Genomic DNA, 72,089 nt, shown 5'->3' with positions numbered 1-72,089 from the left:
ATTTAGCTAATTAGCTTTAGAAAAATGTCCTTTTTTCATCCTCTATGAATCTTTTCATAATTGACAAAAGACTTAATACTTAGCTCAAGCCTGCCAATGGGCAGTTATTTAAAAAAAAAATATGAAAGAAATATCATAGTTTGCATGCACATGCAGAGACATTCATGTATCTGCGTTTGTATTGTGGTACCGAACCACAATAACTTACAGTAGGATACCCTTATTTTATGTACATCTAATCTTTTAAAAACAAAAACTACCATTTATGCACAGCTGCTTTCATTTGTTAAAACTATCAATATGATGTTTTGAAATATTTTTAAACAATCTTTATTTTCATGAATTGTGAGCCATCAATTTTTCACCATCTTAAAAATTAAGTTTTATGGTATATTGGATATAATTAAACATGTTAATATAGTAAATAAATCACATTAAACACATTTATACGGTTAGACAATATTTGATTATGGATGTCAATGGATCAAATTTTATCAAATGTATGCTTGACCAAATCTTACTGTGATTAATTGGATTTGATAAAACAAATTGAATCTGATTAAAATCAGATTTAGAGTTGTGTTTTGAGTTTTACTATTGATTCCTACTGATATCCAGCTTTAATGGATGTTAAATCGGTTACGTGTAAAGAATCAAATTTGATGTAAGTTTTTCTCCATCTGAATCCATCTCCAATTAGCCAATATCTAATTACTCAAATCTGGTGCCATCTGACTTGAATCCAAATCATTTACATCCCTAAATTGGTACAACCTTATGTTTGCATGGATTTCAAAATCAAGGGTACCATTGGTTGTGTTTTTGAAAAGTGAAAATACTCTTCAAAAGAGATTCACTTTAAAAATGTCATGAGACCTCATGAGAAAGTGAATCTCACACAAATGAGATTTATTTTTTAAATCTTACTTTTGGGTTATGTGCTAACTCACTTTTTATGAGGTTTGTTTTTTAAGTTACGTGTCAAAAAAGTTTTATGTTTGATTGCTTTTGAGGTACTGTTCAAATGCAATTCATTTTTTTAAATGTATTAAGAAGTGAATCTCATGTGATCGAACCAAAAGTATCCCAAATATAGGATTTAAACTGCTTGGATTGGGGTTTGATGTAACTAAGACCAAGGGAGAGTGAGAGAGGGGGGGGGGACTTTTTTATAATTAAAAAGATATTTCATAAGGAATGGTAAGATAGGAAAATATTGGCTACACTCTAGAATATTGCACTCACTGAATCTCATTAGTGTGATCTTTATTTGGCCAATTTGATCCCATGAATGTGTTTAGCATGATCCATTTACGGAGAAGTACACTTAGATAAGGTAGTTTTGATGTAACAAATGATTTTTTTTATATTGAGACCAATTTTTTCAGAGAAGAAGAAAATTCATATTAAGATATAAATAAAGTACATAGAATACGCCAGATGATGAGGCGTTATCTAGCACAACATATATATGAAGAAATAAAAACCAAACAATTACAGTAGCTTGTCAAAACAGAATCAAATATACACTATATGCAAGTGAGGTTCAATACTCTCCTTGCCTTAATTAAGATATGGTTCAGGTGAAAAGAACCAATATCTATTACAAAATGACCTAAATACGAAAAATGATTCGAATGATAAGAATATTTAAAAACTTGGAAATGAATCCAAACGGATCCTTATGAGCCCAGGTCTTCTGCTCCGCTTCTACATCAAATTCAGTGACCATTGAGTAGGTGACCCCTCTAATCTGTATTTCGTCCTCAAAAACTTTGCCCAAGGCAACTCCTCTGATACCAGCCTCCACCACCAACGATATAGCAGGGCTTTATTTAGTGTGTGAAGCCTTCGAATACCTAGCTTGCCCCTATCTATAGGGCTAGTAACCTGATTCCAATTGACTAAGGACTTTGATGATTCATATCCATTCCATAGAAAAGATCTGAATATTTTATTTATTCTATTTTTCACACTTTTTGCCAGATGAAATAAGGTGAGTTGATGTAGAGGCATGTTGTTTGAAGCGTGATTTATAAGAATGACTCTTGTTGGCTTAGATATGTATGGGTCATCCAAGAATTTATTTTTGAATGAACTTTGTCTTTAAGCAGAGACCAAATTTGTTGAAATACACGACCCACAAGTATTTTTAGGCCCAAATGATCCATTAGAAGTGCAGATGCATTACAATCAAATGTTGTTTAAGCAAAAGCTTGCATTAAATACTATCAACTTGCACTTTTCCTCACTGGTTTTTAGTCCAGAAACCACTTCAAATGCTTGAAGAATAGCTCAAATTTTCGCACCAATGGGGGCTCCGCGTGGTTGGTCTTGTGGCAGGATGTTGCAGGTTCAAACTCCAGTGGTGCGTTGAATAATAACTGGTGGGGACCTGCCTAACCCCAGCTTGCCTTTCAAAAAAATAGTTTCATTTTTTACTATTTAAGAGGGAACTGTTGTGCCAATTAACATTGTCATCTGCATATTATAACATACCACACCCATCCAAATCTGAAATATTCATATGATTGATAATGTTTAAATCCATTGCTTTTCTAAAAACTGCATTAAATGACCCACCACATTGAAAAGAAGGGGTGAAAGGGACACAAGAAATGATGTGTAAAGCGAAAGCTGGGAAGCTAGTGTTAATAAAGTAGTATGAATTATGCAAATACATTTAAATAAAAAAAAAACACATAAAAACAATATAAAGTGCCTGTGAAAGCAAATAAAAATGACATGATTCAAATATAAAACCAACATATGAGCTTGTTATAAAAAATTATTACATATTAATATGAAAAAATTAGAAAGTTTGGGAGAGGTGAATGAAAAGTGACATAAAGCTATAGAGAAATGTCAAGGAAGTGAAAGATAATCAATTTTAGAAACGAGACGGAAGCAAGCTCATCATTAAGGAAGATCGAGTTTCTCATATTTAGAAAGCGAATTTCCCAAAGTTTCTCATCTTTTTTGAGGAAGCGATGAATTTCTTACTTTTAAAGCAAGCTTTCCCATGCCACAAGAAGCTTTCGGTAATTATGATTGAGATTTTAAGGCATTGTAGACCCACTACAAGGAAAATGTGGATTAGCGACAGACACTATCTGTCGCTAATTCTTCGCTAAACAGTTTAGCGATGGATTGGCAACGGATTAACGATGGATAGCATCTATCGCATAATCCTAGTCGCTAATTAGCGATAGAACTTATTTGTCGCTAATTTGCAATAGATTAGCGATGGACATGATATGTCACGAGTACGTCATTATTTTAAATTAGCGATGAATATTATCTATCGTGAGTCTGTCGCTATTTTAAATTGGCGACGGATAATATCCATCTTTAATCCATCGCTAAATTTGAAAAAAAAATTAAAAAAAAATGCTCCTTGTCGGAGGGTATTCCGGCAGCAATAGGCCAGACTTGTACCGCACCACACATGCATTGCACCCGAGCGGCCTGGCCTGCCACTGCAGGGTCTTTTGCACAGAACCGGCATGCTCTCCGGTGCGCTCTCTGACGCGCTCTCCAGCGGAGGTGGCGATCAGCGAGGTGATCGTCCAGACGACTCGCAGATTCAGTTCGTCGTTCATGTAAAATGACTTCGGGATGCCTCCTTGGTCCTCAGGGCCGCAATTGGGGTCCCTCTCGGCTTCAATGGCGGGATCGATGGGGAGATCGTAGCCAGCAGCAGGCCACCGGTGGAAGGAGGGAGCGATGAGGATGGCGCAACTCTCGAGTGAGCTCCTGAACTCTGCCTTCCACTTGAGGAGGGCACCGCCGTCGACGCCGAGCTTGCTGCCAGGGAGCTCGATGCAGAGCCAGCGGAGCTCCTTGAAGGAGCGGAGGACCTCGCAGGGGGAGTGGTGGGATACCTCCGCGAGGATGACGCGCTTGGGTCTGATCATCTGCTGGATGGCCTGGATCGACCGGAGGATACTGCCAAGGAGCAGCTTGGCAAGGAGAGAGGGAAAATTTCGAACGAGAAGTCGGCATCGTTCGAGAAGTCATTGGTTTAAATTTTAAACAAGGAGAGAGGAAAAATTTCGTGCCTCAGATGGGACGGTTTAAATCAAAAATTAGTGAGGGATTAGCGAGGGAATTTTTCTGTCGCTAATTAGCGACGAAATTACGAGGGAGATATTTCCGTCACTAATTTTGCAAATATTTTGAATGTTAGCAACAGATAGTTTTCTCTCGCTAATCCGTCGCACATTTGCGATGGAAAAAATCCGTCGCAAATGTTTGTCGCTAATCCACGTTTTTCTTATAGTGACCGTTGAATTTTATAGCTCTTACAAAATCTATTCGTATAACTCATTTGGACGATGTAAAACCTATTTTTGACTAAACAAACCATCATAGATAACAATGATAAGGTGCTCCTTGAGTACCTACTCCCACCTAATAGAAGCTTTAGATTTTCAAATTTCTTAAACGTTTTTTAGCATACATGTATGTTTTTTAAGACCTTCAAAAATCAACGGTTCACAATGTATCAAAATTTTATGACTTAAAAAATCTTAATTTTATGTTCAAAAAAATATTATTTAAATCATGATTCCTATCAAATAAACTATGTTGAGTACATCCATAAAGTTTAATTGAGAAGATACAACCTACAACCATGATATCTAGTATGTGAGAGTAGGTACCTAAGAGAACTGTAGCATTACTCATAGATAATACCCATAAACCTTGATTGGCTAAAAATTAAAGAAAATACAAAGAAATTGGTGGTTTCTTTTAGGGTCTGTTTGGAATATGTAGCTAGGATGGGCGAGTATGGAGTTTATGTATTTGAAGAAGTGTCAGTTGTCAAATCCTGAATTAGTAAAAATACAAAGTAGAAAGGGCCTCACTTTCAATCCCAAATGCATAAACACCCATCTCAGCGCCAAGATTCCAAACAGGACCACCAAAATAGTTTTACCAAGAATTTACCTCAGGACAACCAAATGCATAAACGCCCATCCCAACGCCAAGATTCCAAACATGCCCTTAGAAAACGTAGTAGACAATATTTTTACCTCAAGATCATCTATCAATTGTATCATGTCATCGTCATCCCCAACCATCATCTTTGCTAAAAATAGTAACATCGGCAGTAGTTGTAAGACATGACATAATGCATGCGAATGGGAAGGCTCAAAATTTAAAGCTCTCTCTCGCTCTCTCTCCAAATTTAAGGCTGACATAATGCATGGATAATGGCAAACTTCATGTGGTCTGGGCGAGGTTCCAACAACAAATACCACCTGATTGGGTGGGACACCCTTAGGCTTCCCCTATATAGGGGGGGTTGGGAATCAAGGATCCCAGATTGAGGAGTATGATGCTCGTCGTGAAGCAAAGTTAGCTTGCGCACCAACCTGGGTCCCCGTGTGCAAGTGTTCTTTTAGCTAAATACGGGGGGGGGGGGGGGGGGGGGGGTAGAATCGTTGGTTGGGGTCATGCGCGTGAGACAACAAACAATGTCAAAGCTTCGACGATCATGAATCCAAGCTTGGTCTGCGGTTCTTTTAAATAATGGCAATGCTGACTCGTAATCCCAATTCTTCTAACGTACCTTTGCTCTGAACGAATCTTTTCGCTCAAAAAAATGCTACCTCGCTCTCCTTCCTTCGGGGGTGGACCGGTTCTCGGCGAGCATTATTTGGGGCAAGGGACCGACTCCTCAATTACGCTTCCTGGCATGACTCATCTTACATGATCGGGTGCAGACTGACAACTTCCTCAAATCCATCAGATTCCATCTTTCGAGTAAATGTGTGTTGTGTGAGGCGGCCGAAGAATTTGTGTTTCACCTTTTTGGGGAGTGCCCTTTTTTTCAAAACATCTTCAAGGTCACCTGGAATAAGCCGGTGGTCAGCGTGTACCAGTAATCGTTCGCCATTGACTTGTTGTGGATTCCTCAGCCAGTTCGTCATTGTAACAAATGGCGGATTATTTGGCAAACTTGACTTCTCTCGTCCTGGTGGGCCGTTTGGATGACCCGCAACAACGCCATTTTTTGGCATATTTCGATTGTTTTAAATAAACTAGTAAATCTTATTTTGGCAGACGTGTACGTCATTCTGCGCATCAGCCTTTATGATCTTCAACACAATCTTCCACCATGGCCCCCTCCGGATCCAGGGTGATGCTCGTCGATTACCTGTATATTGTATCTTGTATCTTGTTTTTCTTTTCTGAGCTTCTTGGCATGTCTTGGGCTTTTTTGTCTTTTTCAATGTTGGTTGAACCTGAATCGTAATGTTGATGGTTATAGTTCGGCTCTCTCTCTCTCTCGTTTTGTAATTCCCACCTTTTGTAACCTTTTTTTAATATAAAAAAAAACTAAATGAATGCACACACACGTAGGCAAACAACAAAGGCCAGACTAGTCATTTTACAAATAACACGTAAAGGAGTTGTGTTTTCTGCATCAGTGGCATCTTGGTCATTTCACCCAAAAAATGCTAAACAAAGCCAAATCAAGTAATATCGGTTAGGGTTTGACGCTTCCGGCAATGTGGGTCAGATTCCGATCACCTGAGATATTTTACCTCAAAAAAATAAAAAATAAAAGCAAACCATCATGCTAAATAAAATAAAGCTGGTGGATTCGTTTTTCCTCCACTTTTTATACCATAACGCCGAAGATCAATCTCTTAGTTGCCTTATTTTCCACCACCACCACCACTATCACAAAGTTATCCTCCACTCCCCCTCCAACCCCAACCTCCATTCCTGCACGGTTTCCTCTCTCCGGAGTCAACTTTTCCGGAGAATTTCGACCGTTTCCTGTCTCTCGTGATGGGATTTGCTCTTTCTCCGTTGCAGACTTGGATCAGATTGCTGTGGAGTACCAGCTTTTTTCGCCACAAGCTTGTTGATTTCTAGTACATACTTTGGAGGGGGGGGGGGGGAGCGGGGGAAGTGACTGTGAGGGGCAGGGAGAAAAGCCTACTTTTTTCGCCAACAGATTTATTGAAAGGCTGTATTTTCAATTATCTTGCCGGAAAGAAATTTTTTCTTCCGGCAGGCCTGACACATGGATTCTGGTCATTTTATCTTCAATGGCTACTCAAATAATACGCTATTTATCGGGAACGCTGATCCTGTTTTTCAAGGTAATGTCTCCTATTAATTGGATCTTCTGTTTGCAGCTTAGAATAACTGTTACAGTCTTTTGGGTTTTTCTTTTTCTTTTTTCATGATAATTCTGCTATCCAGTTTAGTTTTTTTTCTTTGATTGGATAGCAGAAACTTGTTCAAGGGATGTCAGGTTTTAGGCCACAACCTTTCAATTTTCCTCTTTGTTTTAATCCTTTAGCACAAATTCTTTAAACCATATTTCATGTTTCAATTGTATATAGTCCTTGATTTTATGGTCAATAAAATTAGAAAGGTATTCTTGTTGTTTTCTGATTTTATGGTCAAGTAAAACAGCAAGTCTAGGTCTCTGATTTTGCGGGTGGTTTCTTCGTATAAATATCAAAAAACATTAAGTAAATTGTGAATTTTCAAAAATAACCCTGACAAACTGTAATATGCCACTGGTCTGGCAGCGTCTCGCTCGATGATTGCGATGGACGGGGCCTTGCACCGGCCATTCTACTACATGCCGGAGGACATTATGGACGACGAGTTCCTGGACGAACACACGCCTGAGAAGAAGCGGCGGCTCACCCCTGAGCAGGTCCACCAGCTGGAGAGGAGTTTTGAGGAGGAGAACAAGCTCGAACCGGAACGGAAGTTGCAGCTGGCCAAGAAACTCGGGCTCCAGCCGAGACAGGTCTCCGTATGGTTCCAGAACCGGCGGGCCCGGTGGAAGACAAAGCAGCTCGAGCGGGACTTTGAGCTCCTCAAGACAGCTTATGACTCGCTGTCCACTGACTACGAGGGCCTGGTCAAAGAGACCGAGAAGCTCAAATCGGAGGTTCGTATCGTATCGGATTACAAACCGATTCATTCTTCCTGCTGATTCATTTTAAGAAGAATTTTAAAATATGGACGCATGCATGCTTTGTACGTCATGCACGGCAAAATTGTCCTCTTGGCTTTCTAAGTCAAATGTACAGTGCTTGATCCAGCATGGTGCTGGATAGGTTGGATCTCATCCACCATCAATCTGATCCAAGGTGGTACACCTTAGACATCCAGCCGGTGTCAACGGGTTGGGCTGGGTTTGGTTGGGACACAGGTCTTAGACATGCATGCTTTGTACGTCATGCCCGGACCCTATAGGGTTTGGTCAGGGTAAACCTGACCCGTTGACACCCCTACATCCAGCACCTTTACTTGGTAAATCCAGCACCGTACTCAAGTTAGAATGAATAGAGTGGTGCCTGTCACAGTGACACGTCATATAGAGTGCTCGACCGAGTCGGATACACTAACACAACTTTGACACATGTTTTTTCAAAATTTTAATACTTTTTTATATTTTATAATAAATTTTCAATAAAAAACTGTGTATATCAAAATATCAAAAATAGTTTATATTGATTAATAAATTAAAATTTTCATGCCCTCGTCCTATTTTTTTTAAAAAAATTATTGAACTTGGAAGTTGAACTCAGGTTGTGTGTCAGGTCGTACCCGTATCTCTGTGACGTGCATCGGCGCACCTTGATGAACCATATAACAAGTCTCAATAATGAGAATTTTCCCAATATTGGAAAAATGGCAATAAAACTAAAAAACTTTTTAGAAAATCTCAAGGAAATAATCATATATATGAGATTTCAATTTTTACAAATGCATAAAGACAAAGTTTTTTAAAATATAATAATAAAGTGGATGTTTTAATATTGTGACAAAATCATGATATCTTATAATAAGAAATGTTCTAAAAAACATCACAATGTTCTTACTGTATTTTCATAAAACAATAAAATCCCCACAAAATCATGATATTTTGACACCGTGGAGCCGTTCATCTTAGAGATTACAAATATGGTTGAACCTTGAATCTGAGGCCAGTGGAGCCGTTCATCTTAGAGATGGACGGCGTGCAAAATGGTCGCTTACTGGCCTCTTTTATCGAGCCCGTCATACCGGACGGACAGCACTAATGAGATCAGGCATGACCAATGTTGTCAATATCGGTATCGGCCTTGTATCGTTTGGCCAAGGATTCAGGTGAATCTGCCATACCGATACTCAAGTGAATCGTTATGAATCGCCCAAAAAATAATTAAAAAATATTATGTGATAATCACAACGTGAGACGTGTTAAAGTTATTAAAATAATATTAAAATATATTAAAAAAACAAATTTTATGCATTTTTATTTATTAAAAAATAGCCTATTCGTAAGTGAAGCCTATCAATTTTCTACGGATAAGATACGTATTGGCCGATACACAACGATACGGACAACATTGGGCATGACAACAACATGCTGGATCCCGTACAGCAATACACATTATAAAGAGCTCGTTCAAACTCTTAAAATATGATTGGCAAGTTGGACTGACATGAAAAAATAAGTATTGGGCTCGGCTCATTCTATATAAACTTGTTAAATACTAATAAATATATTTTAGATATATTTTACATCATGTAATATGGTATCGAACAAATGAGTGAAGTTTTTAGTTTGCACTTTGCAAGGGATAGATTTGTAAATAAAATTTTATTGCTTTCAGCTCTTAAACAATTTATTTTTTAATCTTATCACTTCTAGCTCCAAAACAATGTATTCTTTCCATAAATTAGTAAGCTGGAGCTCAATTTGTTTACCGTAGACTTATTTTCAATCTTTTAGAATATCAGAATATTTTAAATTTTTAGTATGTTTGTCATGCCAATAAAATGCAAGAAATATGAAAATTTTCAATTTCTCTGAGGAATTAATGGCTATTTAATTGCCATTTTATTTGTTTTGTTAGTAAAGTTAAGAGTCAGACCACCATATAAGCACGTATATTATATCATAATTCATATATGCTCCTGCATAGTTTAGAATCATGACAAATATACACACATATTAATCATTTTTGTTTTATCATATAAGTGTAGGTTGTGTCACTGCAAGAGAAATTGCTGGCAAAGGAGATAGGAATTCAGAAAACCGGCATCCTGTCACCTGAAACCAGTGCTGCTAACTTGCAGTGTACGGTTGAAGATGGCCTGAGCTCCGGTGGAAGTGCGATCATGGATGATGATGGCCCCCAACTCATTGATAGCGGGAACTCAAACATTCCCAGCTATATGGGCATGGAGGGACTGCAGTCAGAAGAAGAAGATGAGAGGAGGTGTTCTTCAGACGAGCAGCTTTGCGTCGAAAGCGTCAACGGCGATGGATTGAGCTATTTTACAGGGGTTTATGGAGTTGCAGAGCAAACAGAGGAAGACCAGCTTCGTTGGTTTATGTGGCCTAATTAGTATGAATGCATAGGCTTCTTGCTTTTAATAATGAAAAGTGAAGAACTAAGTGTGTTTGGTAGGGGTGGGGTTTGCCTTTCAAAAAAAAAAAGTGTATTTGGGACCCTATTATGCTAAGTATGTAAGATATAGATATAGCTATATGTTGCGTACGTCTAAATAAAGTTCTGAAACACTCTTTGTTGGGTTGGCAGACTGGCTAAAAAGTATATCCTGTGAAAATTTTGTGATGTCATTGTTTTGCTGAAGTTTGGGTTGGCAGACTGGCTAAAAAGTATATCCTGTGAAAATTTTGTGATGTCATTGTTTTGCTGAAGTTGTAGAAAGACATGCTGGATAAAGGGTTCACAAAAATCAAAAAATTTAGGCTTATTCTGATGCCAAATATTATTTTTTTCATTCAAAACGCATGATTCAAGTGTTGATTTCTAGTAAATCAATCATGTTGAACACATCTGTGCGCTCAGAATTTCTAAAAAAATGCCGAAAATCTAATAAAATGATTCATTTAGCACCATGCCATATTTAGCATGGATGTATTACCCTAATATGTATTCATTTTTTAAATTTTTTGTTGTTTTTTATGAAACTAACCTTAAAGATGTGATCTGCATGTTTAGGTTAGCGGAATGGACTCTTAGATTGTCTGATTATGAGACATAGGTAGGTTTTTGTAGGTTCAAAAATCAATGGCCTACAATGTGTGATACTTTTTCTGGGTAATAAAAGTGTGTTTTCTGATAAAGAAAAACTTCCAAAAGTCTGTTCCCACTATATTGATTATGGTGAATCCATCCATGAGGTTTGATTGGATCGAAGCAACCCACTCCATAGAGATCCAGAGGTGTTTGTAGTAATGGTTGGTGCCATTACCAAATGTTTCCTCAAATGCTCTCGTGCGCTCTGGTGTTTGGGAGAAGTGGTGTTGCCAAAACACTATATTGAGAATGGAGTTGCAATCCTAGAACTACATTTCAATGCCATTTACAAAGTTGTTTTTGGCAAAATTCCATTCTCAATGCAAGGCTCCCAAACCGAGCCTACATAGTATACCAATCACGAAAATTTTGGTAGGTGTGCTCTCGTTTACCAATAGAGCTTGGTGAGGCTCGGGCTCAAGCTCATGTCTGCCAAGCGCAGAGCTCAAGCTTGGCTGGAGTCGTGAGCTGAAGAACTGAACAAGAGCTATATCGTGCAATAAGAATTATAAGTGCAATGAAAACATTAAAATTGGAACCCCTAAGCTTTACAATTAAAAGCCACTTACTCTAACCATCAATTCCAAGCTACCTTTATGGTGAATTACACATAAAAGTTACATATTTTATCTATTCAAGTTTGCCCGGGACAGCACAAGGGGGGTTGGTGTAGTGGGGCCTCAGCTGCTAGTCGGGCAGTCAAGGTTCGATTCTCATGGGTGTTGCTCCTGATCTGCACAAGCCAATGCCTAGCATAGGCCGTGGGGGGCAGGGGTTAGTTTTACGCTGCCGGCATGACAGCCGTAGGTATGGCAGGCTGAGCCAGAGCAACCGGTCTTTGTACCAGGTGTGATTTCTTCGGGTTATAAATCCAAAAAAAAAACTGCAAGGGGAAAGCATGTGGCTAGGGATTGGGTGTGTGAGAGAGACGGGCTAACCCTATATATCGTGTTCAAAACCCACATTGGCTGTCTCTTATTCATAAGTCAAAGCTGCAAGCCCCATATGGGCGAGGTGGACGGCCACAGGGTTTTACATTGCTGGGCATGGCAATGAGATGAGATCAAGGTCAGAGTATGCACCTTTGAATGCCGTTGATCTCAATATGAACGGCATCCAAACCTGTATGAATAAGATGCCCATCACTTGGATGGGTCCCACCTTTTTTTCCGATCATGTTCACAATGAACCTTATTTAAGGTTTGATTATCGTCGTTAATTATTTTTCCTGTAATAAACCAAGAAAAAAAATTGCTCATGGTTTGCATTAACAAGAGTAACTACAAAGTATGAACAAGTCACTAGGCATCACAGATTCCAACCATTGTTTTTTGTTTTTTTGAAAGGCAAGCTCGGATTAATCCGACCCCTATCAGTTATACAACTATACCATTGGGTTTTGAACCTGCGTCCCAACATAAGGTGACTGGAACTAGTTGCTCCTACCATACAAGCGGAGCCCCCGTTGCTATAAAGGCAAGCTGGGATTAGGCAGACTCCCTACCAGTTATACAACTATACCATTGGGTTTTGAACCTGCAACATCCCAACAAAAGCTGACGTGCACTGGCTTTTCACGGAGCCCCCGTAGGTTAGATTCCAACCATTGTTACCAACAATGAAAGCCCCAACATCATATTGGACGAATAACAATGTTGAACATAATGGGAAAATTGGTTATGCTTGACAATATATATATATATATATAAAGAGAGATGAGAGTAATGGTGGACGAGTTACAAACATCAAATCTAAGAGTGCACACGCCGCGTGTCCGCCCAAAAAGGCTTTAGCAGGAGTCACGACCATCATTAAATTTTCCTTTTAGGGCAAACAAAGCGTGCACTGTTGATCACGCATGCTCATCCGACAGTGTCACCTCTCTCTCTCTCTCTCTCTCTCTCTCTATATATATATATATATATATATATATATATATATATATATTAATTGAAAAAAGTGTTTGACTTTTTATTTTCTTTTAGTTCAAAAAACTTATTATGCTTAAAAACAGTAATCATGCATTTTCAAAACTATTATTTTAAAGTACTTTAGTTTTTTTAATAATCAAAACTATTATTTTAAAGTATTTTAGTTTTTTTTAATAAGATTGAATTCATCTTATGTTAAATATAATTAATTTAATATATAACATGCTTGCATATGTCAAATCAGCTAGCATTGGCATTGGCATTTGACCATCAATCTTGAGCAAATCTTGACATGGAGATACGTAGTTGGGACTTCATGTTTGAATATGGGAGGAATAAGTCAGAAGGATAATGTAGAGTAATTTGAGGTCAAGGTAAAGGAAACATTGAACATTGAAAAAAATAGAATAATTTACAAAAAGCTGACTATCAGCTACTAAGAAAATGCTGCCCAACATTTGGTTATCACATTTAACCCCCTAGTTTTACTTACGCGTTTCAAATACCCACCTGAGATATAAAAGTCTTTTTTGTCTCCTTTTTATCAATCAGTTTATCTTACATCAACTTATGATATTTTGCAAAAGAAATCGGTATCGAAGGCATTTCAGTTACTTTTTTTCTTACTAAATATAAGATCAACTGACTGATTTTATGACCTAGTGTATTTTTGACACATAAAAGCAGGCATTTAATTGTAATATCTAGAACTGTAGGTTTTTTTTTGTAAGTAGATGATAAGTTAGGCATCTTTTTGTAAAAAATTTCAAAAAAAATATAATAAGCAGAAGATAATACCCATGGTTAACTCTTGATCTAGTTCCGTGGGCTCAGCCTCCTTAGCCAACGGGACCCTAAAGTCATCGGCAAGGATCGAAACCCAGTGGCGGAGAGGCATTTATTACCTTGGTCAAAGCAGGCATATGTACCCTAGGAGCGGTGAAGCTGTACAGGGTTTTTTTACTGATACCAAACCAGGTTAAAACTTGCTCCAAGAGAGTTAGAGTAGTGGGGTGAGGCCTTGGCTGCTAGACAGGTGGTCAAAGTTCAATTCTCATGAGTGTCGCCCCTCTGCATAAACTGACGCCGGCCAGCATAGGTCCCAGGAGAGGGGGTCCTAATCTCGGAGTTTTATGCTATGACTATAGATATGGCAGGCTAAGTCAACGTGATCAAGTCTTTTTTACCAGGTGTGGTTAATTTCTTCAAGTTATAAATAAATAAATAAAAACTAAGTTAGGGCTAAGTTTTCTTCATCTATAAGGAAATTGATCTCTTAATTTAAATTCACTGCCTCCCTAAGCTTATTGCAATTATTTTGTGGTCAAATGTAATTCACCTAAGTTTTGCTTTCTTTTTTTTAATTGTCTTGTAGTGTACTTTCATAATAATTTTGTAATACTTGTATGCATGATTGTCATTGAAATGGTTTCTGGATTTTGATTTTATAAAAACCTCTTCAAGAACTAATCTAAAAGTTATATTTTTCATAAGAAACAAGAAAATCACCCTCAGGATCATAGACCTAGTTGCGCTGTCTATGCCTACCTACTTATGGTCGCCTTCCCGATGGTGTAAACTCGTGGCGCGCCCTTGGCCCCGGAGAGTCCCTTTGCTTTGGCATGAGCAAGGGACATAATGCCCTTGCCCCTTCTTATATGAAAGGGGCTGACTCCTATGGGAATGGAATCCTGACCACAGCCCCACTAAGCCAAACCCCTTTGGGCTAAACTAATCTAAATGTTGAAATTTGTGAGGTCCTACATAAAAAAGGGTGAAAGAAATTCATGAGCTTAATTAGGTTGGAGTGTGAACTTCCAACCAAGTTTAATAGGTCGATTAGGCTACATTTGCATTGAGCTAATTACATATTTATTTTTGCATGTATTATTAGTAGGGGTCAAAATGGATCTGGTTTAGTCGAGCCTCTGATTAGGATCTTTTCTTTTAGAGAACTATGATCAGGATCTTACACTGCATTTTTGGAAATTGATTCTTTAAAAATTAGATCCAAAAGGGTATTCAGATTAGATGTGGATTTGCCCATTCTGATTATTTTTGGATCTGTATCATATCCATATTAATGTTTTAATTTGAATCTATGTTCACTTCGATTCAGATCTTATGTAATTCATTTTACATGTAAAAACCTTTGTTTTGGACTTTTTTTTTATCAGTTTCAGTATTACCGGACATGTTTCAGATTATATTCAACTTTACATCATTGGATCCCATTTCGATCTGAACTCGATTCAGATCAGGTAGAAGCCGGCCTGTATCCAATCCATTTGTAGCCCTAATTCTTACGAAGCCATACTATAGCCATAAAAAGTGGTGCAACGGCATACAAAAGCCCAAAATGCAAACATGTTAAATAAAATATGATAAAATGAAACATGCTAAACTAGTTTTTTGAGCTTTTTTTATTTCATTTTTTCGTTCTGACCATATATATATATGATGTATATACTTTTTTTTTACTTGATTTTATAAAGATCGTCTTTTGGAGTATTCGATCCTGACACATGAATAAGTTTTTATAAGGTTTGAAAAGTCAACAGTCCAAAATCTTGTAAAATTTTGAGACTTCAATTATTATTTTTTAATTAAAAACACATGATCCGGGTGTTGATTCCTAGTAAATCGACCGTGCCTAACACATCTATGGGTTCCTAATTACGAAAATAAAAACACCAAAAAAAAAAACAAAAAACCTAATTAGCATTATATATATATATATATATATATGTGTGTGTGTGTGTGTGTGTGTGTGTGTGTGTGTGTGTGTGAAAATCATGGGCACAAGCTGCATCTGATCGTATGGATGTCTCAGCATGGTCTGGTTGTTGGGATCTCACCTTGAATTGTGTTTTTTTAAATGCAAAAGCACAATTTTTTAGCTATAAAACTATCGAACATTATGAGCCATTGACTTCCAAGTTGTCTAAAAACTATTTGGAAACTGTAATGGAGTAATAGAAAACTCATTCTTGCTAAATGAACCGTGCAGATCACATTTATAAGCGTCTAATCCTCCAAAGGGCAGAACAGAAAAGGTGCAAAAATGAGTCACCTACACGTAGGGCTGTCAACGGGCCTAGTTTACCCGGATCTGACCCGAACCAAACCCTATAGGGTTCGGGTATGGTGATAAATAATAGGACCCGATTAAGACCCGAAGGTCCGATTAATACATGGACCCGGGTATAGTTTGTGAAATTTTATACCATACCCGGACCCGAGCCGAGTTTCGATTAAGACGTGAATTTTTTCAAAATGATTAACAAATATGGTTTTATCGGGTATGGTCCAGGCCTGGTTCATGTAGTTCTTATTGGTCTAGGTATCACTACAAGAAAAATGTTAATTAGCGACGAAAATTTGCGATAAAAATAATCCATCGCAATTTTGCGACGGATTAATGAGAGAAAATTAATCGTTCCTAAAATTGGAATTAGTTGCAGAATTTGCGACAGAAACATTCTGTCTCAAAATCCGTCGCTAATTAGCGACGAAAACGTTCTGTCTCATACTCCGTCACAACTTCACGACGGATGAGCGACAAAAAAATTTCGTCGCTAATCCATCGTTAAATAGCAATGCATTTTAAGACAGAATATTTTTGTCACTAATTTTCGATGTAAAATGATGCAGGTAGGGCACGAAAATCTCTCTCTCTCTCTCTCTCTCTCTCTCTCTCTCTCTCTCTCTCTCTCTCTCTCTCTCTCTCTCTCTCTCTCTCTCTCTCTCTCTCTCTCTCTCTCTTTCGTCGACCGCCACTGCGCTGCTCGCCATCTTCGCCCCCGCTCTCCGACGATCCACCGATAGCTCCCTCCGGAGACCTCGTCGGCCACCTCGCTCCGGCCTCCCTTTCGTCGTTCCCCCTTTGTCGCCCCTTTCCCTCGGTTGATTTGTCTCTCCTGCTCGCCGTATTTTGACCACCCAACGCCAACAACCCTACCTCCCTCTCCGACAACCTCACTGAGCAACCCTACCTCCCTCTCTAGCAGCCTCGTTAGGCAACCCCACTGACCTCTCCGGCAACCTCATTGTGCCTTTAAAAAAGCACAGAGGGCCGAACTTTCTCTGTCTTCGTCCTCTCTCTCTTAGACTGTGCCTCCCCTCTCACCGCCGCCCTTGTCCCTCTTTTCCCTCTCTCCTCTCCCGTCTGACCCCCAGCCTCCGGTCGACAGCCATCGGAGTCCCCCATAGCCCCTGTGACCCTCATCGACCTCCTCTTCTTCCTCCCCCTCTCTCTCCCTGATTGCGCCTCCCCTCTCATCGCCGCCCTCGTCCCTCTTCATGCTCTCTCCCCTCCCATTCTTCCTTCAGCCGACCTCCTCTTCTTCCTCCTCTCGTCTTCCACCTTCTCCGGCATGCTCGATCGCTCATCACTATGAAGGTTTTTTTACTACCTTATAACACATATATGCATGATTGAATCACTATGAAAGCTTTTTTACAACCTTAGAACACATATATGCATGATTGAATCACTATGCAAGTTTTTTGACAACCTTAGAACACATATAAGCATGATTTCATCACTATGAAAGTTTTACTGCCTTATAACACATATATGCATGATTGAATTACTATGAAAGTTTTTTGACAACCTTAGAACACATATAAGCATGATTTCATCACTATGAAAGTTTTTTTACTGCCTTATAACATACTTATGCATGATTGAATTACTATGAAAGTTTTTTTACAACCTTAGAACACATATAAGCATGATTTCATCACTATGAAAGTTTTTTGACTGCCTTATAACACATATATGCATGATTGAATTAATATGAAAGTTTTTTGACAACCTTAGAACACATATAAGCATGATTTCATCACTATGAATAATTTATGACTGCCTTATAACACTTATATGAATGATTGAATCACTATAAAAGTTTTTTGACAACCTTAGAACACATATAAGCATGATTTCATCACTATAAAAGTTTTTTTATTGCCTTATAACACATATATGCATGATTATGATACATAACACATTTATTTGACAACCTTATAAACCATATATGCATGCTTGAATCACTATGACATTTTTTTGACAATCTTAGAATACATATTTGCATGATTGAATTACTATAAATTTTTTTTGTTAGCCTTAGAACACATATTTGAATTATGTTAATGTCCTTCACTTTATTGTTAGTCTATGTGTCATTCAGCCATTTTTTTTATTGCATTAGATTAGGTGTATTGCATTTCATTATATTTTATTTATCAATACTAACATTTTGGTTCTCTTGTAGGATGTTGGAGATGATCAGCATAGAGGAGTTGATAGAGGCATGGATGAAGGGGCAGATGAAGATGATGATGCTTTGAATCTTGGCGATGATTAGATTCATGTGTTGAATTTGTTTCACGTACTTGTTGTTTCAAACCAAACTCTTTATATATGTTCACTTGTAACTAATTAGAACTTGGCGAGGATTATAGTAGGTTGTTAAATTTGTTTCACTTATAACTTGTGTTAAATTTGTTTCACCTGCTTTGTATATTTATTTTTTATGTGTACTTTATTTTTTATACACAGGTTATATAAATTATACAACGAGAAATTTTTTTTTGATATTTATATTTCAAATAATTTATTTTTTTAGTTTTTTAAAATTTTGTGATGGATTAGCGATGAATATTATTCATCGCTAATATTCGTCATGAATTTAGGGACAAATATTTATCTGTCTCAAAAATTGAATCAATCGATGTTTTACGACGGAATATAATCTGTCACGAATTCATCAATAAATTGGCTACAGAATTTAGCGATGAAAACGTATCCATCGTTAAATTTTAGCTATGGATTATCGACGGATATGTATCTATCGCAAAACCAAATCAGTCCTTTTTTAGCGACGGATTCGCGATGGATCATGACATTCGCTAATCCATCGTGAATTAGCGATGAAAGTAGCGACAAATCAATTCTGTCGCTAATTAACTACCAAGAAATTTTGACAGACGCTATCCATCGCCAAGTCATCGCCAATCCGTCTCTAAACGAATTAGTGACGGATTTGAGATGGATTATCGTCGGATAGCGTCCGTCGCTAATCCGCAGTATTCTTGTAGTGTATGGTTTTTCTTATAGTGGACTTGATTAAACTTGGGTCTGGACCCGATACCATACCCGAAAATCGGGTTCAAGTCTGGTATATCACCTGGGTCTAAACCAAACCCGACCCATTGACACACCTACACCCACTTCGTAAAACCATTACTTTTCAATTTTTTTGATTTTTTTTCCTTGATCAAACCCTAATGAGACCTTAAAAAATCCATGGCCCTGTACCAAATTTTTTTACTTGAAAAATCTTATTTTTATGTAAAAAAACTTGATTCAACGTATGATTGTGATTCTCAGGAAAAAAAAAGTATGATTGTTATCAAATAAATTATGTTGGATACATTTAATAAGGTTTGATTAACAAGATGCAACCTATACCCATGGTTTCTACTGCATAGATACAATTACACCTGAAAACCTATCACCAAATATATATATATATAGTCACCAAAATATGAGAACGTGATTTTGATGGATTTTTTATTCTTTTCTCTTAAATCTAACCATATCAATGTGATCCACATGTGTGGTTTTATAAGAACCAGATCTTGAATCATCGGATTATGATAATGAATAAGATTTTTTAAGGCTTTAAAATCAACCATTCATAATCTTCATAAATATTAAAGCATCAAAAAATTGTATTTTTTCATAAAAGATGTAATATGCAACAGTTGATTCCTAACATAATCACCATGCCAAACACATCTACATGGTTGGATTTACAAATAATTGTTGGGAATGCCCCCATTCAAAGTAGTTCTCTTTTTTTAGTGAATATATATAGGAAAATGAAAACCTACCAATAGAAAAGCTATCCAATAAGAAACATTTATCAGAGATTTTTGATGTTTTTTCAAAATTCATGTGTTCAGCATGATTGATTTACTAAAAAACGATACTTGAGTCATGCATTTTGGATGGAAAAAATGGTATTTGGAGCCTCAAAAAATTATGAAATTGTAGGCCTTCATGCATTGAAATCAAATGCTCTAAGAACTGATTCCTATAAAAAAGCGCATAGAACACATATGTAAGGTCAGAATTTTGAAAAAAATACTGAAAATAAGATAAATGTTTCTTATTAAGTCTGGGTAAGTTTTCATTTGTGTGTGTGTGTATATATAGTAGGGGTGTCAACGGGTCGGGTTTACCAATACCCGACTTGTACCAAATTCTATAGGGTTCAGGGATGGTGATAAATAAGAAGACCCAATTAAGACACGGGTCTGGATCCGAAGGTCCGATTAATACATGGAGCCAGGTACAGTTTGTGACATTTTATACCAGACCTAAGCCCGACCCAAGTTTGGATTAAGACCCACAAATTTTCAATGTAAAAATGATAAAAATTATTTATTTTACCGGGTCTAGTTCATGTAGTTCTTATCGGGTCTGAGTATGATTTATCTTATAGTGGGTCCGGTCCAGACCCTACACCATACTAAAAAAATTGGGGTTAGGTATGGTTCCCAACCAATCCCAACCCGTTGACACCCCTAATATATATATATATATATATAGAGAGAGAGAGAGAGAGAGAGATAGACAGAGAGAGAGAGAGAGAGTCAACCGCCTCTTCAATGTGGTGGTGGCTCACTTCTTTCATTTTGTCAATGAAAGAATTGAAAACAAAAGGATGGAAATGCAAGCTTGCAGCCTTTTCAAATCCATCTGGGATGGCTCCTGCTAGCAGTGAATGTGTCAATAGCTGCATACATGGATTGTGAGCCTCAACGTCATTTATGATCTCCCTCTTGTTTATGTTTCCTATCATCATCATCATCATCATCATGCCTCTTCATGTTCCCTCTACTCTTATCCTCTCAACACGCCCAAGTCAATATGATGAACAGTATTTCCCATACTTAAGGATGTAAACTTATGTAGCCAATACCATTATCCAACTAATCGGATGTGGGCTAAACAGATTCGAATTCTTATTGGGATTCAGATGGTGAAAATCTCATTCCAGATCAGTTTTTTGTTTACATGTAAACAGACACGAATATCCATCAAATTTGGATATTTGCCAGATTCGGTAGCAAAAAATCAAAACCATATCTGCATCCAATTATAATCGAATATGGTTTCGTCTTACCAAATGCAACTAAACAAAATTGAATCCGGACTCGGAAAAAATCCGATTGATTGGCATCCCTGTCCCTTAGTTGAGATCCGGACGAGTTACCAATTATAATCGAATATTGTTTTAATGATTTTAACACATGTCACGTTTTGATTGACACGAATATTTTTTTAATTACTTTTTAACCAATTCAGAATGATTCACTTGAGAATCAGTATCGGCTGATTCACCTGAATCGTTGGCCGATACCGATACTGACAACATTGATCCTGATGATTAAGATAGCCAGACCAAATTTTGGGGGAATGTTAGAAACGGAAAAAAGCCAAAAAAAAAAAGTTGAATGCAATAACAAAAAAGTTAGGAGGCTCTTTGTAAATAGCTGTTAAGTGGGAGGCTTTTTATCTTTTTTCTTATTTTAAAAATGTTGGGCATGTATATGAATTTTTTGTTTGCAACAGGGTGTATTTAAAATGTTCTTTTCCCTTTAAATCCACTGTTCTCCCTTATGCACAATCTTCAATATTTAGTTATTAGCTTTTATTGGCAAAAGTGCCTTCTTTTATCGTTGTTTTCTTATGCTTAGGCAATCACGCTTAAGTCTTCATTAAGGTCACAGAAAACAGAGGTAGGAATAACCGAATAAGTTTGAGTTAACTGTGGTCCAAATTTGGGATTCATTTCTAAACTCAGGTCCATGAAGACCCCATTATGGATCTCTTTCAGGGCCATTTCAGCTCACTTGGAGGCTTTGCTCAACCACATAGGCCCTATTTTGGAGCAAATTTTTGTCCATGCCCAAATCTATATCTAGGACAAAGTTTATGGGCTGCATAGTTATGTAAACTCGCACTCATGTTCGGATCAAAGTTTGGTTAGGAATCTACCAAAGGTGGGCTCCACTTGTCTGGTAGGAGCAGCTAGGGAACGTCACCTTTTGTTGGGACGTTGGAAGTTCGAATCCTAATGGTATCATTGTATAACTGGTAAGGGTCAGACTAACCGCAGCTTGACTTTCAAAAAAAAAAAAGTTTGGCTAGGAATAAAAAACCAATTTGGAACAAAAGCAGAGTGGATCAAAATTGAGCTCACATAGAAACTGAATTACAGTCAAGTCTTAGCCCAGAAGATAAGTGCTCTCATAATACAAAAAACTACAGCCGAATTCTTATACAAGATTATGGCTTTTCTTATTCTACCATGCTTTCATCTCTTAAATGCCAGAGCTTAGATATCAAACTTAATTGGGCCGGACGATACCTGAATGTTGAATCAGATTTTGGTTAAATATGGTTGCTTTTATACTGAAATGTAGATTCAATCGATGGAATTTAATACTTGATCCGCAATCAGAATCTGACTCCAATTACAGAAATATCTGATTATTCCGTTCGATAATACGTACTTTCTAGGCCATGTTTGGAAGTGGTAAAATCTTTCTCAAGACCAAAGCATAAAGTTCACATCTATGAAAAATTTCACCTCCATTTCTCCACCACGTTAGGTGTAGAAGTTTTTCATCTGAAAGTGCAAGAGAAAATTCTGGTTTTCCCCATTTCATAGGAATTCTCATTCCCTTTCCACTTCCAAAGGCGACCTCAAAGGATTCAAGAGAACTTTAGATTTGATTACAGGGTGGCCTTTGGTTCATCAATTTGCATTGAGCTGCAGCTGCAAAAACAAGGCATCTCTTCACACACACACACACACACACACACACACTAGTTTGCACAGTGAGCTGCTCCTGCAAATACGAGAGAGAGAGAGACCATAAAGAATGATACACTTGACTACACTCTTGATGAGCTTTTCTTGGTGTTACATGATTCTTTGAAGTGTATGTTGGTTTAGAAACCTGTTAGCAACTTACTCCCAATGACGGAAAAAATGCCCTATAATTTTGATGACAGCTATTAGAAGCTCTACGGTCATCTGCATATAACACATTCACAATTTGCTCCTTCCATTATGCTACCCTGTCGACCCTACATGGCGTTTTTGCTTTCCATAGCAGTTACAATGTTAGCATCTCTATATACACGGGTGCGGCAGCGGCAGCGGCAGCGGCAGCGGCAGCGGCAGCGGCAGCGGCAGCGGCAGCGGCAGCGGCGGCGGCAGCGGCAGCGGCAGCAGCAAGAAGCAACTTGGCGATCGATCTTCAGTACAACAGTACCACAAGAAATTCACAGTAGAGAGATCTTTGACTGATCCAGTTTTCGCTGAAAGCCGCATACCAGCAATCAATTTTTTGGATTTGGTTTGGTACCATGCTGTGGTATATCTGTCAAAATTAATAATAACCCAAAATTTGGAACCCCCCACCCCACCCCAGATCTGTTGAATGTGAAGAATGTTGCAAAAAAGTCAGGTGTCTAAGCCTGTGTTCATACATCAGAGTCCTTCCTTTTCTTCCCTGGCTTTACTATCTTAGAGTTCTCTTGCTGGTCAGAACCAGGGCCGGACTTCTGGTATATGATTGCAGCATCCAAAGCATATATTCGAAGTGCAAGCGATGAAATTGTGGATGTCTTTACAGCTGCAGAGAGGGATGACCAGTACCACCATCCACTTCTTAAAAACTCTGTTTTGATCATGTTCTCAAATATGACTGTCGCTTGAACCATCTGTGCAGTTAGCAAATAACCATGGTGAAATACTATAAAAGGCACAAGAGAAGATACTCAATATAATTAACAAAGACAAGGCCCCTTTACCAAGATACCACAACACTGCCAGTAGCAAATTCTTGGCTAAGAAATTCTCATATGGACAAGACTCAGAAAACATATGCAAAAAATTAAAAGACAATTAATATATGACCAAGTATAGAATGTAAAAAAACAAGCAACAAGGAAAAAAAAATTCCTTTTGCAGACGATCTGGCTACACCATGATATTGTTAAGATCATATCATGAGCAATTTAATTTAGCAACAAATAATGATAAAATCAATCTATAAGGATTTATTAGGTTAAAGTCATGCAGTAACATCGATAATGACATTTATCAGTATGGCTGAAGATTCACAGATATACAGTGTAAGTAACAGACAGCTACCAGATGCTAAGTTAATAAATGACATTTTATAATCATTAACCTAATAACTGAAGTCGCTGAACTATCCTCATCCAAAAATATATATGGTAAATAGCATGCAGAATTCAAAACAGGTTATTGACACCAAAAGCATAATTAGCAAGCGACCACAGCCAATGCGTATACACACGCACATGTACACAGATTTATTTGAATTTAGCAAGCCAATCTTCTTGAAATAGCATGGCAGGTGAAATTGCAAGGTAATCCTATTATGTGCATTCGATTCTGAGGGATGTCTCTAATCCAGAATACATTTAGGTGGTACAGACCCTGATGATATTTTGAGAATTGTTAGGGGAAGAAACCTCATTGTGAGAGTCAAAACACTGGTGACATACAGTATAGACATGGACGGTAACAGCTCCACAGATACGGAAGTAATTATTCTAGTGTCTGCTTGAATTACAAGGGTATATGCGAACTAATTGAAAAACAAAACTAGCAGCCTTTGAATCACCACTATCTCCGTAATGTAACTTTATATTCTAAAGCCCTGCATGGTGAGATTTTGGACATAAAAGGACAAGACAAGGGCATCCTTTTGTACTACTCAAATATGCATGATCCATTGACCACCAAGTAGTGATACTTCTGAAAACAACCAAAAGTGCTTGTTTAATGTTTACCACTCCCAAAGGTTTAGATTAATCTGAATTGCACAATCTGCTTCTATAAGAGGTTTAACAATCATTAGGTTTGCACTTGCTGTCCAAGTAGATCAAGCATTCTTCTTTCTAACAAAAGTCAATTCCGTCTAAGATGATCAAGATTATCACCGAGCAAAAGTGTTAAATCTCTTTCTCTCTCTCTCTCGGTAGAATTTGTAGCAAAACTGAAAAACAAACTTATTAATTAAGAGCTGGTCTTACCTCAAATATTGATTCTGCAGACTTAACAAAAGAGCGCCAGGCACATCTTTTCGACAAAGACGTCCTTGATGGTTTCAGTGCTTCATCAGCCAAAGCTGCATCCATATCGAGCAAGTTGATCTTAAGCCGCTTTAGGATTTGGGAGGTTCTACCAAAGAGAGGCCTTAGTGAGGTTTCTGGAATTACACACTTTTGACCAATTCCCGAATCTGATATTCTGTCATCCAAAAAGTGCCATGCCTCTTTACCGTCTATGGCACCAGATGTGCATCTTTCGGACTTTAATACCCCTGCATCAACTACCTTTTCTTCCATATTTATGCTTGAGTCATTGGTGGATAATACCTTTATCATTGTTTGGTCGCTATCATCTTTCTCTGCAGCAGCAGTAGATATTTGTTCTTCGCGAGCAGTCAACCTAAAAATTGGATCAGTTTCATGCCCATGTTCGTGAAAGATCACAAGAGAAGAATCAAAGATGGGAGAAAAAGATGGAGCAGGAACAAATGATGGGACACCACCAGACCCAAGAAGTCCTATTTCTCTCACTAACTCTTTGTTAGAGTCCTTTGTGAGAAATTTATTACTAATCTCTTCAATGTCATAAGGACAAAGTACACCCTTCTTTCTAAGCTTACTATATTTCAAGCTCAAGTCTACTTTTCCACTCTTTAATGCCTCCAAGGCATCTGCTTCATCAGTATGCTCATTATGGTGGCTGCTGTCAGACTTTATTCCCCTTACTCTGGAAGTGTCATCATTTTCCTTATTTTCATCAGCAGTTGAGCTGCACTTTCCACCATTATGCTCCTCAAGTTCAGCATTGGTGCTAAACGTATGATGGCATGAGATGCAATGACACCTAGAAGGCCACACTGGTTCCAAACATTCACATCTAAACATTCGCTCTTCATAGGTTATCTTTGTCTTTCTTCCACGCCGCTTTGGTGCATCACCTGCATCTGATTCCAAGCAAGGGCCATATTTCTTCTCTAGTAAGGTAGCAGCTTGGGTATTCAGAAGCTGAGGAGATAAAATCTTTTCACTACTTTTCGGAAATAGTGGTGTACTTGCACATGGATCATCTGAAACAGCACTACTAGCTTGCAAAGGACTAATTCGCTGTAGTTGCAAAATCCATTCCCTCAAGTCTATCTCCACTGAATTGCTGGACCTTAGCCACTCCATGAGTTCGTGAAGTTCTGAAGAAGATTCATAAACAACCCAGGGAAAAGATGAATCTTGAATGGTAGCATTCTGATCACATTCCGATAAGTTGGAATTGGCAGATAGATATCCAAGCATTGGCCGCAACTCTGCAAGGACTTCCTGCTGAGACCTTCCACTCGGCAGAACATTAGATGTAGAAGGTAAATCTGCAGAAAGGTTTAAAGATGTGTCCATAGTCTCAGCTGCTTTCAATACATCTCTTTTCACCTGCATGGTTCCATCAACGACTAGCCAAGGATAGTTATTGGGTCTGAGAAAGGACCAGTAGAGTCTACCAATAGAATCCCTACCCAAAAATTCCCTTCTCATGCAGACTTTCAGAAGTTGTGCTTCTGTGTTGGCAATTGTTTCCTGCCGGCACAAAATTTCTTGCTTTAAAGGACCGGGAACAAAAGCGCAAGCCTCCAGAGGCTCAGCTATGCTAGGGCATACATTATTGACATGGCTTATAAATAGATTATCCGAACTGGATCTCTTCGAGGAATCCACCGTGTATCTGATTGCCGCAGACCCTAAGGAACTGGCAGAAACTTGTTCCAAAAAAAGGGATCTTCCTCTTTCTGATGAAAAACAAGACCTTTCCATAGCTTCTGCAGTAGAGAATGGTAGAGAGTCGCTCTTCTCAGGATTCAAGTCATGAATCTTATGAACATTATGCTGCAAAAAATTCACCACATTAGAGATAGGAACACTCGCATCTCCATGTTCAGGATCACAAACTTGGCTGAGATCCTCACTCTGATGATTCCCAGCAACTGCCAGATGACGTTCATTTTGTAGGTTTTGTTTGTCTATTTTGCCAGAAACCATGAAGGGGAATATGCCTTGCATAACATCCTTACTTATGACTGTATTATCCCCAGATTGAAGTGCAATATCCAAATGCTTTTTAGTAGATTGCTCAGAGAAGTCACCAAGATGATTCTCTTGCATGTTTCTGGGGAAAATGTATGCCACATGCTTATTAAGACCATTTGATCCACTCCCTATGAAAGGAAAATCCATCTTATTAAATGAGCTATGCTGCAAGTAACCAGAAAATGTCATCCTCTGATCAACTCCATTAGTAAGTAGCTGATGCTGCCCCATCCATTCACTCAGAAAGCTGCCAGCTTGCCCCCTACCTCTTAGATCTTCACTGATTCCATAAGACTTGCTAGCAGCTTCCTTAGACATCTTGATATACAATTCTTCCCTAAAGTTCAGATTTCTCCACTCTAGAGACTGTGACCTTAACTTGTTCTGGAGCTCAACAGATAAATCTTGACATCTTTCCAGGTGTTCACGGATGACAGCAGAATTCAATGCCTCGTCACAAAGAAATTTCAGAAGAAAAGTCCTCTGCATTGTAAAATTTTGACATTTGAAATAGCAATAACGTATTAAACTGGTGCATCTAAAACATGCAATGGACAATTCATGACGATTTAAAATGTCAACACTGCATCCAATTGAAGATGGTGCCCGTTCATTTCAAAAACATATTACTGTGAACATCAGACTCATAATGAACAAATAAAAAAACATAGTTTATCATTGTCAGTTGAAAAGGAGAAAAAATACAAGAGGTAAACCTTGAGGTGTGTAAAATAAGAAACAAGCATGCATAAATACATTATTAAAAAATGCTCAACTAACACTAGAAAAGTGATGGTAAGAGACATGTATAATAAAGGGAGTATATTTTGCATGCAAATCATGAGCCACATCATAATAAATTCTTTAGGTACTCCTGTATAAAAATGACAATCGTAATGCTCCTTGTGCTGTTGCTAGAGTGTAGTAGGTACAACATGTTAGTAAGTCGGAGGCATGGTTGTTGAGATCATAATCTTTAACATTCATATCAATGTGTATGTGTATTTTAACCAAAGAACTACCCAAGAAAATTACTGACGAGACAGGTTAGATCCTTAGCTAGTTGACTGTTCATGTGCCCAAAAGAATTGCATCCCTATGCAATCTGACTAATATAAGCTTATGTTGCAAGAAGTAAAAAGAATTGGCATACTTTTGGTCAAGGATTCAACCAACTCTCATCCTTTTAAAAGCTTTTGATAAGCCCCAGTGGATATGATTAGACAAATGGCCGGTTACTGTACCGAGTTTCCACTTTTAAGGACAGTAAACTCCAAAATATATTGGATCCCAAAAAATACTTGAATCAGATTATGCTCTTTTCCGTACATACAGGGGTAGACATCTGGCTCAGACCTGCAAGGGCCCTTGATCCTGGCGACAAAGTTAGGCCAAAAAAGAGCTCGAGCTTATGTGACATGTTTCACTAGATGCCTTTGATACCCCATTTGACCAATGAAAATTGATACAACTCGGTCCAAGGGCGTGACTGCTACTACACCAACCTTGAAACAATCAAAGTACCCTCCTCACCCACTCTTCCCTTTTAGCATAATTAGTTATCTTAAACCTTATAATGCAGCAAAAATGTGTTAAATATCTACTTGTGAATCCCAACGGAATGACATGGACAATGGTGACACCCATGTGAAATTTTCTATCCAACTATTTCCCCCCTCCATAAGAAGTTCTTGGGCTGCCTGCCAGGACCCCCTATCATAGATTCATTGCAATCATCTTTGTGTGTGTGTGTATGTATGTATGTATGTGTCCATAATTGAAACCACACATGGGAATTTTACTGAAACAAAGAATACATATATATATATATATATATATATATATATATATATATATATATATATATATATATATAATCTGTGAGTGTATGGGGCAGCACCCAGCACAAGCACCTAGAACTAGAAGTACAAGCTTCAATGTGGGCACACCAGCAAATATGAAGCACCCATGGTTATGCACAGAGTTACCAGAAGCGCCATAGGGAGTGGGGAAGCGTGAAATTTCGCGCTTCCGAAACATGCAGGGAAACACACAAAAAAATGGAAAGTGTGCTTCCATTTAGGGGAAGCTTCCCCCCTCGCTTCCTTCTTTTTTTAATTTTTTTTTGTAACTTTATTTTTATTTTATTTTCTCTTTTTTCGCTTCCTCCTCGCTTCCGGTTCACTTCCTAGGTTGCTTCCGAGACGATTCCTGTTTCGCTTCTACGTTGTCCCATGCTTCACGCTTCCTAAAAGTTTGAAAGTGCCTCGCTTCCTGCTTCCCGCTTCCCGAATCGCTTCACGCTCCTGTTTCCTCGACTAGCAACTCTGGTTACGCAAGCACCAAATAACATAATGAAATTCAGCCAAGCTCCAGATAATCCCTACTAAGAAGAAAGATATTAACAAAGAATTTGGGCACAAATCTTGCAGATCCACTAATGGATTCTGAATATAATGCAGAAAGGTTTTTCAAAGTAGAGCATTACCATAAAAAATTCTCCTTAGCCACTCTTTTACCATAATATTAATATATAAGATATATTCACTGGTATAGTTCTCGACAATTTCTCAGCAACTTTTTTCTCAGAATTTCTTTCCAAAATGAGTTTTCTCAAAAAAAAAAACTCGGGAAAATCTTGAAAGTTCTAAAATTTGAGAAAATTTGTAAATAATAAGAAAAAAATGATAATAAATAGTGAGTTTTGCAGTTTTGTTCTTATGAAAATATAAAGAAACAAGTAAAAAAAGTTCTTAAAATATAAAAGAAATGAAAGAATAGAAAACAAACACTTAAAATAGATAAAAATAAGGAGTTTTTCGAAAATCTCACAAAAAATATTGTGATAATATCATGATAATATATGTCCTGGCGATATTTTGAAAGTGTTGTGACATTTCCATTATTTCAGGTTTTACAAAAAAAATGTCCATATTGCTATATTTTCAAATCATTGGCAATATTGGTAGCCATGACATAAACAATAAAAACAATGATGGAATTATGGCAGGATCCAGATTCAGAAAACCGGCATATATCTTGTCATAAAACCACAAAGCACAACATATTTGAGCTCCAGGACTAAGGTCACAGAACAAGCTTCAAACCCAATCCCAAGCTCATACCTGAGCTTGAAAAGAGAACAAATCCAGCACAAGCAACCTTCATTGGCTTCCTAAAGGTCGGTCACATTTTCAACAATTCATAAATAGGAAAGGGAAACAAGGGAATCCCACAATGTAGAACCTTTCTCAACTATGTGGGAAGATGGCATCATCTCCACTATTCTTCCTTACCCACTGTAAAATCAGAAGTGGCATAGGCAATCCAATTGTTCTTCTATTAATCTAATGCATTGGAGGGGGAATCTGTAGCATATCAAGAAGCAGGAAACAACAAGACCAGAATCCTCTCTTACCCATTCTAATAAGGGGGAATAACACATGGCAATATTAATAACATAAAAAGCCAATGTGCATTAAGGGACCAATGAAAGACAAAGGACCCTCATCTCATCCTTGACCCACTTTAAAGCAGCCAACTCTGTGATATCTCATAGTTAGTAAGAAAGAAGGATATTGTCCTTAAGTTCCTTTTTCCAGGCAGCCAAGTATGATAAACGTAGCAAAAGGAAAGATCACCATCCAATTCATTAATTGGAAAAACAGCCAACCAAGCCAAGCCATTCCCAATCTCAGTGTCACCTAGATCCATCGAGCTCAACCCTGTTTTGATCTCAGCATATCTGGCCATGCTTGAGCAGCTCAATGCTTTGAACAACTTGGCTATTTTCGCATCCTTGTGTGTTCAGTGTCTCTGTGTATTTGCTATGCATGCACACGAGCAAGATTGTCTTTCTCAGGTCTTCCATATGTATAACAACTAATTTTAACAACCCAGCTAACATAGATGGATTCATACAGGCCTTTGTTCAAAATCTATCACACAATCTGTTTATGAAGACAATCCATCACAAATCCGCTCATATTCAGTAATTGTTCATTCTCTTTTAAATCTCATGATATGTTCTTAACTGTCACCTGGGTACGGGTGGGGGTAAGGGTACGGAGGGTATGACACGCAATTACAAAAAATGTGGGTATGGGGACATGGCAAAATATATACTGAAAATATATATTATATATCTAAAATATATATTATATATCTAAAATATATACTATATACCTAAAATATATATTATATATCTAAAATATATATTATATATTGAAAATATAATATAATCTATGTCACATGGGTGTGGGTGCAAGTGCGGGTGCGGGTGCGGGTGCGGGGATTCGGCACTTCCAAAAAACCCGGGTGTGGGGGTGCGGCAGGAGCAAAAATGTAATATATATATATATAAAAGGGGGTCCAGGGGTTCCCCCGATGCAGGTCAAGGGTCCAATTTTTTTTGCTGGTGTGTTTGTTTGAAGACTCGTTACCCATGTTCTGCTTGTTGTGTACTTTGAGGCAACGGGATAAAATTGATGAAACGGAAGGATTGGCAATCTGATCGACCCAGCCTGCTGCGTTCTGCTGACTGTCATGATTCAATCATGTCTGAAACTCCCTGGTCTTCACGAAAAAAAATATCAGCGCAAGGTTTGATGTGGTTTGTTGGAGAGAGAGTCTTCATGAGGCCTACGACTCCACTGCCACGCCATAGGATTCTTCAAATTTCATTTTATATACAGCTGCACGACAGCTAAAAGAAATTTATTGGATTGGACATGTGGAAAAGAGAGGTCTACACAAGGCTACAGCTGGAGCACCCATCTCGTCAGGAGAACAGTGAATACTAATAGCCATAGCCAGCAAGGCTACCACCATCATTATCATTTATTATGGAGAGAGAAAATCCTTTACGAAAAAGAAGGATATGGATTGAAAAGGCTCTTCAATTTTAGATGGTTTTAAAAGTGCCCCTTTATAAAACAAGAGCAGCAGCAGCAAGCAGTTGTCAGCAGAATTTTTTTTTTTAAATTCCGCAGCCCATTTCATAAGACAATTTTTTTTTAAAAAAAAAAATCCAAAAAAAATGGACCTAAATGATCCTGGGTGCGGTCAACGCACCCAGGATCGGGTTGACCGCACCCGCACCCGTGTCGAGTCGCGTCGACGCAGGTGCGGCACCCTGCTAGCCGAATCCCTGTGACATAGAATATAATATAGGACATGGCAAATGTTGTGTCCAGGTACCAGTACCCATGTCGACACGGGTGCGGCACCCTAAGTGTTGTGTCACGGTAACATAGGTTCTTAAGATTTTTCAAAAGATCTTCACTTTGGATAAAATCTCATCAGAATTTCAATAGTTCACAAGACTTGGCTTTATTCAATAATAACAAATGCCATCACTTTGACAGCAAGGAAAAAGAAGCGAAGGAAGCTAAGCCCTAAGATCAGAGGAGTCAAGCTCAAAGAGAATGATGGACAAAAGAAAAGACGGCCTTTTATGGTACAGCACCCAGTGAAGGTTGAAATAAATATGTGATTCTAATGGTTCCTCGGTTGGAGCATCATTCAACATAACCTGATGCATTTCCTGATCAGACAACCAGGCCACTGAAAGAACTTGAGATTTCTAGATATGCAAAAAACATATTTTAAATTGTATAAGCTACACAATGTTTCATGCAAAACTCTGTACCTCAAAATTAAGAAATATTATATAGGAAATGTGAAAAAAAAAAGTATGTTAAAATCATGATATCATATCATAACTAGATTTTTCAGTGAAAGCACTAAAATGGGGATAAAAATTGGTTCGATCCTTGCTATATGTGACATTTAAACTTGATTTTTATAGGAGGATGAAAGGCTTTTTTTCCTTCAAAAACATAAAAGATTAATTCTTAATTAAGACTTTATCCTATCCTGATATGCTTTTGATTTTAACAATGTTTCCCAACAAAATAAGATACATATAACTTACCAAAGAAAACAAATCCACAAAATTTGTGATAGATCAGCTTCCATTTAAAAGCTTAAAATCAATTGAAATTAGTAAACAATAATGCCCACAAACCTCTTTGATGCCAAGTTCCCAATATTCACTTTCTTCCATTGCAGCAATCAATTGATCCAATGCATCTGAATATGCATGAGTGTGCATTTCCTTGGAGTTTTTCTTGGGCACATGTTTCTTTATCACTTGAGAGTGCAACACATCTTGACCACCACTTTTCCCAGTAACACATGAAGGACAATACCAGTTTCCCTCTGGGATCCTTGCAAGTGGGGGATTCAAACAATAGGTATGGTATTCTGAATCACATGTATCACACAGTAACACACTTTCATCATCCTTATCAATGCCACATACTTTGCATACACCTTCTTCCCAGGGAGCTTTAGGAATGTCATTACTGTAAGCAAGAGCATTGCTCAAGTCCTTTTGCGCCTCTGCACTTGCACCATCTTGATCAGCATTTCCTGTTACTTTCTGGACAAGGCTAAGGACCTGCAAAAAGTAGTTGCAAGACATTAAAAGACAAATATCTATGAGATAAGCATTATAGTAGTGCTGCCAAAGAAGAAAACTAGATGCCTGAAAAAAGCAGCATCAATAAGGAGCCAGATTTTCTGTTGCTGCTTCATTGACAATCTCAACTTTTCAATTATACAAAAGGTTTAATTTCTTGAATAAATACTTTTCCATTTTCTTTAATTTTTACTCTTCTATTATCATATAATGCACTTTGGCAGTTAGTACTGTCACATCAGTATCTTTCACATGGATATTGTTGGTAAACAATAAGTTTGCCTTCAAGTGTTGATGAAGAATGATGTACAGATGGTAATTCGTACACAGGAATATTGACCATTTCTTATCATGATTCAGCAAAAGGTGATTATCATGCCTTTTTCCCAAAGTGCAAGCCACGTGTTGCATATGATGCTGCAAGAACAAGCTCATAGTATCTTAATCCAATAGCTGAGTGGAACTTAAAAAGACCCTATAATTCATAAATTTAAATTTTAAATGCATTTGTTTTTTCATCAAACAGTTATATTTCTGCTTGGGTGGAACATGATAGCCAAGAGATCATGTATTCAAATCCCATAGGAGACTATTGTCCAATGTGCATCTATTTATTTATGTATTTACGTAAAATAATATTAGATTGGTGAAGTCACACTCTTATGACAGACTGAAGCCCTGTCAAGTCTACCCACTACTTGCCTACAAAAAAAGGAAAAACGAAAAAGAAAGAAAGAAAACAAGAAAAAGAAGTTGGGCATTCAAAGCTTTGACATTATATAATGTTAATACCAACACTGTAACAAGGTGAAATATCGTTTGAGGAATATGCATTGGAAAATGAATATATGATCCTCAAGTCCTTAAGTCGGCAATCCTAAGACCAGCAAATCAAGATGAAAGATCCATCTGTGGTACGAGTCACCCCATCTCCGACCATTTGTAGAAGCATATAGAACAGACTGACAAGCAGTTATATTATCAACAACAAACAAGATTCCCCTGGTGTATAACCCTCAATCTTTTTTGATAGAGTTACTTGCTGACATTTAACTAAATAATGACAATCACAATATTATTAAAATATAGCTGAAATATATGATATACCTTTTTTCTTGAAGACAAGAATAATAAGACACTACTGATGAATTAGAAAGAGAAACAAGAATGAAAGCACCACCAACACAAACAAGCAAATGACGAGGCTAACCAAAAACTGGAAAAGATTGGCTGTGGCACAAGAACCAAAATGGTTGACCATTACATCCCCTAGAGACAAACCAGATAGTAATCCAGGTTTTCCATTGTGTCCGGATAATCCGCTAATGTTTTCATCAGTACAAACTGAACCAAACTCTAACAATTGTATGCACAGTCATTTATCTTTCTTTCTACTTATTTCCAATCCACATTGCAGAGACCAAAACAGGAAAATTAAGTGATAGAGGCAATCCCTTATAGCTTGGGTGCCCGCATAGTGACAAAAGTTTAAAATAACAATTATTTGGATGTCAATTTTCATGAGATTTTTAAATCTTTAGTGTTGATGGTTTAAAATGACATAATACTAACAAAGAAAAAAATATAATGGTGAAATATGTCACAACATTATCATGTTTTTTTTATCTAAAAGGATAGTATTGTTATATACTAGTTTAAGATAACCGACAACAGCTGTCAACATATTTTCTTTTTCTTGAAAAAAGATATGACATGTGCCACTAATCAATGTTTGGTCTAAGTTGCAAAGATCAAATCCTAGAGATGCTGAAACTGAACTCCTTGGGGGAAGACAGTATATAAAAACTTGGTGGCAAAAGGCACAACAAACCAATAGGAGAGTATATTAGCAACAACCAAGGAGAACTAACCTTAGGGAGCAATGTGGCTTGATAGGGAAAATAGTCCAAAGAGATAATACTGGATTCTGGAAGTCCAGATCAGAAACATGGTTCAGATGGTCAAACCTCATCAAGGAGATTTACATAAAAGTGCACCACAAAATGACACAACAGGACAGCAAGATCTGGCTGGTAAATAAGCTATACATCTCTTTACTGCTTCTTTCACTATCAGCATTAATAGGTAGCCACTAGCCAGGAGATGATGGTGATCAATAAATAGATAATTAGAGGCTTATGCTGATGAAATGATCCCCAGTTCCAAAATGGTTCAACCAGTCACCAAGAATAAAGAAACACAGGAGATCAAGCCCAGAAAAGAAAATTTAAATACTCTTAACTAGTTCCTGCTAGATGTAGTTTTTTGGTCCTTTGTTTCGTCAGCCCTATCACTTGCAAGTTCACATTGTGGAGAGGGCAATTCCCAAAGCCAAAGCCTTTGGTTGGCCCGTGACTTTTGCAAAGCATCCCACAACTAAAATATGCAAAAAGAAGGAAAATTATCCCTCGAAATGTAACAAAGAGCCAAGACTTTTATGGATGAGGCATGAAGAAAAATGGCAAGGCATTTTGCAGACTGAAATTTATGCACAATTTTGTCCAAGCAAACCCCAAGACGGTCCTTCTATCACTAGGTCTTTGTATACTACGAAGACACCATTTAAACTTATCATCTACCCTATTCATGAAATCAAATGCCATAGACACCGACATTTATTACTGTACCATTTTCTAGACCGTAAATATCTGTGGCCCGGACTGCTCTGAGCTTGATTCTAAACACCTGTTGTTAGACCTTATATAGTCATATCCCAGTCAAAGTAGAAGTCCACTCATGGGGACCAGCCGATCAGGCATAATCAGTTAAATTTTCTCTTTTTAGAGATATCTCAGTCAACCTTAATGTAACGGGAATGATCTCAAGCCCCTGATTTTTAATGTCTTTAGTTCTATGTAACACCAATTTATCACATAGGAAAAAATGTCCTAGATCAATAGACATTACAGGATAAACTCAACTGTACACCAGCATGAAAGGGTATGGTATGTCTAAGTGTGATGATTTCACTTGAAAAAAGCAACAGCACATCAGTTTCCAAACACATATATCGACTCTGGCCCTACTTCCAGCATTACTCACATAGAAGGAAAAACAAAAAATTATGCATTCTAAGACAGCCAACTAAGGTCCAATGTTCCTGACCAATTCAAGAGAATTCAAGTGGAAAAGGTGAAAACGCAAACCTCCTTTTCATATAGAGATTCAAAATTCTGTGACAGGAATTCGGCCAACTGAATCAGATGAGGCCTGTCACCATACGCTGAGATAATATTACTCCATACCTGCTGGGTGAACACATAAAGTTAGTTGTGCTGCAGAAGGAAAATAATCATTTGTCAAACATGGAAATCAAAGCAACACAAAAAGATAGACAAGCTCATAATGGGTGTAAAAATGACCATTTTTTAAATAACTGGCTCCAAAAGCCTAAAATTAATTAGGTGTCACTCATTCAAATTTATTTAATCACACAGATCAAAATGTAGTTTCATCTGAAAAACCAAATTTCAGCCTCTTAAATGGATAGATGATAAGGAAAACACTTAAACATTTACAAATGAAAGATCATAGTTACCAGGAAGCAAAATGGATAGGGGAAGCAATATGTGAAGCGGAAGCAGGAAGGGAGTGTTTTTGCTTTTTCGAAAAAAAAAAGGAAACGTGAAGGAGAAGCAGGACTCCTTTTTGAGGCAATTGTGGAAGTGAATAAGAAGCGAAAAAGGAAATAAGGGGGAAGCAAAAAATAAATAAATAATAACATGAAAAATACAAAAAACAAAGGGAAAGCACAGGGGAAATGAGTGGGAAAAGAAAAGGATGCGAGTGGAAAGCGTGCTTTCCACAAATGAGAAGCAAGTGGAAAGCATACTTCCCACAAATGGGAAGCAAGTTTCCCCCACACTTCTCCCAAAAGGGGGAAGCATGGAGTGTCCCACTTCTTAAGTGTGTTTCCACCCTTGGAGTTTCGGTAACTATGGGATAGACAAAAGATGCACTCAAACAATACTCAACCAATCAGAATAAAGTTGCTGGTTAGCTCCAGGAGAACTTTTATAACATAATTTAGAATGAAACATTCCAGCTATTGGTGTTCATCCTTTGGAGAAAATATGAATCATCATCACTTCATAACATGTCCTACCTACATGGTAGTTATTAAATATTATATGCTAGATAAATATCAGGAATTTAAATTCAGAAAACTAGCCAGCAACATTAATAGTAGAAACATAGTTGGATAAACTTGGACCAAGATTTTTCAGTAAGAATAAATCTAGCTATTACCTAGTCATTTATTATTGAGCGACTATAAAAAGACATGCCTTCTGTTTTCTCTTGCAATGAGATTGCAGATGTATAAACTAGCAAAACAAAAAAGCAGCTAGAGGAGAGAAACAATTTGTATTGTTTTCAATATAGACAATATTAACAATACCAGACAAAGACTAATGGCTCAAAACATCAACATGATTTTGTTGAATGCCCTGCTTGAAATATGATGAGCAGTTATTATAAAGCCAGAATGAAAAAAGATTTGAAGTGCATTATCATGAGCTGGGAATATGCATTTGTGACATCAAACCTTTTTCCATTAATCTTTTATTTATAGCCTAGTCATAGAAGCATTGTGTCAGTTGACCTACCACCCTTGTAACAAATATTTCCTCAGTACTGCTAATGCTCACAGCTTAAAGGCCAAAATATTGACACTCTGAATATAGATAAAGGAAATGTCCCAACATCTATGTCACACAGGTGTGGGTACGTGTGTGATGTATGTCTGTTTTGACCCAGGTGACTCTGACTTAAGTCTGATTTGACCCAGGTCTGATTCAGATTTTGGTCAAAGCATCCCAGGTCTTATTTGAACTAGATCCAGGATGAGTCAAAACCAGACCCAGGTCTGAGTCAAAATCAGACCTGTAAAAATATGATTTTATGAGTCATGAAATTTTGGTACATTGTTGGCTATTGCACTTTAAATCCCTTGGAAAACTTACATTTGCAAAAAACATGATTTAAAACTCGTCTTCTACTAAAGAAACTATATATATCACATTTGTAAGATTAAATTTACAAAAAAGTAAAAAAAAAATGTGAAAAATGATGTTTTCTATTAGATTTCATGTACAAATGACTAGCAAATTTATATTCAAAATACACAAATATAAGTTTCTTTAGGTTTTCAAGTTTGCTTTTTAAATTTAGACAATTTTGGACTTGGACAAAGTTGACCAAGTCCAAAATCGAACAAAATGGTCGGGGTTTGGTCGACTGCATCCAACACTTGTTGACCCACACCCAGCCATGTCAGGTGCTGCACCCACACCCAGAAGAGTCGACGAGGGTGCTTCAGGGGCATAGAAGCACCCATGTTACACAGCCCAACATATACACAACTCAAGCTGAGAAATCATACCAAAAATGAAGCCCAAGATGATACATTCCAAGCAATTTCATTTAGCTTCTATATTTGTTTACTGAAAGAAAAAGGCAACATACTCAAACTACATCTATCTAGTAAAAGATTTTTCCTATTAGCTTGGAACAAATTAAGCTCCACTTTGGAAAAAACAAAAACAGGTAACAATATACATGCCTCCCGAACATCTTCAAGAAAAGCTTCATGTGATCCACCATAGGCACCCATTGCCAATCTTAAATCAATTGTTCGAAAATCTAAAGGACGAGAAACCATTGCAGGAGTTCCAAGAATACCCTCATCCTCATTATCATTTATGTTACAGAGTGTTGTTCCTAGCAAATTGCAGAACACCTTTCCCTCATCTGCAGCAATGGCACTGCGTAGTACAGCCCGGCATTGCTTCATTATGATTTCAGAAAATGAATGACCACTTCTTTGTTTTCTTGCTTTATCAGGTTTGTGATGCATTCCTTCCCCAGAAACCTCAGCCAACAGGGAGAGAACAGCTTTCTGTACCACCCAGAGACAAAAATGATTAGTAGATCAAAGCTTTTGGAAACACGGTTTACAGGAATTATCAGTTAGTACAAGCAGCAGGGTCTGACAGATAGAAATAATACTTCCCCCAACATATCACCTTGTTTTTTTTAGGACCAAATATGTTACAAGGCGAAAACAAAAGGGGATACATGCCCAAGCATATCATATATTATAGATGCAGCTGAACCTAATGATACCAAGAACTTTCATCAAAGCATCTGACACCTCATAAACTAGCAAGATTAAACAAATTAATAAATTCATATTTAACATAACAAGCTATCTGCTACCAGTTGGATTCTACTTACCCTTCATAAATGCATAAGCACATGTGAAAAGCATTAGGCATATTTCCAGTTTGGTCATCACCTAGTACCTACTGGCAAGCATCTGTGCTTTCAAGTTTCAACCTACCACAATATTTTAAAAATGTAGATGTTTGATTACTATTTCTTGTTTAATAGTGATTATACAAAGAGGGAGCAAAAAGGAAAAGAGGACCAAAAAGTAAAAAGCAGCAATTTTCCTTGAAAAATATATCAAATCCCAGCCTAGATGAGGACTTCATGCTAAGACCTCCCATAACCAAGTTAACGTCTCCTACAGCAGGTGAGTCTATAGCTGACCTCAACATTCATGAAAGAAGAATATTAGAGAAAGAAACCAGAAGAGCAATTACCATCTAAGGACCTCCAAAATTAGTGTAGGGTATTTTTGGCTTTTTCAGTATGCAGGATACCAAGGATATTATCACTCTGAGGGTATTGTTGTCATAGAACCCCAAATGTAATGCATGCAAAAGAACTGATTGAATGTTATTGAACTAGAACACAATTTTTCTTAGTCTTCTGTTCTTTTTCTCCTTCTCTCCCTTCTTCCCTACTTCATCTTCTTCAAATTCTTCTTTTCTTTCTTTCCTTAATTGCCGCAAGTTACCAAGATGTAAATCAAGGATTTAAGATGGCATCTTCCCCATTGGTTGTTTTTCTTTCTAAAGAAAAGGGTTTAAGATGGTACCAGAGCAGAAGAGCCCTCAGGAGACCCACCTACTGACATCATCTAAAAGACGGACGCCTAAGCTGAAACTTGCAAACAACAAACCATGTAATCGGAGCTTCCTATAATAAGTTTTGAACTTTCATTGATTTTTCTGCCACTGATGAGATTGAGGCTTGTTTGAGCTTTCGATTAAAGGGTGGAATAGATCAGATTTTGATGTACAAGAGAAGCAAGAATAAACTGGAAAAAGAATGGAGCTGTATTTTGGGTCTTTGACGAAAAATTTTGGGATTTAGGACCGGCGATAGAAGATGAAGAGTTGTAGACCAACAAAGGAAAAGCAGCATCGATAGTGTTAAAGAAGGCCTAGTAGACAGTATAATCATCTAGTTGAAAATGCTTCCAGTGCATTCCCCTTCTCCACTATGCACTTTGTCTCAGAAGCATGCTTCCCAAATAATATGCATTGTGCTACCCAAGGTTGTAAGTATCATATCATTACGGTAAGGCCCAAAGTAACACCGTATTGTATCATAAATGTATCACAAATTTTTAATAAAAAAATCCAAAAAAATCCAAAAAAAAATCTAGAAAAATCAGAAAATTTTAGCATAATTTATAAAAAAATCATATCACATAAAACAATGACGAATTGCACAAAATACAACCATAAATTCACATATGAAGGCAACTACATAATTTAAATTAATAACAAACCATGTAACTGATAACTAACAATGTAATTAAAGCCTTACATTTAACCAATAAGAGTTCATGATAGCTAAAACGTCACATTTAACCAACATCTTGCATGCCAATCTTCATCTCTAAAGTTTTAAAGTTCTAAACTATAAAGATCCTAACACTAAACTATCTTCTAGAGCCTATTTGTCAAACATCAGGATAGTATTTCCTCAGTTCTGCATCCAACTATTGCTCGATGACCTTTTTATGTTGGGCTATTTTTTTTAGCAAATGGGTCATCATCATCATCTTCAGAATCTGGAACAATGGTTTGAAGTCCTTCATCTTTGCATTTTTGCAAAATTCTTCTTCTTCGAATTTCTTCTATTTCAGCAATAACATCAGCACAAAAAGTTGCGAGAATAGATGAAGAATCACATGGATGTACATTTTGATCTTGACTTACACTATGTTGCTTAAATCTATGCAACTCACCTCTAATAATAGCACCACAAAACAACATCTCAAATTCAATGGTAACCTTAGTCATGGTACATCATTAATGCTTTTGCAGTATTGTCATGCTGGATCATCTCTAATATGACATGAACATGAAGACGACATCGAAGAATCTAAAATAAAACAAAACAATTAAAAAACTCAATAAAAAGCACCAAACACACATTTCCCCAAGAATACTCAATAGCAAGCAAAGAATAGAGATTTTGTATCTTAAGCCACTTTCTTGAGTGAAAAAATGATGAAAATGCACTCTTGATAAAATCACAAAAGCTCTCGCTCTTGCGTACGAATCGGCTCCCAAATCGATCTCACAAAACTTAGGGTGCATAGGTTCCCTTCTAACGGGTTTTAGACATATGGAGATCTCAACCCTCAAGAGGCCTTTTAAACCCAAAATGAAAAAATACAACTTTCGGCCTTTTTTAAGTGTGCCAACACTCTATCGTACAATACAATATGATACATGAGTATATCGTACAATACACCCGATACGGATACGATACATACTTGTATCGCGATATGAGTGTATCGTATCGCAAAACATAAAAGTAACGATATGTATCGTATTGTATTATACAATACGGTACGATACATACAACTGTGGTGCAATCTGCTTCACATTGGCTTTAGGAGTCCTTACTTCCTGCTTCCAGTTTCCTCGTTGATCCTCGATTCTAATTCCTTCCTAGAAACCATGGGTCCAATATAGAAAACATCTTTGACCCTATTGCACCCCTACATATAGGGTTTATATTTGGTACTAATGAAGGCACGAAACTATTGAGTTGAAATCATATAAGCAAGTTGTATCGACTCAATCTGACCACATAGATATGTTCAGTGTGGTTTGTTTACTAAGGATTGGACCTTGGTGTTAAATTATGAATATCTCCACGTTCGCCTGTGCAGGAAAGAAGGAACGAAAGTTGGGAGAAGAGGCTGCAGGGAAAAAATGCGTTAAGAAGAACTCAGTGTGTTCTCATTGTATTAGGTTTTGAGTATATAACAAATACATAATTTTAGGGTACAAAAATACCCTTTTAACAACAAGCATAATTACAATACAAAAGTCGGGTCTGGTGCTGCACATACCCGACTTGGGTCCAAGACCCAATAACGACTTCTTTTCAGCCTCCCTCGAGTTGTGCATGGTCCTGGACCATGAACAACTTGCCTTTCAGAAACCAAAATTTGTCCTTTGTCAGCCCCTTGGTGAAAATATCTGCAACTTGCTCTTCTGTTCGCACAAACATAGGCTCAATCTCCTTTTCTTCAACCTTTTTACTGACAAAATGTTGATTTATCTCAATATGCTTTGCTCGACTATGATAGATGAGATTAAAAGACATATTAATGGCACTTTGATTATCACACAATAGAAGTGATCGAGCAATCGGTTCTCCCATCTCTGTCAAGAGATGTCTTATCCATGGAGCCTCAGCAGTGGCAGCAGCCATCGATCTGTATTCGGCCTCTGTACTCGACCTAGCAATCGCCTTTTGCTTTCTACTACTCTAAGAGATCATGTTCGATCCAATGAAACTACAATAACCAGAAACTGACTGTCGTTCATCTGGGTTAGGGGTGGCAAAATCTGACACGACCCGCCAACCCGCTTCTTAGGCGAGTTCGGGTTTGGCTTAAACGGGTTCATGTCGTAAACGAGTCAACCCGCCTAACCCGTTTATTAAACGGGTCGGGTTTGTGTTAGGGGTATGCCAACTCGCCAACCCGGTTGACCCGTTTAATAAACGGGTTAGGCGGGCGGGTCAACCCGTTTACCCTAACCCGACCCGCCAATCCGTTAAACCGACCCCGACCCGCCCGCTAACCCCCCCCCCAACCCGACCCAACTCGTTTATTAAACGAGTTAACTGTGTCGTGTCGGGTTACCTGTTTAATAAATGGGTCGGGTTCATGTTTGCCACAGCTGACCCGTTTAATAAATGGGTCGGGTTCGTGTTGAGGTATGCTGACCCACCGACACGACCTGCCAACCCGACCTGATTGCCACCCCTAATCTGGGTCACCCTCCCAATCAGCATCAGCATAGATAATGATTTCATGTCCGCCTTGATTTAATTCACTTTTCCTGTACACCAGCCCATCACCAACTGTACCCTTCAGATAATGAAGTATTCGCTTAACTGCCTCCATGTGCAATGTATGGGGTTCATGCATAAATTGAGATACCTGATTAACCGAATACACTATGTCGGGTCTAGTAAAACTCAGGCATTGCAACATGCCAACTATGTTACGATACCTAGTGGGATCTCCATAAAAATCCCCTTCTTTAGAACTCAATTTCTGATGGATGATACTTGGAGTTGCCAATGGTTTACAATCTTTCATGCATGCCCTACTAAGAATATCCATCGTGTATTTGTGTTGAGTAAGAGTAAGTGCATCACACGTCTTATCAACTTCCACCCCAAGGAAATATCACCGCTCTCCCAGATCTTTTATTTTGAATCTCTAATTTAATAACTTGTTTACTTTCTGAATATGATTTATGCAATTCCATGTGATAATGATATCATCTACGTATATCAATAGAAGAGTGGTGACATCTCGTTCATTGTGGATGAATAATGAGTGATCTAGAAGATACCGAGAGAAATTGTGCTTCTGTATTACCAGCGAAAAACTCTCGAACCAGGACCGAGAAACTTGTTTCAATCCATAGAGTGCTCTGTTCAACTTGCATAAATATTGATTAGCATATTGTTTTGCATACCCAGTGGATTGTTCCATATAGACTTCCTCTTTTAGGTTCCTGTGTAAAAAGACATTTTTAACATCTAACGAACTCAACATTCATCAATGTTCAATGGCTAGACTCAACACAATACGAATGGTTCTCATCTTAACAACAGGGCTGAAAGTTTCATCAAAGTCTTGTCCTTGTTCTTGTTTGAATCCTTTGGCTACAAGCCCAGCTGTATACCTTTCAATGCTTCCATCTAGCTTATATTTTATCTTGTACACCCACTTTGACCCAACCACATTTCTATTTAGTGGTCTAAGCACAACTTCCCATGTATCACATTCATGTAAGGCTTCCATTTTTTCATTCATTGCTTCGATACATCTTCTAGAACTTGCAACTTGATAAAATGTGAGAGGCTCATCCTTTTTGTTTATGAACGTTAAGAACAGTTGAAAATCCAATGAAAATTTTTATAGCTTACCCACCTGTCAAGCGAATGTCGAGTCTGGTTGGATCTTCTGATGTCCAACATCTGTGGAGCGGGAGTAGGACCAATATTTGTGCAAGGGATGGATGAGGACTCTTTCTTTCGTCGGGTGTATACAACACCTTTATACCTTACTGGCTCCAAGTTTTGTGTGGTAACCTCTTCTGGTTGAGATATAGTTGTTGATTCCTCACATATCTCCTTCTGACTGCAAACTGTACGTCAATCTTCTCTAGCATTGAAGAAGAGTTCTAAATTTAACCATGGATAGTACACCTCAACACTGGGACTTGAATCAGCAACATGAAGACTTGGAATATCAGGTTGATTGTCAAAATTCATCTCGTCAAAAATGGCATTTCTCGATATTTTGACGTGTTTGCTCAATGGATCATAGCACCTATACCCCTTGTAGTCTTCAGCATATCCCACAAACCTGCACTTTAAGGCTTTGTCCTGAAACTTATGTCTCAATGAGTTGTCAACGTGAACATAGCACACAGATCCAAACACGCGTAATTCATGATAGTTGAGATGTGTGCCAAACAGAGAAAAAAAGTGGTGACTTATTTTCTAAAATGATCATGTGTAATCGATTTATCACACGGACCGTGTAGTGGAAAGCTTCTGGCCATAGGGTGATAGGGAGATTACTCCCGTGCATCATGCTCATTGCACTCTCAACAATATGTCGATGCTTCCTCTCAGTGATCCCATTTTGTTGAGGTGTATGTAGGCAAGACACTTTTCTCTTTATCCCATTATGTTGAAGGAAACCAACAAAATCACTAGAAGAGAATTCACCACTTCCATCACATTGGAAATTGAGAATGTTGGTAGAGAAATGATTCTTGACAAAGTAATGAAATTTTTGAAATAATCCAAAAACTTTTGATTTGTGTTTTATGAAAAATATCCAAGTATAGCGTGAATAACTATCAATGAAAATAAAGTAATATTTACTACCAGAAACAGAAGCAATTGGGGCAGGACCCCAAACATCAAAACATATGACCTCAAAAGGCCTTGAAGCTCTCTTATTAATTGAATTGAAGGGCAAAACACGACTTTTACATAAATGACTAGGACACTTTATATCACTGGCTTCTGAACTCAGACTGGACTTTGGAATAAAATTATTCGAGACAAGTTTTTCAATAAAATGACGACCACAATGACCCAAACGACTATATGCAAAAGAGTTGGCTTATTACATTCAAAAACGGCACACATTCAGAAGAAACAAAAGATGGATGTTGATGAGGCTTCAAAGACGAACAAGCAGAATGAACAGAGAATGAGGGATCTTCTTGAAAGATGTACATGTTGCCTCGTCTCTTTCCCTCAGTGAATGTCTCCCTCGTGCGAAGATCATTGACATAAACAGAAGAGGGAGTAAATTCAACTGAGGCATTAACATCATCAACAAGTTTTGAGACAGAAACAATGTTCTTCTTAATATTAGGAGCATGAATAACATTTGAAAGATTAAGAAGATACTTGGACATGGGTATAATGGCATTTTCAATATGTGAGATGGAGTGATGAGAACCATCTCCTGTGACTATGCTATTCTTACCAACATAAGGAGTAAGATTCAAGAGTTTACCCGCATCACCCGAGACGTAGGTCGTAGGTCGTTGCTCCGGAGTCGACGTACCAAATGCCTTTATCATTTTGTTTCTTATTCAAGTCTGCCAAGGTTTTCAATAGCAACTGATTTACTTCTCCCTCCCGCTTAGCCTCTATTTGTAGGATTTTTCCCTTATTTTGAGGGTTGAACCAACAATTTGCTTTAATATGCCCTTTCTTATTGCATAGGAAGCAAGTAGGAATAGGCCTTTGTCTCTGTATACTAGGCATTGGAAGTAGGCAACGACCTCCAAAGGCATTTCTCCCTTGTCCTCCCGTACCTCGAAAAGAATTTCCTCCTCTACCTCTATCATAAGTCAGTCCTGTGGCCAGCACATCTCAAGTTCCTGAATGCACATGGGTGTCCTCAGAGAACCCTTTCAAAGTCATTTCATGCTGCAGTAGCCTTGCACGAAGATCTTCAAATTTGGGAAGTTCGGGGAGACATAACAAAGATGTTGCTAGAACATGATAGTCTAGCCCCAATCCACTCAAGGTCTGTTGCACCTTGCCTTTATCACTGACGAGACATCCCACAATAGCCCGTTGATCTGTGATGCCTTTCATTTTATTCAGGTACTCCATAATAGACATTGAATCTTCAACATTTGAAATTTTCTCTTTAGAAACATGATTCTCGCTTCAGAGATCTGCAAATATGTCTGAACTAGCTTGTCTCGTAGCTCTTTGGTTGAACAATCATCGAGAATGGCTACAAGAACTTCCTATGAGAGTGTTGAGGTGATGTATGTCACTAATGCTTGATCTATTTTCATCCAAGCAGCATAATCTGAATTTTTGAGAACAATAGATTGTGCCCCTTTATCGTCCATCTTTTCCTGCAAAGTGAACTCTGGAGGGGGTGAGACCGATCCATCCAAATGACCAGAGAGATCTTGGCTCCTTATAAAATGAACAATATGCCTTTTCCAGGTCAAAAAGTTGGAATTATTAAGTTTTTCAGAGACCAATTGGCTAAGAAAATTAGAGGAAAGGCCGGACTGCGGGAAAGATGAGTCCATTTGAAAGGATTGTGAAAAAAAAAAGGAATGCTTGGACCAAACAAAGAAATCAGTCACTCGAATATTTTGTCTTCCTTTTTTTTTGACAGATATATTCTATTCAAGTATGATCAGAAAAAAAAACTGAACAAAAATTGGATATCAAAATTGAATCAGTGCCAGATTCAGTGAAGGCGTGAAACAGGTTACGAATGCTTCAAGGCAAAAAAAAAATCAGACTGAAACAGCACAATATTGATTTCAGAGAGCAGGTTATTCAGACTGAACCAACACAATAATGAATATCAGCACAAATTTTGGTTTCAGATTAAATAAAATCGTGAAATAGGAATCTGCGTCTTTTCACGTCAAGAAATCCAAAACAAAAATCTTTGTTTGGTTAAAGAAAGGATTCTAGATATGGGACGTCAAGAAATCCAAAATGAAAATCTCTGTTTGGTTAAAGAAAGGATTCTAGATATGTTTCAGATTAAGTAAAATCATGAAACAGGAATATCTGCGTCTTTTCACGTCAAGAAATCCAAAACGAAAATCTCTGTTTGGTTAAAGAAAGAATTCTAGATAGACGGCAGCGCTTTTTTTCTTTTTAATTGACTGATTCTGAGAGAATCAGATCTAAAGAAGAAAAGAGAAGAGAAGACGCTGAAAAGAAGGGGAAGACACTAACGTCTAATCAAATGGGAATCAGATCTGAAGTAGAAGAAGATGTTAACGTCCTTACCGGAACTGAAAATAGAAGGGAAGGAGGAAGAATACACGTTCAGAAATCAAGGCTGAAGGGTCGATATTTTCTTGACTTAAAAACCTCAAATCATCTCCTTGGACATTCTTTCTGGAAAGCAAGATCAGGCCCAACTTTAACACTGCTTTGATACCATGTTAAATTATGAATAGCTCCACGTTTGCCTGTGCAGGAAAGAAGGAACGAAAGTTGGGAGAAGAGGCTGCAGGGAAAAACACGTTAAGAAGAACTCAGCGTGTTCTCATTGTATTAGGTTTTGAGTATATAACAAATACATAATTTTAGGGTACAAAAATACCCTTTTAACAACAAGCATAATTACAATACAGAAGTCGGGCCTGGTCGTGCACAGACCCGACTCACTTGGACCATGTCTTTTCAATGTAAAAATATGATTTTTTAAGTTGTGAAATTTTGGTACATTGTGTGAAGCCCTTAAAAAACTTGCTTACATGCCCCAATCACATGATTCAAAACACATTTCTTACTAAACAAGCATTGTAGATCACATCAATAAGGTGTGATCATAGTTATCAAAAACGTGCCTCAAGGTGCAAATAGTGTGCCTCGCCTTGAGGAGCGGGTAAATAATGCAACAAAGAAAAAAAAAGAAAAAAGAAAGAAAGAAAAGAAAAGAAAGAAGAAAAGAAAGAAAAAAAAGAAAAAGAAAGAGAGAGAGAAAGAAAGAAAGGAAACTATTTATATTTGCAATTTTCTGTAGATGAAGAAAAAATGTTAATTTTGCTATTTATTTGCAATTTTTTGTTTATTATTGATTGTTACTTTATCAATAAAGCATTCCTATTATTTATTTGTATTTGTAGATATTTTTAAAGTTAAAGAAAAAAAACCTGAGGCCTATGTCTTAAGTCTCACTTCAGTTTTTGGTGGAGCACTACGCTACACCACAACATTTTTCACAACATTGGGTGTGATTTACAAAAAACTTTAAAAAATATGAAATAAAGGTGATTTCTACTCAATAGTTTGTACCTTCATTATACCAAATATTTACCCTTATATGCAAGTATATGAGAATCTAAAAGATGTACAATGTCAGTAACAAATCAACACAAAGAACAACTATGGAGCTCTAGGATCAAACCTTTATTAATTAACATCTATGTAACATATACTTTTTAAAGGGTCACTGCACCCTCGTCAACGCGATGTGCCAGGTGCAGGTGCGAGTGTGGCAGGAACATGGGTCTCACCGCATCCAATGTGGTCAACGAGAACTGGATGTGATCTACATATACCTGGGATCATTTTGGTCCAAAGTGGACTCGATCAACTTTGATCGGGTCCACTTTTGTCCAAAAGTTAAAATGTTAGAAAAAAAAAAGGCAGGGTGGGAGTGTTGGGGTTAAGGCATGATTTGCCCTCCCCCCGCCCCAACCCACATCTGCTCCTTTTCTCTTGCTCCACTGCCGTTGTCGATGCTCCCCATCTTCGATCTTCCTCGCCTTTGTTGTATCATCACTATGCCGTTGCTCGTCTCGGTAAGTGCCATCTTCCCCTCCCCTTGTTCTTCCTTCTCCCTTCACTTTCTTCTTCCTCCCCTCCTCTCCCATCCTTCCTCCTCCCCTCCTCCTTCTTTCTCCTACTTCCCTCCTCATCGATTAAACCTAGGCCCTCTAGGCTAGTCCGGGTTCAGTTGAACCCATCCAGCTAAAAAAATTAATATCTAAAAATTTTTATTTTGTTACAAGTTAATAAAAATTTGTTTTTTTGTTTTGTTTTAAGGACAAAAATGGTGGGTAAAGGAAAAGGAATTGTCTCAATTCTAAGTGCATGTGCAAGTTTTGTTGCTAATGCTCATTCTCCCAATGGTGCTAGTGTTCATTCTAGACCTTTAGTTGAATCATGCGAGGATGAGCCACTATAGGTAAAGAGTAAAGAAGCTTGAGAAACCTAGAGGAGGTGGTTGTGAAAATGTGACATTTCAATGCACCCTTTGTGATGGAACTTTTGTTGGGTCTTGTATACAAATTAAAGCTCATTTTATGAAGTTGACGGGACATGGCATTTGGGGATGTAAAAAAATTGATAAGGAAGCATGGAGATAATACAAAAGAATGCAAGATGAATATGAGAAGAGTAAGGAAATAGTTGATTTTTGTGCAATCAACATACTACTTCCAAGCCACAAAAGGGATATTTAAAATCAGTAGATATAGGACATAGAGGAACAACACAATGATCATTCAATATATATGGGAGGGAGGAGATAAATACAAAACTAAGGAGGTACTTTTATTCTAGTACACTTCCAATACAGCCAAAAATCTTTATCGAAAGAACTTAATTACTTCACTGGAAAATCGTAATTTGAGTGGCTATCTAACCTCCAAGTTCAGAACAACTACAAACAACAATTCTTGCAGAAAAGAGGGCAAATATTGAGAAGCTGCTAGAAGTTAAGAAATTTTCATGAGCTCTATTGTCTCTGATGAGTAGACGAATATTCAAAGGCATCCATAATTAACTCCATTGTTTCTTTGCTTAGTGCACTAATATTATTGAAAGTAGTTGATGCATTTGGGTAATATAAAAATGTTTAGCATTTAAAGGAGTTGTTTATAAAAGTGAAATGAAGTAGGTGATGAGAAAGTAATGTAGATCTTCACAGACAATTTTCTAGTTTTTGAAAGTACTACATTGAGTTTGAAGAGAGTTTTCTCACATTTTTTGGACTCTCTGTGTAGCTACAAAGCTTGAATTTGTCCCTCAAGAGTATTTGCAACCCAAAAAAGAAAAAAAATCACCTATATATGTGCTATGTTTATGAATTGAGAAATTAAAAAGAGATATCAAAAAATATTAAGAAATTTGGTGACAGACACCATCAAGCTAATGTCATATTTAATAGGCATTCTAATTTGAAGTTGTTGAAACACATTTTTTGTTCATCATTGTGATGGTGAAAAGAATTAAATCAAAAATGTATTTATTAACATGGCAACTAATGAGAATTGGTCATTTTATTGTTTAGATGATGTTGTCGAGGCTCAAAAAATTAAAAAATGCATAATTGATTATGAGTTTTGAGAAAGAATTATGTATTTTCTTGAATTCATGCAACCTATTTAGGAAATACTAAGAGAACGTGACAAAGAGGATCTCATACTTCACAAAGTTTATGAAATGTGGGATAATATGATTAAAAAAGTTTAAGCTATAATTTTTAAGCATGAGGGAAAATACCTTGCACTTGATGATTCAGAACTCATCAATCACATATATTCAATTTTAGTGAGAATATGGAATAAAAGCAACACTCCTCTGTGTTGCATAGCGTATTCTCTCAATCCTAAATATTATGAAAAAAGTGGTTGTCAAGAGACTCTGGTCGTGCCTCCAAATCTAAATTCAGGGCTATCAAAACATAGAAATATGTATATGGCAAGACTTTATCGAGAACACAAGCAAGCCACACTAGAGTTCGAAAAGTTTTTCTCTTGGATATTATTTGAAAAAGCAATACTAGCGAGAGAGGAAAATGATATAGATCATATCACATGGTGGTCAACATATGGATCAAAAATACCTCATCTCCTGTGTCTTGCATTGAGATTGCTATCTCAACCTGCTACATCAACGTGTTGTGAAAAAAATTGGAGCATATATGCCCAAATCTACAACATCAAGCTAAACAAACTCACCAACAAGCATTCAAAGAATTTAGTTTTTGTTCAATCTTTGATTACTTTCGCAAACCCATGAGTATAGGTATTGTTTTTCAATTGCTCTCTTAGTTATTTCTTAGTTCTTTCATTTAAATATGCATGCAACAATGTATTTAACAATTCTAAATTTTAATTTATAATGCAAACAAAGATCATCCAAATTTTGAAATGTAAATCCAATGGGGTGTGACTCGAACGAACAACATGATTTGAACACCCTTAACATGGACTTGACATATCCTATTCTTCCTTCTTTTGATAAATATGAAGTTGATGATGAAGCAGAAAAATAATGATAGGTTTCTTTAGCTCATTGTCATATACATTGTGTATAATATACTTTTGGTATGCAGTTATGCATTGTTTGTTTCTTTTGTTAGTATAATTTACTTCTTTTCTACTTGACTCATTTAATTGTTTTATATTTTTTAATTCACTTAGCATAAATTTAACTGTGTTGTGTTATTTATTACAGATTAGAATTTAGGAATAGCAATTGTAAATTGTTACTTTGACTTATTGAATTAATTTATGCATGATGAATTAATGATAAATTGATATTTTTTTATTTCACTAGTGTTAATTGTTAAATATAAAAATATAAATGCATTATATATAGCTTACCATACCCCGCACCCAAGTATTTTTAAAGTGCCACATCACCACACCCATACCTATGTGACATAGATTAACACATGGTCCAATATTATAGGTGCCAAAACCACTCCCACCCCCATCCACCACCAACAAAAGAGGAAAGAGGAAAGAAAAAACCAAAAATAAGAACTGATAATCAAGAGTTCAGAAAGGAAAAGCAAAAGCTATGATTCCCATTGAGCTTGAGGCCAACTATCCCACCGTCTAAAGCTTTAAAAGGAAAAACAGATAAATGAAGATGGTAGATGACAAAGCAAACAACTTGGACATGTTGATCTACTTAAAAAGCACTGCCTTGCAACTTATAATCCAATAAGAATGGACCCAAATATTATGGGGGAGGTGCTTTGTGCGTGAATGGGAAGGGAAAAACCCCACTTAAAAAGGGATTACCAAGATCATCCGATCTTACTATGATCAGACAGTCTTGGTACATTTAGTAGGTTTAGCATCCTTTTCATTTAGCAGTTTTTCATTTTCCACACACACACACACATATATATATATATAGAGAGAGAGAGAGAGACTAGAATATGAGAACTACTGTATGAACCACAATTTTCATAGATTTTTTGTTCTTTTCTCTTAAATCTAACAGTATGGATGTGATCTACATGATTTTATAAGGACCAGCTTTTGAATCATCCGATTATGATAATTAACACGATTTTCTAAGGCTTTAAAATCAATGAACTGTTCCCATTTCCTCGCTGACCCATCAAGATCATAATCTTCATAAATATTCAAGTATCCAAAATGAAAAGATACATGAGCCGACAGTTTATTCCTAGCAAATTCACCATACCAAACACATCTACATGGTTGGATTGGCAAAAGATGTGTTAGAAATGCCCAGTTTACCCCGTAGTTCTCTTATTCTAGTGACTATATATATAGGGATAGCTGCCTACTCAAATCTGTGCCTACCTCCATCATATATGGGCTTTTGAAGGGTTTTTTCAAATTCTTTCTCAAATCTGACTGTACAGATGTGTCCTGCATTCTTGAATTTATAGGAATCGACCCTCGGGTCATCCGATTCCGACATGTGGGTAGGTTTTTATAAGGTTTGAAAATCAACAGTCCAAAATTTTAATAAACATTCAAGGCTTAAAAAATATCACGTTTTTTATTAAAAAACAAGATCCAAGCGTCATTTCCAAGCAATCGGACATGAAGAACAGATCTGCAATGTGAGATTTGTGAAAAACACCATTTACTCAAGGTAGTCTCTCTCTCTCTCTCTCTCTCTCTCTCTCTCTCTCTCTCTCTCTCTCTCTCTCTCTCTCTCTCTCTCTCTATATATATATATATATATATATATATATATATAATATAGGTATTTTCTCGATGAGGGTTTTCTCAAAAAGATTTTCAAAAGTTGGTTTAAATGGGAAAATCACAAGAGTTTAAAATTTTTGAAATAAATAAATAATAAATATATATAGGTTTTCTCAGAGAGATTTTCAAATTTTAGTTTTCTCGAGAAAATCTTGGGAGCTTAAAAATATTGAAAATAATATAAATAATAAGAAAATAATAGTCTGGCATGATGTTTCTTTCAAAAATATAAATAAATAAGTTTTAGAAGGTTTTAAAATATAAAAGAAAAAAATGAAAATGTATGGTTAAAATAAAAAATAAGTTTTTTTCTAAAAAAATATCATGATATTATCAAGATATTATCACAATATTTTGAGTATTGCTGATATTTCAAAAATATCGCAATATATTGCAGATAATATCGGCTGACTTGATATCGCCGACATTATTGCGATATTTTCATAGTATCAGACATTGGTGACAGTGATATATATATATATTATTTCATCTCTTCCACAAGCTAAGTTATGAGCATAACCCCTACTGTTCTGAATGGTGCACTACCACCAAGGGGAACAAGAAATGGAGAGTTGCAGAAAACTAGTGCATTCTATGTACAGATCAAGTGATACCTATACTGAAACGAACAAGAAAGCTAAGTTAAAAAATTGTTCTGATTTCTGAAAAATGAGATTGTCAATCAATTGCTTGCAACAAATTGGTTCATCTTCAAATAGGAAACCCTTCCCAGTAGTGTTTTCCTTTTTAAAAAAAAAAAAGAAATAAAATTCAGTAGTTTTATGTATAAATGTACACATATTTCATTGAGATGATTTTTAGTATGCACGTGGCTGAACTTGTGACATAGATAGTTAGTTACACATCCTTATATACTTAAAAACAGTAATCTCACTATAGCATACCAGGGTCTTCAAGCATTTGGTAACCTGTCACAGGATGCACCAACCGTAACCATGGTAAACAGGTCTCAGATTTGTACTGGGAGCTTCAATATCAATGACATAAGGGGAACAATTTCATAGCTAGGTACAAGCAAACACAATCAAGCATGTTATATGATTTGGGATGTAAGAAGTGCATTCACATCCTGTAACAATCCATGTGCGCTTACACAAAAATATTATCATTTATCTAAGGCCCTTATACAAGCAAGATTTACATGCCCTTGCCAAAATAGCTAACAAATTCATTGTAGAAGGAAACTTTCATTGTCCTATTCAAATATGAAGAGACATATATACCTGGTGTAACTAACTGCATAACCTTCTCACTCGCATTCATGAATATTTCAATATGTGCATTCTCAGCTACCTGGCTACCTAGCTAGCTATAGGTAGGTGATAGCCAAGAACAAACCATAGATTAACCACAATAAACCAGAGTTTCTCCTGTGGTTCTTATTTTTATATTGCCTGAAAACTCAAAACTCAATAAATGCATTTTAAATTTTTAAAGAATTTAAAAAATAGCTTGTAACAAGACATTAAACATAAAGAAACGAATTAATGATTATCCATACGCAATGCGAACAGGACAAACAGAAAACCTTCTGAAAGTACAAGAAATCAATTGACCGTTGAGGAGAGTGCTAAACAGGGGGAACTTCACCTTGGTTGGCCCTGAAGCGTTGCCCTTATAAACATCTTTGCTGATGGAGTGTAACAAAATCTCCCGTGCCCAATCAGGTGGATCTTTGTTCAGAGCATCATACACACACTTTCGAATCCTGGTTCCCACATTTGTCGGAAGTTTTTTCACAGGTTCCAAAAGTTGAGCCCATTCTGGCAGATTACCAGCGTTACTCGCTACCTTTTCGCATGCACCATCAATATCTATGTCTTTACACTCCACCACACCAATAATATCTTCATTTTCCCCATCAGAAACTTGCTTTTCAGCCTCTGCAAGAAGCTGAGAACATACAAATTAGTTTGAATTCGTTTCATCACAGAATGATTACAATGTCCATAAGAAAATTCAACAAATCATGACTTATGTATGTTATTGTCCAAAACCACATTAAAATTACAACGATATAGCCCTGCTGAACTGACTCATTAAAAGCTCATCTAAACTCGGTTAATTAAGCCAACAATCTAAACCAAACATAAAGTGTTATAGATAATCATGTCAAGCTCAAGAAACACCAAACTGGCACACACGCATGCATATACATACATAGATACACATAAACAAGTATTCTTTAGAAATTTTCCAAAAAGCTTAACCTACAATATAGACTTGAAACTTGAAAGCTGCAAGTTGACTTTCTATTACACTAGCATCTTTTGCTTTCAAATTATCTAGGCTATAAAACAAGTTTCCAGACAAATGTCAATTAGACAGTCATCCTGGTTTCCTTTGCATAATGCTACTTTCCTTTTGTAAAAAGTATGGTGATATAGTCAGGTTCTACTACCCTTATCTAGGCTAAAAACAAGTACTTAGATCTAGTAAAATGCCAATTAGAGATTCATCTTGGTTTCCTTTGCATAATGCTGCTTACTTTGATGTCTTACTCATTTACGCATTTTTCAAGAGAACTATAAAATCCAGTCAAAATTTCCGATTGCTTGCTGTGCTCAACCCTGAGCCAGAACTACAATGCAAACTTGTCAATAAAAACAAACCAAGACAGAGCATATATTGCAAGGCTCAAGACAAACTGGATCCTGAGCTCTAGCTCAATATTTTCCAAAACAAGCAAGCATGAACAGCTTAAAATTTTGGGCTCAGCTTTGCCCCATTTACATCCCTCATCATGACACTATCTTTACTCGAATGAAGGAATAAACTGCTCTTAGATAAATAAAGAAAGAAAATTTCGAGAAAGAACCAAATCACATGACTTATAACACATGAGAAAGGATGGTGAGCAATTTAAGTCAAAGAAGAATTTCAAAATTCCTACCAATGCATCTGCTTCCATGCCAGACAACCCAGCAAGTGCGCCCATCAGTATCCCACCATCTCCTTGTAAGCAGCGCAGAACTTTTGCACTATCACGGCTGGAAATCTCTCCGGACTCATGTGTACCATCCATTGCCAAGACAGCTAAAACATATCTCCTGGCTAACTCTGGCCAAGTTAATTCATTAATAGGGAGCACATCAGTTTTTGGTTTTTTCAAAGAGATTAGAATTTCCGAATCCCTTTTCCTTCCTCGCTTTGATCTCGGCTCCCCAGCATCAGCACTAGGGTCTAAAATTGCTGTAACCTTGGACTGCAATTCACCAACTAGTAATTTCAACAGCGCAGTATGTGCTCTTGCCAAAGCTACACCAGTGCACCTGCCATAGGTACGAGAAGCAACTCGAGCTTGTGCAGCTTCCTTCATAACTCCTGTTTCTATCTGAATAAAAGTATGAGGATTCTCCTTGTGAACGGATGCATCAAGTTCATTTTCAAGTGATAAGGAGTGGGAGTTCAGATTATTAATTTTACTTTTCCCACTTAGTTCCCTATACTCTTGAATTTCCTTCTCCAATTTCTCAAGGAAGTTAGGCTCATCAGGCCATGGATCGATAAGCTCCTCTTCAAGTTCTTCAAACGACAAAGGTTCCTTCATACCCAAAATCTCATGAAAACGCCCTAGAAATTCCCATATCTATTTTAAAAAGACAGAAACTTATCATTAGAGAAGAAAAGGAGAAGAGAAGAAGAATAACAAAGCATCCAACACATAGCTTCCTTCACATAAAAGATACAAACTAATAAAAACAAACCTGAATAATGTTGCCAACCAACTCTAGGGGAAGCTTTGTACTCAAAGGCCTGCCAGGAGGAGGACTTGTCCCTTTAACTTCATTTTCTACAATTGAGCCCTGCACTCTAGATCTCTTCAGCCTCTGATGTAGTTCATCTGAGGCACTTTTGATCTCACCTTGAGCCCCAGCCTTACGCTTGGCCAGAAGAAACCCAGTTCCAACTGTTCTTGGCACTGTAGGTGAACTTCTCTGGGAAAGAAGAACATAGTCAGAACATGCATGAACTCCAGGTGACTTCTCTAGCAGTTCTTGAACAAATTCCACATCCAAACCAAACCTATCTTGGTCTAACCATATCTCCAGTTCTTTGCAAGATGTCTTGAGATCACTTTCATTCCGAATTGCAGGTGGAATGTGTTTAGGACCATTAGCGCTGCAGAACCTTCTTAAAGTTTCAACATTTCCTTCCATTCCTGCATTAGTCAGTTCTGATAATGATAAAGACAGTCCCCTGATATCATGGACATCATGATTGCAGCAAAACCGTAGCACGCCTGACTGCTTGAAGATTTCACAGCATGCATCAACAAGTGTTTGAGACACCATGCCCCACACAGAAGAAGAAGACCGTCCTTCCACAAAGAACTCACCAATTTCATCCTTATAACATGCACTCTGGTGCAACCCTTCTGTAGATTCTGAAATCGAAGACCCATCAGGCTGACAGCTGTTTTGTGGATCTGATAAAAGAACATGCTGTAAGGTATAGTCACTATGAGAAAAAGACTCGCCGATATTCAACAGAAGTGTCTGAATGGTTTCATCTTGATTATAATCCATCTCAAAAGAAGATTCTTCAATATCTAATTTCTCATTGTTATCAACCTTTTCCACATTCATGTGTGAAAGAACTGTTAATGCATCGGGCGGGGAGATTACAGAGCATGGACATCTTCTGACTTTGAAAATTGGTCCAAAATCATCTCCATCGGTAATCATGCATGTAAAAAGTGACCCTGTGATCCTATCATGCCAACTAGATTCATAGCCAATAGGCCAGATCTGGTTAGCACAGTGATATAATGGCCGGCAGTCAATTTTACCGAGATGATGAATAAAGAAGTCCCCATATTGAATTGGAAAATCAATCTGGAAATGTAGAGACAAAAGGAAATGCAGTCAATTCAAGGAATTGTTAGCATATTCAGTCTCTGAAATATTTTTTATATTTTTTTCTGTGTGGATCATCAAAGTGGAAAAGAGAAGGCCATAATGTGACAATAAATATTATGCTCAAACAGTTTGCAAAGAAATTCTATAATGTGAAGTTAGAGAAATAAGTACAAACTAAGTAAAAGGATCACCCCATTGATAAGACAAGCAATGAAATTTAAGAAAATAAGTACTCACATTAAGGTTGGAAGCACGCGAACCATTCTGCTCTGCAGTAGCTTCTATTTCAGTTCCATCATACTTGGCATGGCACACATTAGGCTCCTCCATTTTGATATCAGAAGAAAGCTCCCCACTGCTGCTTCTTGTGATATCTTGACTCTCCATACAACTATTTGTGGTCACTGAATCCTGATCAGAACATTTTAATCTTGTTGGTTCCCACCTTTTCTTGTTCAAAGAAGGCAGTCGTTTCTGAATGGAAACAGATCCATTTCCGAAATCTCCGCCTGCCTTGAGCCCAAGATAGCAGGCAACTTCATTCATCGACTCAAATGTCTTACCTTCCGGAGCACAATAAACTGCACGGGCCTCCGAATCAAATGCACTTTGTTTGAATTCGACCCTCCAACCTTCACCTAGAACACCATGGTTCTTCGAAACATAATCTTCCAATGCTTCTAACATAACATCCTGCTGCGACCTACTCAATGACATAAGCTTACCTCTACGTTTTAGTTTTGCCTTAGGTGCAATATTCAAAACCTCATTGTCCAAACTACCGCTATCCTTTCTTGATTCTTCATTGGACCTTTCATCCAAAACACTTAATTTCTTACAGAAATCCGCTGCTCCTGAAATTTTCCTATTCGATGAATCGTAACCATTGCTCATACAATCCATTTTGGATGACCACCGCGAGAAAAAATCATCATTCGACGTTTGGTTTCTGCAATGCATACAATATGTCAAAGTGGTGTCCAAAACTTTGTGTTTGCCTACTTTACCAACAACATAAACAACCAAGACCAACAAGAATATCCAGAAACCCAAAACAGATGAATTTTGTAATTACTAAATTCACCAATTTTGTTCTAGCAACAGAAACCACACATCTAAGCCCGCACCATCGACCCTAGAAAAAGAGAAAAAAATGCATAAATTTACAAGGGGAAAAGATGGGTACCTCGACTTAGAAGTCGGGGTATCTTCACCGCCACCGCCACCATCAGCGTCGCTCTCGCTCTCGTTCGGAGGCAAAGCATTGATGTCCAACAATCTAACTCCGGCACCGCCGCTGCCGCCGCTCTTCTTTCGTTCCCCACTGGCGCTCACTGCCCCCAGCCGCCACCGGCGGCTCCCACCCCCACCCTCCTCGCACTCGCCGCATATCCAGTCGTCCAGCTCAACAGCCCGCCGCTGCCGCATCCTGAGGCAGCTCAAATGAAACCCCCGCTCGCAATCGTCGCAGACCATCGTGCTCCCCTTCGTCTCTGGCCGCCCGCACGAACCGCAGGCAAGAACCTGCCCCACACCAGGTTCGCCAGGGTGCTCGGCGGGGGCCCCCGTCGCCGGGGCCACGTTCTCGTGGAGCCGCTTCACGAAGGTGTAGGCGTCGGAAGGGACGGTCTCCGGCATCTCGTTCAGATCGATGCAGAGGAAGACCCCACCGGCTCTATCCCGGATCTCGTCCTTCCCTTCCATCTTGGTGGTCGCCGGAATTCCTATTTCCGGCCAACCACCCAGATCCTCTCCATACTGCCACCAAAACACCAAGATCTCAGAGAGAGAGAGAGAGAGAGAGAGGCCCTTCTTCCCTATTCCAATTTAGAGAGAGAAATGGGGAAAATGGTGGGAGTTGGGGGAAGATAGAGAGTTTGCTTTTGTATTTTTGTTGGGTCGAGTGAAGGGAAAGGAAAAGGTGTTGAACGGTGAGAGACGAATGGGGGAAAAAATCGGAACACGAAAGCTTATTCAGCTATAATTGTTGAATATAATATATATATATATATATATATATAATAACCAAAAACCCCTGTGGCCTTCTTCTCTCTCTCGTATCGAACCAAAATGACCTGATTTTGTGGTGGATGGGCCCTTACCAAATGACAGCCAAGATGCAGGACTGTTGGTCAATGACATAGTTGTACCTTCTCTATCAGGTGTCATACTCATACACCTAGTTTTGGATGTCTCAAAAGAGAAGTTTGTTTATCCATGGCTGATTGATTTTTTTTTCTTTTTTTAGAAGAGAAAGCTGGGGGATTGAGGCTCCCCTTCAGTATATTTACACGTAGAAACTGCTTCACGAGAGCTTTTCCCCCCTACATGTTGATGTTAATATAAAATTCATTGTTTGTTAATTAGACATTTTGAGCTCTCATGAAGGATTTAGTTTACTTAATTACTTTCAATATCTAAACTGCATGTTGGTGCTTACATTGGTAAAAGATGTTTAATGTGCACTTGAGGATTTTCATGTCATTGGAGTCATCATTTCTTCGTGAACATGTTTTACAAGCACTTTTCTTGCATACTTTCCAGCAGAGCTTGTTTCAACTCGTTCTTGCTCGTAAATATGCTTAGGAAGCCAAACAACAACAACAACTACGCCTTCATCCCAAAACAATTGGGGTCGGCAATATGAACCAACAAAGAAAATCATTTTGGGTCTTCCACATGAATCATTTTCCTTCATTCATTTGTGTTCGAATCAGGTTATATGTCCCCCCCCCCCGAACAGGGCAGTTAGCTACATCTCATGATCGGGGGTCCCAAAGAGCACCACGTATGTAAGCATGTGCGTCTCGTATCCTCATGTTTGTCACCATTAATTAGCGTTGGAGTTTGATGCGATTGCAAAGACTTAAGTACCCTCTCCTCCATTAGTGCAAAAAAAAATGACGGTTCTTGAAAAGGAGTGGTTGTAAAGACTTAAGTGCCCCGAAGATGATTATTTAAGACCCAGTCTCTACACTGCAGGATTATCCGAGAAAGAAATCTCCCCTGGAGGAGGGCCCTGGAGGAGGCCATGAACATCAACCCTCTCACTCTCTCTCTCCCTTCTATTTCTGCTTTTGTCCATTAGAAGATCATACATTGCTCCATCAAGCACCGACTGACCTGCACATTGACTGTTGTGGAGCCTGATTCAAAGTTTTTACCCTTACAGGAGGAGGGTTTGGGGGCTCATCTCAGCGTGGGTAGCATCATTCAACTCTCACTCTCTCTCTCTTTCCCTTCTATTTCTGCTTTTGTCCATTAGAAGATCATACATTGCTCCATCAAGCACCAACTGACCTGCACATTTACTGTTGTGGAGCCTGATTCAGAGTTTTTACCCTTACAGGAGGAGGGTCTGGGGGCTCCTCTCAGCGTCGGTAGCATCATTCAACTTGAAGAGTTGTGGAGTCTGATTTAGAGTTTTTACCCTTACAGAAAGGGGGGTCTGAGAGCTCCTCCCAGTGTGGGTAGCATCATTCAACTTGAAGAGTTATGGAGTCTGATTCAGAGCTTTTACCCTTACAGAAGGGGGGTCTGAGGGCTCCTCCCAGTGTGTTCATGGTCTTTTGCCCTTACAGGAGGGGGGTCCGGGGGCTCATCAACCCTCTAACTCTCTCTCTCTCACTTCTATTTCTGCTTCTGTGCACATCCATCAGAAGATCCTACATTGCTCCATCAAGCACCGATTGACCTGCACATTGACTGTTGTGGGTCCTTACTGATGAGCTGCCTCTAAATTTATTCGACTCTGGGTTCTTACTGCACTTGAAGTTGAGTCGTTGTATTTTTTGTTATTCGGTTGGTGGTGAGGCCATCCTCTACTCTCTCAAGACTCTTAGCTTGGGCAATCTTTCTTTTGATGATTACAACCACAATCATCAAAAGAAAGATTGCCCAAGCTAAGAGTCTTGAGAGAGTAGAGGAGGGCCTCACCACCCACCGAATAACAAAAAATACAACGACTCAACTTCAAGTGCAGTAAGGACCCAGAGTCGAATAAATTTAGAGGCAGCTCATCAGTAAGGGCCCACAACAGTCAATGTGCAGGTCAGTCGGTGCTTGATGGAGCAATATAGGATCTTCTGATGGATGTGCACAGAAGTAGAAATAGAAGGAAGAGAGAGAGAGTTAGAGGGTTGAGATTCCACCAGTAAGATCCGTAGTCCTTCTTGCTGCTAACTCTTTACATTTGCAGGTTGTTTCTTCAAATGATTATAATAATGACAAATATGCGAAGGAGTTCAGTATCAGTGTTTCTAATGCGCTTGCTACTTGTCCTGCTCGGGTTTTGCCAACTCCTCGTGCAGGTTAGAAGGTTCAATGAGGCCGCTGCCCGGGCTGTCCGACTGGTTCCGGTGACTGGAACCCAAGTTCGGAGGAGGTTGGAACAAGGTTGGGATCTACGGGGCTTTGAAGGCATCCTTAGGGAACATAAAGTGTCAGGCCAACGTGATAAGAGCTCTGTTTGAAGCATGGTGCTGGGAGACCAACACCTTTGTGTTTCCGTGGGGAGAAATGACGATCACCTTGAAAGATTTGGCGATGATGGGACTCCCATTGCTTGGAGAGCTCGCTCGAGAGGACCCCAACAATTGCAAAAGCAACAGTGCAGAATCCGGCAAGGCTTGGGCAATCTTTCTTTTGATGATTGTGGTTATAATGTATTGTTGAAGTTAAAATGGGGAATGAACTGACAATAGAAATCGCTGAAAATTTACAGAAATAAACTAGACTCAATAACAAAGACACCACTTTTTACGGATTTGAAATATGACCTCCGGTTAGGGAGATATGGCCCTAACAAGTTGGTCCTAATTCGGGTAGGGATATCGCGGGAAAACGTTCCGCAGGTGGTTGTAATGTATCGTTTAAGTTAAAATGGGGAATGAAATGACAATAGATATCGCTGAAAATTTACATAAATAAATGCCCTCCTTCTAGAAAACTGAATCGTCGGTTTCTGTTCCTCGGACGGACATAAATGCCCTCCTTCTAGAAAACTGAATCGTCGGTTCGTGAAAATGACAAAACTGCCCTCCATCGATATCGCGGAAAAACGTTCCGCAGAGTTTGCGTATGTAGCAAGCGTTATGTTCTATGATACAAATAGTTCAAAAAAATCCTTTTCCGCTCTAAGCACTCTACCGGAGATTCTTTGCTTTCATCTCGAGTTGCCGGAGCATCCTTTCCTTTTTATAAGAGCATCTGTTTCCGTCTTACGCGCAGTCGCAGCATCGTTGCCACCTTCTGTTGCGTATTAGTTGTTACTGTTGCTTACTCTACAGTTGGAATATCCAAATTCCCATCGTTTCGGTGAGTTTCGTGTAAGTTTTCTTTCTTCAATCTGAAGATTGGTTCTTATACAAGGATTTGTATTATGAACCCAAATATTCCGACGATTTCTAATGATGATGATCGTGTATTGTGTTGTGCAGGTTAGCAATGTCTGCGCCTCATCAGATTAGAGATATCCCGTCGTTCTATGGGTTGTCTATTAGAGAAGTGATCCGCCAATCCCATCTATCTAAAGTTTTTGAAAGATACCAAAATATACTTAAGATTGAGAACGATGAAGACAGGGAAAAAGCCTTGGAATCGTATTTTGCGAAGGATTATCCATCAGATATCGAGGCTGCGGACCAAAGGAAGAACTCTGAAGAACGAAAGATGCAGAACAAGGATGACGAAGAGAAGGCAAATGCCAGAAATATTGAAGAGAATATAAATAGAAGGTGGAGGATTAACGCACAGCAGATGGAAAAGAGGAAAAAGAAGGCGGAGGAGTGGGAAAGGGATTTTAGCAATATGATGGCGGAGGCTCGTAGGAGAAACTTGGAGAGTAGAGCAATGCGACACAAGGATGCGGAGGAGAGGCGAAGGCAAATGAATAAGGAGGAGGAAGAGAAGGAACAGAATATTCATCAATTTGAGGAAGAAAAGGAAAGGCGAAGGAGGGAGTTAGAGTTCGAGTAAGCTAAGGAAATGCAAAGGCAGCAGAAGGAGAATGAGGAAAAGAAGGAAAGGCAATGGAAGGAGAAGGAGGAGGAGGTAGAGAAGGAAAGAGAAAGGAAGAATTGCAGGAAAGAAGGAAACAACAATTGCAAGAGAAAGAAAGGCGGCGAAAGGAGAAGGAGGAAGAAAAGGAAAGGGAAAGGAAGAAGCAGGTGGAAGAACTGCTGCAAAGAAGAAAACAAGAAATTGAGGAGAAAGAAAGGTGGCTGAAGGAGGAGGAAGAAAAGGAAAGGGAAAGGAAGAAGCAGGAGGAAGAGGCGAAAAGGGAGAGACAAAGGAAGCAGAAGGAGGAGGAAAGAAAGGAGAGAGAAAGGAAGGAGAAGGAGGAGGATGCGAAAAAGGAGAGAGAAAGGATGCAGGAGGAGAAAAGGGAGAGAGAAAGGAAGGAGAAGGAGGAGGAGAAAAGGCAGAGAGAAAGGAAGCAGAAGGAGGAGAAGGAGAAAAGGGAGAGAGAAAGGAAGGAGAAGGAGGAGGAGAAAAGGCAGAGAGAAAGGAAGCAAAAAGAGGAGGAGGAGAAAAGGGAGAGAGAAAGGAAGGAGAATGAGGAGGAGGAGAAAAGGGAGAGAGAAAGGAAGCAGAAGGAGGAGGAGGAGAAAAGGGAGAGAGAAAGGAAGGAGACGGAGGAGGAGGAGAAAAGGGAGAGAGAAAGGAAGCAGAAGGAGGAGGAGGACAAAAGGGAGAGAGAAAGGAAGGAGAAGGAGGAGGAGGAGAAAAGGGAGAGAGAAAGAAAGGAGAAGGAGGAGGAGAAACGCGAGAGAGAAAGGAATCAGAAGGAGCAGGCGGAAAAGGAGAGAGAAAGGAAGCAGAAGGAGGAGGAGGAGAATAAGGACAGAGAAAGGAAGCAGAAGGAGGATGAGAAAAGGAAGGCGAGAGAAAGGAAGGCGACGATGGAGCCGGTAGAGATGGAGATTGAAAGCCAGTTCGAGGCAGTGGACCCACCAGAAAGTCCCAGGTTGGAGCGAGAACAACAGAAAATAGCGACCAAGGTAAATATATTCGTCCTGTCTACGAAGATTTAATAATATGTTTAGCGATTTTGGTATAGCGATTACTGTGTTAGGTATTGATATTTATAGCGATTACTGCGATAGTATGTCTGCAACCGATATTATTTATAGCGGTTAGTAGAATAGTATTTATAAGTACAAATGGAAGTAATTTATAATTTGTAGGAATAATATGTTATTTTGTGTTACAGGGAGGTCACAGGAGAAGTAGAGCACCAGGTGAAAAGCTCGGAGGTCGCTGTCAATGGCCTGTAGTTCTGTCTTGGTATGGTCAACTGAGTGCATATCAGAAGGACCGACTACGAAATATGCACTTCGGTGGCCTTTTGGACCAGCAATATTTTGAAACTTGCTGGAATACTATGACTCACCTGGTAAATAAGTGGAATGATAAGACTAGCACATTCCAGTTTGATTCTTTTGAGATCACCATGACTCTAGAAGATGTGGCGAGGATCACTGGCCTTAAGTGCGCTGGCAGTGCTGTCCTATTACGGCATTCAAACTATAACGCAAGGGAAAACTGCACTGCTCTTCTAGGAATGTCGATGAACGAATGGAGTCAATGTATTTCTGGTGGAAGCAATTCCACATCAATGAAGGTCTCAGTTTTCCGTAATAAATGGGAAGGCCACTCCGCTACTTGTGCATCTGAAACAGCTGACCAAGAGTTGTGCGGTTTCCTTCTATATTTTTTTGCTCTTACATTATTTTCCGATTGTTCTGGTTCGAGAATAAGTTCCATGTGGCTGCAGTACCTGGCAGACTTAGACGAAGTCGACAACTATGCCTGGGGTGCCGCTATGCTCGCACACCTGTACAGTCAACTCCACCGTGCGAGTAATGGTACGAAAACAATTGGCGGATTTTGGCCATTTGTTCAGGTATTTGTTGATTACATACTTAGTATTTGTAGACAAATCTCATTGCAGTCTGTGGCGTTGCTAATAATATTTTTTTTGTTAGGCCTGGGCGTTGGAACATATTATCCCATTGCGTCCACGGTGTGGCCCTCCGATTTGTGGTTTTCCAAAGATCGGTCGCTGGGCCAGAATAAATGTCGCAGTTTATAATGCTAAGTCCATTTTAGATGGGCTGCAATTAAACGAGGTAAACGTTCTAAAATTGTTTACAATCGCGTCAGCATTTACCATTGAGTATTATAAGTCGTTGTAATGTTCAGCATTCTTAAGTATACATCGCTGCAGGATTGTCTTTCGTAGTGCATATCGTTGTTGCCATATCATGCGTAAATAAATTTTAATATATTTGTCATTCGTTATTAAAAAGAATTACCAATGTACAGGTTTTGTGGAGACCTTATGGAGATGGGGAGGACGATGATGAAGACGTTGTTGTGGAGGCTGCCAGATTGTCTGGCCGCGATTTGTGGCTATTCTGCAATTTTGAAGCCGAGATGCAGCAAGGTAGTCGAGTTCTCCTACAATCTGGCTTGGGGCAGTCTATCCCAAATAAGCCTTTGGAGGTGAGAAGGAAGATGAATAATGGTGGGGGCAGGCACGTGAATTGGAGCGATCGGTACAGGGACGAATTATTTAATTGGAACTCAGGTGGTGTCCGTGCCATACCGTATGATCATGAAGGACGACAATTTGATCCCTTCTATTTCGAAAGCTATTGGAAACCAATGCGGCGAAATCGGAAGATTGAGAAAATTGTCAACCCATGCCTCCTAACTGTCCCTTCTCATGTTGTAGCCCAGTCTCTACAACCAAAACGTCGCCTCGATCAGGTTAATACGACTAGTCCATCAGTAACAAATCACGAGGAAGACCGAACTCTTGCTCCAAAAGAGAAGACTGTCTCTGCCGCAAGGTTCGAACTTATTGAGAAGAAGAATAAGAAATTAAGGACAGAAGTAAGCACTATGGGGACCCAATTGAATGCAGTGGTGGACATGATGACCAGTCTTCTTAGGCAAGGTTTCGCAACGTGGAGGCCACCCAGGATAGACAGTCCACCAATAAAAAGTGAGAGACAAGTCTATGAAATTTCATCAGATTCGTTCAGTGACTCGAAATAAATCCTAGATTTTCTTTTTTATCACGCTATACATTTGTTGTAATTGTATAATGAGTTGTGGTAACATGAATTTTTTTTACTTTTTAATTCTTTATTATTATATCTTTCCGACTTTGGGTCTCGGTAATAAATAAACTTTCCTCTATGGGAGGATTAGTAGGTTGATAAGAAGGATGGTTGTCTTCATCTATATTTTCTTTTTTACTAAACTAATTGAGTTCATCATCACTAAAAATATCATCATTTCTAGATAGTAACTTAAACAAGAAAGAGTAATCCATATTCTCTTTATGGGATTCATCCTTCTCAAAACCACTAACGTTATCTAAGAAAGTCACATTCCTAGAAACGTATAGTTTGTCGTTCTTAACATCATAGCATCTAAATCTTTTTTGAGTTTCAGAATATCCAAGAAATGCATAAGGAATGACTTTTGGTGAGAGTTTGTCATTTTTGTCGGTAAGGACAAAACATTTACATCCAAAGATTCTTAACCTATTTTAGTCGGGTTCCTTTTGGTATAAAATTTTAAAAGCTGAAGTTTTGTTTAGATTTTTTGAAGAAAAGTGATTTATAAGATAAACGGATGTAAGAGCCGCCTCGGCCCAAAAACTTTTTGGAATGTTTTGAGAAATGAGTAAAGTTCTAGTTGTTTCAATAATATATCTGTGTTTTCTTTCAGCTAGACTGTTTTGTTGTGGTGTTTTTGGACAAGATCTATGATGAACTATTCTATGGTTTTCAAGATAGTTTTTAAAATCATTTGAAAGATACTCTCCTCCGGAATCAACTCTAAAGATTTTTAAATTATCATTAAATTGATTTTTAATCATCATATGATATGTCTTAAACGATGCAAAGATTTCATGCTTATGTTTAAGGTAGTATATCTAACAAAATCTTGAATAATCATAAAAAAAATAACATAGTAAGCAAATCCTCCCTTAGATACTACGGGTGTCTTCGCCTCGAAAGAATAACGCACAAAGTATTGGCGAAGACAAATACAGCGATTGTTTGTCATCGTTGATTACAGCGATGCAAATAATCAATAGATAAGGAAAGGATTTGTTTCCATCGCTGGATACTTCGTGCTTTGAGTCGCTGTAATCGCTGATTACAGATCGCTCTCCGACTCAAAGCACGAAGTATCCAGCGATGGCAACAAATCATTTCCTTATCTATTGATTATTTGCATCGCTGTAATCAGCGATGGCAAACAATCGCTGTATTTGTCTTCGCCAATACTTTGCGCGCTATTCTTTCGAGGCGAAGATAAATACAGCGATTGCGAAGACAAAGATCTCTGTAATAGTAATTTCAATTGTAATCATTGCATTTTTGGAAAAATGAGAAGCTTGACTTTTGAACAAAGATCTACGTTTACAAACAAATCTTTTGAACTTGTGCACTCGGATTTATGCTGCGATGCCACAGATCGCTCTTCGACTCAAAGCACGAAGTATCCAGCGATGGCAACAAATCCTTTCCTTATCTATTGATTATTTGCATCGCTGTAATCAGCGATGGCAAACAATCGCTGTATTTGTCTTCGCCAATACTTTGCGCGCTATTCTTTTGAGGCGAAGACAAATACAACGATTGCGAAGACAAAGATCTCTGTAATAGTAATTTCAATTGTAATCATTGCATTTTTGGAAAAATGAGAAGCCTGACTTTTGAACAAAGATCTACGTTTACAAACAAATCTTTTGAACTTGTGCACTCGGATTTATGCTGCGATGCCACAGATCGCTCTCCGACTCAAAGCACGAAGTATCCAGCGATGGCAACAAATCCTTTCCTTATCTATTGATTATTTGCATCGCTGTAATCAGCGATGACAAACAATCGCTGTATTTGTCTTTGCCAATACTTTGTGCGCTATTTTTTCGAGGCGAAGACACCCGTAGTATCTAAGGGAGGATTTGCTTACTATGTTATTTTTTTTATGATTATTCAAGATTTTGTTGGATATACTACCTTAAACATAAGCATGAAGTCTTTGCATCGTTTAAGACATATCATATGATGATTAAAAATCAATTTAATGATAATTTAAAAATCTTTAGAGTTGATTCCGGAGGAGAGTATCTTTCAAATGATTTTAAAAACTATCTTGAAAACCATAGAATAGTTCATCATAGATCTTGTCCAAAAACACCACAACAAAACAGTCTAGCTGAAAGAAAACATAGGTATATTATTGAAACAACTAGAACAACTAGAAGCAAAAACCCGCTATCTATCGATTTGAACAAATTCAACCACGAACCGCAAGTCGTCAATGACAAACGACTATAAACTCTCCAAAAATCCGGCATTGTGGAGATCGGGTCATGCAAAGAGGCATGCCAACTAAGTTAATAGCCCACACGAGATTCCTGTGTCCCAAACCTATCTGTCGACTGCATCGTAGTCTGTCATGAAAGAGAAAATATTAGACACTGAATTAAGTTTCACAAGAAATGCCTACCTCCTCGCAACATCGATAACATACCAAAAGCCTTGTAAAACTGTAGCGATCGTTGCCGGAAATCTGGTCGGGAGGAATGTAGGTTTGAATGTTTGCCGGTACTTCTGCAGGGTATTGCTGCATGATGGACATTACACGAGTTAGCTATTTGACAAGCTTCACACAATGAGGAGCAATATAATGTTTTACATACCTGTTCATTCGAAGGGCTTTGTTGTTTTTTATTACAGGTTGGTTGTTTCTTAGTCCTTTTCTTGCCAACCAATTCTAGTGCACCCTTTGCCCTCCGACGACTGCGATCAGAGGCAGGTTTTCTTTTGATACCCTTTGCTTCATGAATATGTCCATCATAATCAACAACGTTCACTACTGACTTGTTGAAGATAATGTTTACGCTTCGGCGCAACTTCTCGGGAGTGTCAAGCGAGACATGATTTTGACCTACGTTGTTCGATCCCATTATCTTCGGCTGGTATTCATTCGCTGCAAAAGACTTAATGTGAATTAACTCCACGTTTTCAAGTAACTCCGTTGCAGCTTTTCTCGCACATGCATAGCCTTCTTCGCTTCTCGATGCCAAATCAGCAACATGCATGAATGACCTACACAGTTGTTGGTAACAGGAGGCTATGTGGCACTTCTCGTCAACACGAGATTTACTCGCATTGTCCATAACAAGCATTTCAATCTTCGCGCTTCTCGTCCATCTTCGCATTACGTAAGACTCAGGTATTTCTTGTATCTTCTCTTGATTGAGTGTCTTTAATGCATGACAGCATAGGATACCTTTGAATTCATACATTTTGCACGAACATTCTACCCTTCCGTTGTCGACATTGTACGTGACATGCGCTTCTTGCCTTTCCTGATGCTTTTCGCCCTGACAAAAAATATGGTATTTGTGCATATTCTCGGTTTGCACCAGTTCTTCTATTCTGCAATTCATGACATGCAACACCTCTTTCTTGATCCATTCAAATACAATTAGTGTATACAGAGTTGCAGGTCGCATCAATATTTTCATGCCAAAAGTTAGAGGTCATGTATTGAAACATTTCACGTCTTGTTCAAGCTCATTCTGTCTTAGACCGTCTACAAATAATTCATATTGTTCCATGAAACAAAACATTGTTAAACATGAATACAGGGTTTTCTTCAGCGTGGCATGCATAGATTCGACTCTTTGTGTGCTTATCATACCTGCACAAAAGTATTGTCTTCCATATGCCAATGCCCACTTCTCTTTTTCTGTATATAAATTTTGTAACCACAGACAGTCAGCAATGTCGTATGTCTTAATCATTTTGTCCCAATCTGACTTAAAGGTGACCTCGTCTACGCTATGAAGTACACACCTTGTAAAATGTTTGTCAAACCCTGTATTCTGATTAAATATGTGTCCTATGTTCTTTGCTGCATTTTGAAAGATATGCCACAAACACAGGCGATGATGTGCATCTGGCCACACATGAAGCACTGCAGCCGCAATTGCGTGATCACCATCTGT

The 72,089-nt window shown here is 38.2% G+C and overlaps 2 protein-coding genes across 2 annotated transcripts; one reads left to right on the top strand and one right to left on the bottom strand.

Annotated features, from left to right (window-relative positions):
- The first annotated feature begins 6,913 nt into the window (after positions 1 to 6,913).
- On the top strand, positions 6,914 to 10,628 carry LOC149818618 (homeobox-leucine zipper protein HAT5-like). The gene is made up of 3 exons (XM_089985345.1): positions 6,914 to 7,124; positions 7,563 to 7,933; positions 10,021 to 10,628. The coding sequence occupies exons 1-3, from the start codon at positions 7,046 to 7,048 to the stop codon at positions 10,384 to 10,386; spliced, it is 816 nt and encodes a 271-aa protein (XP_089841471.1). The 5' UTR covers positions 6,914 to 7,045; the 3' UTR covers positions 10,387 to 10,628.
- Positions 10,629 to 23,008: 12,380 nt separating this feature from the next.
- LOC149818617 (methyl-CpG-binding domain-containing protein 9-like) lies at positions 23,009 to 60,927 on the bottom strand. Its single transcript, XM_089985544.1, has 10 exons — positions 60,228 to 60,927; positions 59,279 to 59,990; positions 57,887 to 59,017; positions 57,073 to 57,768; positions 55,770 to 56,072; positions 39,305 to 39,640; positions 36,888 to 36,986; positions 33,286 to 33,720; positions 25,170 to 27,740; positions 23,009 to 23,825 (listed from the first exon to the last, which is right to left on the bottom strand). The coding sequence occupies exons 1-10, from the start codon at positions 60,743 to 60,745 to the stop codon at positions 23,586 to 23,588; spliced, it is 7,041 nt and encodes a 2,346-aa protein (XP_089841670.1). The 5' UTR covers positions 60,746 to 60,927; the 3' UTR covers positions 23,009 to 23,585.
- Between the last annotated feature and the right edge of the window lie 11,162 nt (positions 60,928 to 72,089).

The sequence above is a fragment of the Nuphar pumila genome, chromosome 13 (assembly GCF_984573655.1).
Source record: "Nuphar pumila chromosome 13, dmNupPumi1.hap1.1, whole genome shotgun sequence".
NCBI classification, from domain to species: Eukaryota; Viridiplantae; Streptophyta; class Magnoliopsida; order Nymphaeales; family Nymphaeaceae; genus Nuphar; species Nuphar pumila.
The sequence above is the reverse complement of the archived record's forward strand: the minus strand, read 5'-3'. Positions and strand labels throughout refer to the sequence as shown.

Excerpts from the sequence above, each read along its gene's own strand:
- LOC149818618 (XM_089985345.1), top strand. The coding sequence starts at position 7,046 with ATGGATTCTGGTCATTTTATCTTCAATGGCTACTCAAATAATACGCTA. Across the intron at positions 7,125-7,562 it reads CGCTGATCCTGTTTTTCAAG|CGTCTCGCTCGATGATTGCG; the intron begins GTAATGTCTCCT and ends CTGGTCTGGCAG. Across the intron at positions 7,934-10,020 it reads CCGAGAAGCTCAAATCGGAG|GTTGTGTCACTGCAAGAGAA; the intron begins GTTCGTATCGTA and ends ATATAAGTGTAG.
- LOC149818617 (XM_089985544.1), bottom strand. The coding sequence starts at position 60,745 with ATGGAAGGGAAGGACGAGATCCGGGATAGAGCCGGTGGGGTCTTCCTC. Across the intron at positions 59,991-60,227 it reads ACCCCGACTTCTAAGTCGAG|AAACCAAACGTCGAATGATG; the intron begins GTACCCATCTTT and ends TATGCATTGCAG. Across the intron at positions 33,721-36,887 it reads AATCTCTATATGAAAAGGAG|GTCCTTAGCCTTGTCCAGAA; the intron begins GTTTGCGTTTTC and ends TACTTTTTGCAG.